This window comes from Dipteris shenzhenensis, chromosome 14, assembly GCF_047967505.1.
Source record: "Dipteris shenzhenensis isolate YYH24624 ecotype China chromosome 14, Dip_SZ_1.0, whole genome shotgun sequence".
Taxonomy (NCBI): domain Eukaryota; kingdom Viridiplantae; phylum Streptophyta; class Polypodiopsida; order Gleicheniales; family Dipteridaceae; genus Dipteris; species Dipteris shenzhenensis.
In genome coordinates, this window is record NC_141609.1 from 42,123,983 (window position 1) to 42,194,112 (window position 70,130).

General features: G+C 42.0%; 2 protein-coding genes across 2 annotated transcripts; one reads left to right on the top strand and one right to left on the bottom strand.

Moving 5' to 3' along the window:
* Nucleotides 1-15,492: 15,492 nt before the first annotated feature.
* On the bottom strand, nt 15,493-34,023 carry LOC147894647 (carotenoid 9,10(9',10')-cleavage dioxygenase-like). The gene is made up of 14 exons (XM_087385419.1): nt 33,673-34,023; nt 33,427-33,497; nt 33,232-33,246; nt 32,968-33,079; nt 32,721-32,820; nt 32,447-32,509; nt 32,256-32,366; nt 17,793-17,977; nt 17,518-17,653; nt 17,180-17,297; nt 16,861-16,962; nt 16,499-16,753; nt 16,169-16,280; nt 15,493-15,719 (listed from the first exon to the last, which is right to left on the bottom strand). Exons 1-14 carry the CDS (start codon nt 33,916-33,918, stop codon nt 15,696-15,698), a joined length of 1,650 nt encoding a protein of 549 aa, XP_087241545.1. The 5' UTR covers nt 33,919-34,023; the 3' UTR covers nt 15,493-15,695.
* A 6,280-nt stretch (nt 34,024-40,303) lies between these two features.
* On the top strand, nt 40,304-52,250 carry LOC147894648 (carotenoid 9,10(9',10')-cleavage dioxygenase-like). Its single transcript, XM_087385421.1, has 14 exons — nt 40,304-40,697; nt 40,922-40,992; nt 41,147-41,161; nt 41,332-41,443; nt 41,560-41,659; nt 41,885-41,947; nt 42,115-42,225; nt 49,605-49,789; nt 49,907-50,042; nt 50,204-50,309; nt 50,392-50,493; nt 50,580-50,834; nt 50,967-51,078; nt 51,680-52,250. Exons 1-14 carry the CDS (start codon nt 40,452-40,454, stop codon nt 51,701-51,703), a joined length of 1,638 nt encoding a protein of 545 aa, XP_087241547.1. The 5' UTR covers nt 40,304-40,451; the 3' UTR covers nt 51,704-52,250.
* Nucleotides 52,251-70,130: the final 17,880 nt, after the last annotated feature.

The following is a 70,130-nucleotide window of genomic DNA, read 5'->3' on the forward strand; positions in this document are numbered from 1 at the left end:
AGAGAGAGGGGGGAGGAGGAGGAGGGAGGACGAGGACGAGGGAGGAGGGAGGAGGAGGAGGGAGGAGGAGGGAGGAGGAGGAAGAGGAGGAGAGGGAGAGGATGGGTTGCAAGGTTGGAGGAGAGGGGAGGAGGAGTTGCATGGTTAGGACATGCTTTTGGACGTGGAGTGCAAGGAAGCATGGACACTTGAGACAATTGCTTGGAATACCAAAGTAGAACTCAACACAATGCCCCAAAGAGCCTTGGGCTTCATTCCATTATGGGTAATTTATACAAGTTGGAGAGCTTCTCTCTCTGCATGTAGGAATTGTAAGACATTCTCTCTCTACATGTAGAACTTGCATATAGAAGTTGCATGTAGGAGTAGCAAGTTGCATGTAGGAGATGCATGTAGAACTCACATGTTGCATGTTGCATGTAGAACTCGCATGTATAACATGCATGTAGGAATTGCATGTAGGACTTGCATATAGGACTTGCATGTAGGAGTTGCATGTAGAACTCGCATGTAGGAATCGCAAGTAGAACTTGCATGTTGAGGATTCCTAAGAGAGCTTATTCTTGACCTTATGCAAATACAAGTGGAGCTTTGTCGCCGCTACTCTACACACACATTCTGTACTACTTAAGTCCATGTTGGCACAGAGACAACAGATTGATTTGTATCTTGATGATTTATAGTGTTCTGAATTTCTTGTGAGTTGCCAAAACTTCTCTCATCTTCTACATAGAATTCATTATCAAAAATTGTTCCATAGGCTAACAGAAAAATGCCATAACTGATATTGTACCAAGACTGTCTTGCAAATCCAAATCACCTTAAATCATTAGATCATCATAAGTTGAAAAAGCTTTGTTGACTGCATTGTTGTATTTGAAAGTTATTGTTACTTTTATGATAGTTGTCTTGGGATTAAGTTGAACATTGGGTGCTTTTCCAAAACAAATCTATATTTTTATCAAAGAAAATCAAATGATACATGTGCACTTTGGCATATATATGCATTTGGATCGGCTGCATTATCAATTGTGTGATGAATAGGTCCAATTCTAATGCTTTGAAATCAGATTGAGTTGTCTATAGCATATCTAACTGCATGTGTACAACAAACTCCATATTTCTTACATTGACTTTTCACAATGTTCTTATTACTAATAACAGGTGATGAGAAATGAAGTCGACTCCTACTCAAGGTGTTTCCTATAGTTCGAGATTTTGGAGATGCTTTTTTTTTTGCAACTACATGAAGTAGTTCAGCATGAAATCTGTGAGCATAAAAGAGTGACCTATGATGGAAATCCCAATGTGTGCATCACATATTGAAACTAGATTCGGTTAGGTAGCTAATTAGATTGTGGAAGTGAATGACGAGTTAATGTTTTAGAATGATGTTAAGTGAGTATGATCACTTTCAACTCGACAAGTATTAATTTTGAAATTGAGAAGTGCATGATAACATCAACAATACTTGATCAACACTGAACTGTAATAATACTGGAGCAATATTATAACAATAACAATACTTGAAATAGTTTCATGAATTCCAAAAAGAAGTGGTCCCACTTTGATTTCCCTAAATTGGTTGCATATGTGCCCAAAATGAGGAGTCCTTGAGAAGTATGCCTGAAGGAAGTCCACACTTGAAAGCTTTTCATGTGTACCGAAAAGAAGTAATAATTTGAGCAGGCAAAAAGGAGTTATATGTCTTAAAATCTAGGACTCCTTCAAAAGTATGGCTTAACAATAGTTCAAAATTGGAAGCCATGTACATGTTTCAAAAATGGACTTCTATGCAAGTACTCTAGATTATGTCCCTATTTTTGAGGAAGTAGTTCTTTATTTGTAGATGACGAATTTCCATGGAGGTTGTTGTAGCCATGTGTCGAGTTAGTTGTGTTGAGATCTGTTATGCGTTTTTCTTCGAGTGTATCTTTTTGCTCTTTCGGTCTGGTCGCTAGGACTTCGGCTTTGAAATTCATGTGGAACGGTTTGTACCTATTGACATCGTGTTTCATTTTCAAAGGAGGATTAGTTTTGTGTTGTGCAAGCCTTTTTTCAAGGTCACTAGTTTGTCCAATATATCATTTTCTTATAGGAATGCGTTGAATACAATTTTATGTAATAAGGACCTTCTGTGCCTTCTTCTTTGTCTTCATCGCCATTTTCTATGCATAATAGGACATTGAAGAACTTAGTCTATGAGTTATTTCATGAGTACTTGAAATTCCAGATGGCATGTACTAAAAGGTTTGGAGTGAAGAATGTATCTGTAGGTGGCGATGTTACATTGGTCTTTGGTGGAGTCAGGAAGAATTCAAAATATTTTCCATATGCTTGTTTTGCAAAAATGAAATCAACAATGGTAGTCACACGTTCTATTGTAATCGGTAACTCCTTTTAAATTTTTCTTGCTTCATAAATTTGGAACATATTGTTGAACTCTGCTAGTATCATATTTCCCATCTTTCGATCTGTTTTGAGGGGCTCATCTAAGCTGACATTGGAGCCAAAATGGAGAGCTTCAAGGCAATAAATTGAAATCCCTTTTGAATGCTGATCTATTACAGCTTGTGCTTCTATTCTCAACATGATTGTAGTAATGAGATCGTCCTTATTTGTGATCTTTTGAATTAGGTACTTTGTCAACCCTGCATTATGCTTGTATTGAGTTTTGGAACATGAAAGAATTTTCAATCTGTAAAAGCAAACAGGATGATATTTACCATCAGCCATCATCTCTTTGTCCCCATGTTCTATTTTCTATTGATCTACCTCTTTTTGATTGTCATCCATGAAATTCTTGAGCTCTTTTAGTGTGCTCCATCCATAAATGTATTCCTGTGTCTCTTTTCCAGCAATGTTTGCAAGCCACATCTAAGGTGTATACAAGAAATAAGTTTGTCCCTTTGTTCTTTTTGCCGATTTGTCTTGATCTTGCAGAGCCAACCAAGCTTTCTTTTTTAATTGATTGAAAATCTATAGATGAAGAATTTAAGGTAAAGGAAAAGTGAGCAATCTGTAGCAATGAATATTTTCGTAAATTGACATGTGAATATTTCCTTAGAATTCTTGATTTCTCACATAATGAAATTAGACTCACACAATCAGAATTCTGACAACATGGGAATGAATTCCAAAGGTGAAATTTGATTAAGGATTCGTAGTTGTTGTCGAGTTGTAACTCGAGAGAGCATTATGTATGTTAGTCCAGGTGGAAATGACTTTTGCATTATAACAAGAACCTTTCCATTGAGCGTGCATCCTTAAGACTTGTGCCCAGTAATTGCATAAGCAAGTGTTACTGAAAGGTTGTATTATGATACCATATGGAGTCCAGTACCTTGCATTTGTGTTTAGATTGTCTAGGCATAATCTTTTCATTAGTTGATAAAATCAGTGCATGGATTTTCATTAAATTGTTCATTTGGTCATCATTATCTAGTGCAACAATTGTTGCAACCACACTGTTTATAGCTCAATAGAGAGATCTATATTCTTAGTGATCATAATTCATGCTCCAATTGTGATTTCTTGTATTGAGTGGAAATTGAAATCCTTTAGCCATTCTTGTATAAGCAAAATTATTTCCGTAGAATGAGCTCATTGTAGTGGTATGTCATTTTGGTAAGTACAAAGTATAGTTGTATTTTTGTCAATGAATTGGGGTACTTCAGTTTCATCAATGATCATGTCACCTAAGTGGTATGAAATCTTTTCTATGCTGGCCTATCGTATTCTAATAATGTTAAGAAATTCGACATATGTAGGATATTCGAGATAATGTATGGATGTTTAGAGAAATGAGAAGCTAGCAATTGTACAAAAGCCCGAGTTACTAATGTGGCACTTTCGACAGTACTGATTCTCTTGAATTTTGCATTTGCAAACATGTAGTAGTTGTGCCATGTCTCAAAACAAGAGCTTTTTTTTTAAATGAATGGTTGTAGCAATGTTTAATTACAAGCCTCACACAATTGTTTGACAACTATGTTTAGCATTTGGCAAGTCATCATCAAGATTTCATCAATGATGATGAGGTATGCAAATTTTAGGTCTTAATAGCATTCTTCCGTTATATTGAAAGCGATGCACAAAACATATCATGCTTCTTTGGAAGAGCAAATTGATGATGGATTGTAGTTGCTAAGCGATTGAGTTGTCAGTGCAGCTGCGCCTGTTGTGGCTATAAGAACAATTAATTTTCCTTGCTCTATGTACTTATGAGTGATGTATTGTCTTTCCTGATCTTGGTGTACCACAAATCACATGAAGGGCTTTTGGGAATTTAGTAATTTTATCATAAACATCTTGTTGCTCAGATGATAGAGTGGCTTTTTCAAATTCCTTGAACTCATCTATCATTCAAAGGATTGAGATTCCAGGTCTGTTGTTGATGTTATCTCCTTCATCAAGGTCTGTAGATGTTATGAAATTTCCATTCAATACACGTAATGGACTCTTTTGCATAATCATATTTGTTAATTGGTGCCGATTCTCATCACTAAGCATGTGGACCTTGCAACATTGTTCGACGATTGATTCAATGTCATCTTCTGTTTGTATGAGTTGTCATATATGGCATTCCAAGAAGTATGGCCTCGAGCGATTTGTTTGTGAAATGAGCTCATTCTCATTTCTTAAATGTATGCACTTCAATAAAATATTATAGAAAAATCCTTCAAAATGATGAGCAAGATGGTAATCTGTGAAGTGTACAATGCGAGTTGAAGGATATAGATAGTTACTAAAAGAGTCTTTGATGATCGCATTCGAAGAGTTCTTGCGCTTTCTTTTTGAATCTCATATCTCTTTCAGAATTCGTAGAATGTGAGGTTCTCCATGAGGTTTAGTCCACAATACGTATCTACTAGATGCATTGTTGTGACACATTGCTCTCAAAGATATCATTGGTGTAGTGATGGTGGAGATGAGTCTATGAAGTATACAGCCTCGCTCCTTTGTATAGTGGGAAATTGCAAGCATGACAAGTGCTACCTTTGTTGGTGATATTGGCTTTAATAAAATGCATACAAATATCATTTTCAATTTCAAAGGATCTAGATTCTCAAGTCCGAGGAGTTTTGCATCTTTCATGTTCAAGTTCATGTCCCATCGGCTCTGTTTTCATAGCATACTTTAAGAGGTAGTATGATAGGCCTATGTTTGTTATTCTTTGAATATTCATGTATGCTTGCCACAACAGTAGTATGCCAGCATGATATGGAACAACATTTCGATGCTCAAGGGATGGGCGATAATAGAGCCATCTATGTATGAGAGGATCCAATATGGGTCTAGTTTCTGAATGGATACCAGATGAAAATCCATATTTGGATTTGTGAGTGTTATTTGAGTCCAACGAATTGCATGCTACTCGACATGTATGACTTTGCTTTCTTTCCACCAAATCATGAAGCTTCTTTTCCAAGGAATTCTCAAGTAATGTATCCGAGTCATTCAAGGAGGGTGTATGTGCATCAATCTGATTCGATATGATTTTGATATTGGCCTCCTCAATCCACAACATTATATGAGCATACATTGATCCACGATTATGGATCTCAGGTCTCACTCTGTGATGCTTGACTCTTCCTAGTATCCTTTGGTAAATATAATATATCTTGACAAGAACCGTTGTAGTTGAACGTGAAATAGTTTTGTGCACTCTATTAGACAATCTCTCCATGTGAATTTTTTATTGAATTGTCTCGCAATTGCTTCTATTTCATCGATCTCACACCATCCTGTGTTCAATACCTCATCTGCCATGAGTGTAAGACATATGTTAGAAAGTCCTCATGTTTCAACTATCACCATTAGATCTTTCAAGTTTCTATGATGCCATGAAAGGGATCCGGGTATCGACCCTGGTACTTGAAACTTGATCACCCATTTCATTATCTCATATTCAGATACTCTTGGATCTTGCCATCTTTGTTGATCAATCTCTCTTTGCAGAATTGTTGTTTGCGTTGAGTTTGCAATAATGATTGCTTGTTGAATTCGGTACATTAGTAGCAAGTACAGCTCGTAGAGTGTGAATACCAAGAATAGTGAACATATTCTCATTTTCAAGTACACATTTAAGAACAACTTACCATCATGGCTACCATGTGCAAAAGGGTACAGAAATGGGAATAATGTTGTCTCAATTGCTAATCCATGACAATCAGATATTCCATCTGTGGATGTAACAAATTTCTATTCGACAATTCTTGATGAATTACATAGCACTATTTTGCCGCCTCATGTGAATCATGCCTTTCAAAGTGCAGAGTGCCTCTCTAGAATGTCAAGAATAGCTCCTGATGAAAGGACACTAATTCCAAGTTTTGGATGGAGCCTTTCCTACATCGATAAGTATTTTTTGAAGATAGGATTTGTTCTCGAGTTAAAAGCTAGTATTTGCTCAGTTGTTAACACTAGTGTTGTTGGATTTTTGCAAATCCATTGTTGTCGATCCCAACATATCAATGGATTGTCTGGTATCGACCTTCTTTGCAACGTTCTTGTTGCTAATGGTTTAATTGCTCTCGAAATATATTAAAGATGCATCAATGACCGACAACATTTGCATTTGAAATCTATATGCAACTAACTTATTTCGTATGTAGTCTGGATCATATGGGACTAAGTACAATTTTTGAAAGGGAGACTTTATACAAGACTCACAAATCATCCTTGTTCTATTTCTCGACTTTTTTCAATATACGCACTCAAAAAAGTATTGGATAGGTCATATGGTACAACCTCAAACTCTAGTATCGTTGGTGTTGATCGTAACTTTGAGAAGGAATTCATGCCAAAATTTAACTCTACCACAATACACAGAATATTTCATTTTTGTTGCAAATTTAGAGCACATCTTTTGCCACTCTTCTAAATATGTATTGATGAATGGCCATGATGGAACATTGGGGGATAATCGTCTCTTCTTATTTCAAATACTATTATGATAAGCACATACTCAATCTTCAACAAATGTTCACTTCATTTCTATAAATGACACCAAATTATAATATAAAAGAATTTGGTCTTAGATGTGCTCATGGATAACTACCCGTATCAATTGCTCACAATCCACGTAATATTGGTATAGATGATAAGGCGTGTCAATTGACCATAACTCGTGTGTCCAACCTACATTGCAAGTATAAAGATATGTCATGAAGGTTTACAAGAAATGAAACACATTTGAAAATGCTTTTTTGATTGCATGACAAATCTTCATTTTATTGTTATTTACAAGTACATAGCATTGTTCAAATCTTGCATATAACCACACATTGATGTGGATAGAAAGTTAGCAATGTATATAACCATATTATCATGTGAACTTACATGATCATCTGGGCACAAATTTCACAATACATATAAGGCATGTTTATGCAACTACACGTTCATGTGGGAGGAGAGTTGGCATAGTCTCTCCAAAAATTATAAGACCAAGGAATGTGCCATTGCTTGGGATCTTGCATCCTATATTTTGCAAATCACATAATGTATTTTGCACATTGCATAATGTATCTTGTTTTTTAGAATATTATTTTTTCTTTATTTTGATAAGGAAGATCAACATGCTTGTACGTTAGTTGCAATACCTGCAACGTAAATATCTAAAAATATTACCGAATATGCACCAAAAGTGCTAAGAAATATATTTGCATGAATAATGTATCAATCCGAAGGCTGAAATGCCAAAGCAATTGAGATCATGAACCCGAAAGCTGAAATGCCAAAGCAATGAGATCTTTGTAGACAAGAGAGAATCATTGACACCGTACGAAATGTGTGTGTGTTGTGTATATAAGCTAATATGATTTGAACGAGCTATTGTCTGCAACATTATATCAAAGGGCCCCTGAATCACAGCAAAGGGATGCTGATGCTTGGGACTTTGAGAGTATACGGGGAGATTAAATTATTTTGCACTGATCCATGCACGAGCGGATACGCTGATCAAAATTTCCATTCATTTCGGAATTGATGTAAGTTGCAGTGGCAGAATCATGACACTACTACATACACGGACTCAGACGAAGAGGAGTGGTGTGAAAAACCTTATTATGCAGAGGATTCATGGGAAAATTAACCTTCGTAAAGTAGAATCTATATTTGGCATAAACAGAAGTAACAGGAATGGCAGAAGAACCTTAGTGGGGATTCTGGCGACGTGAATTACTCGAGTCTAACCTTCCCTGTCGATAAATCCAAGTGGAAGTTGCCGTCCCTCAATCAATAAATCCAAGTGGAACTTGACCTCCCTCAATCAGAGTGAGCATCTCCGATGCTCAAGGGGTGGATATGGGGCAAGTTCATACCGCAACACTTCATCTGAAATCTCACATACGTTAATGCGTGAGACCGGTTTGAGGCAAGCACCAGCGACCTGATAGAAGAAACTTCAGAGGAGAAAGCCGCAATCCAATAACAACTCACTCGCTCGATGATCTTCAGCCCACCATTTGAGGGTGACTTGGGTCTAGTCCTTGCCTTATCTCATCGTTGGGTAGATGGAGAGGTTGAGGCCAGGTCGAGTTCCTCCAGGACCGTGAGAAACGTCCTCGTATAGGATCAGCGTCAAAGTCGGTAAGCGGGTCGGGACCCGCTGCGTGACACGCCGGGAAAAGAAGAGAGGCAATAGCAAAGCTACAGACGAGGATGGAAACTCAGCGAAGGCGAGGATCCATGAATGTACGAGATTCGATCGCAGCAATTGAGAGACATCAGTTTCTATTTGGAAGATTATCACTCAAGCTACGGCTCACAGGAGGATGATAAAAGCAGTGCTTTGCGTGAGATGCAGATCGATGGAACGAAAGAGCAAAAGCCACGTTGTTGAATAAAAGCCAGTGCACCATTCTGAACGATTACGGGCATATTTTGGGAAGCGAATGAGAGGAATGATAAAACACGAGTCAAGCAAGGTAAAGGAAGAGGTGGGTAAATTCTTTTTAGGAGGCATGACACGTGGGCTTATGACACATGGACTTGCACAAATAGCATGGCCCGTGGCTGCACCACGGCTCGAATTTCCAGTTGATGGCACAATGCTGCCTGTCTAGTGTCTCAAACTATCAAAGCAAAATTTAAAGAAGACGTGTATATTTATCATAATCCTTTCTCACTTGATTGTTGATTTGAATGTAGCACGTTGCTAAACACCTTACAAACCCAAGAATCAATATATAAACTAATGGACCAACATGACATGCATCTAGCATTCTTGAGTCAACAATAGACCTTAGATCTCTTGACATCAGTGAACGTGTGAGTATTACAATGATCACTTGTATAAATAGTATGCCCCCCCAATCATTGCATCCAATGAACATAACCGGAGAGATTGTAGGGGCATGCCCATTTGGCTCCATTTGGCATGGCCCATAATTGTATAACTAAAACTCTCGACAAAATCCCCACAATTTGCCAAGCCCTCTATGCGAGAGAGAGAGAGAGACAGAGAGAGATTAATGTCTATAGAAGACCTCACGGGCCTATGAGACAAACAACCAAAAGGTGACTTACTACATCTTAATAACCAAAGAACCAAGGGAGTGCATAAAGCCAACTCCTCCTCGAGTTATTGTAGGGCATAACTAAATTCTAATACTTCCATAAGGTGACCTTTATAACATCAGTTAAGACTGAGTCTTTAGGTTTGGATTTGAAGTCCGTAATCAATGCTTGTCCATCTCGATGAACTATCCATATTTTCTGCTTTGCGTGCTTCCTTGACTTTGGTGAGATCACTATTTCTTTGTTTGAGCTAGATCAGGGTGAGCCCCTCAAATATCCAAATATTTGTATGCTACATCTTTTGTGTTTGTCTGAGAATCGTAACTCTTGCTACCTTCCCTCTGAAAGTGGACCTGAGGTTGGAACCCATTTTGACCAACATTGCTTATATCATTTTCATCCCATTCAACTTGCAAAACATCCTTATTAAACCATATGATAGTATCATCTATATCTTTCCCGTCATCATCGTAAAGGCAACCATCTTTCAAACCCCCAATGCGTATCAACAATTATCTCTTCTCTGATAGATCTTACTTGATTTGTGATAATCTCCTTAGAAGTGGAGATTGGTGCTGATTACATTTGTGTAATACTTCTGTCACAATTTCAACCGTCCCATTCAACCAAATCAATCCTATCAATTCACGCCTTTCACATCAGTTCACATTGTGTTACTGCTCTCCATGTCCTGTACCTTCCTACCAAGAGCTGCAAGTTGGATTTTGAGCTCCCATATTTTCTGTTGTAGGTAATAGATATGCTCTTGTGGGTCTAAAATGATCCTCCACTTCTAAATCTTTGCATAGAGGATGGGAGGGCTGCAATAGTCAAATAAGAGACCTTGCTGCCAGGAGTCGAGGCAAAGGTTTTGACCTTGGGAAATTCTTGTATATCGAGCACTCCTGCTGGAGTTAATCCACCACAAGGATAGAATCATATCCTCCTTGTGTCGTAGGCAGCCCTACAATAAAGTACATGGAAATGCTCTCCCACTTAGTGGTATCTCCAAGGGCTGTAAAAGTCCGGGTGGCTTCACCCGCTCGGCCTTACTTACTTGACACGAGAAACACCGTGTCACATATTCATGAATATGCTTTTTCATCTTTGGCCAAAAGAAATCTCGCTTCACAAGATCATATGTCTTCTCAACTCCTGGATGTCCCGCACACGGGCTATCATGACACTGTCGAATGACTCTCTGCCTGAGATCATTCTGACTAGGTACTACAACCTTGCCATTTCTTTCTAGCATACCATCCCTTATGGTATATCTTGCATAAGTTTGGCCTTTTCTGGATGCCAGGTCATCCTTTTCATTTTCCCCGGGTTTTAACACATGAGCCTTAGGCCATAAGCTCTGGACAAACTCGTCCACCTTTTGAGTTTCTTTGATCTCGATCATTAGAGCACTCTCTAATACCGTGAAACTCAAACTATGCATAATGCGAGACAACGCATCAGCGATCTTATTATCTTTTCCTCTTCGGTACCGAATCGTTAAATTAAACTCTTGCATGAGCTCTGCCCACGTAGCTTGGCGGCCCCTCAAGTCAGGCTGTTTACTAAAATGTTTCAGAGTATCATGATCCACATCCACATAAAACTCCGAACCATACAGATAATGCCTCCATGTTTTCAAAGCATGGATAACAGCATACAACTCCAATTCATGAGTTGGCCAATTCCTTTGAGAGGGAGAAAGCTTCTTGCTTTCAAAGGCTACTGGCCTTCCCTCTTGAAGAAGAACTGTTTCTACCGCAATGCCACTTGCATCGGTTTCTAGGAACAACGATTTCTGGGGATCAACTATTTTTAACACCGGTCCTGTGACCACAACTTATTTTATGGTGTTAAAACTTTCTTGTTGATTCTATCCCCAAATAAAAGGTACTTTATCTGAGGCCAGATCAGTCAATGGCGATACTATTCCGGAATATCCTTTGATATGCCTTCTATAAAACTGGACAAATCCCAAGAATGATCGCAATGCGGTCAAACTCTGAGGGATTGGCCAAGTTAGTATCCCAGCCACTTTCTTCGGATCCATTTCTACCCCCTGTGGAGTAATTATGAACCCTAAATATTCAAGCCTAACCATACACAATATAGTTTTCTTTTTATTTACATAAAGACTGGCTTTCCTCAAAGTACTGAACACTACTCTTAAGTGTTCACGATGCTCAGTAATACTTTTACTGAATATCAGGATATCGTCAATAAAATGTACTACGAACTTTCCGATATACGGACGTAGCAAATCGTTCATAAGCATGACGAATGTCGCTAGAGCATTGGTAAGTCCGAAGGGCATTACCAAAAACTCATAATGACCAAACCTGCTTCTGAAAGCGGTTTTATGCACATCCTCGGCTCTAATCTAGATTTGATGGTAGCCACACTTAAGATCTATCTTACTGAAAATCACGGCTCCATGTAATGCATATAGCAAATCATCAATCCGAGCCATCGGATACCTGTGCTTAACAATGATATTATTCAATGCTCTGTAATCTATACAGAGGCGAAATGTATCATCCTTTTTCTTCTTTAATATCACTAGCGAAGCAAAAGGTGAGAAACTTGGTTGAATCTGCCCCAACTTGAGGTATCCTTCCAGCTGTCTACGCACCTCCGCCTCTTCAATGAAGCTCATTCTATAGGGAGGTCTATTTATAGGTTTTGCCCTCCGGATCAGTTCAATCTTATGTTGAACCTTCCGCTCTGGAGGTAACCCATAAGGTAATTCATCCCTAAAACATTCAGAGAACTTCTCTAATATCTCTTTAGCCAACTCGACCATCTTCCCATCTTGGGTAGCCTCAGTGCTAGTCGATGCATCATTAATCGACTCTACCGATGCTATACACAGACACAGAAACTCTTTCGGAGTCCTCCGAATTTCCATGGCTGAAATCAGTGGTCCTCGAGGTAAATCCTTCTCACCTCGCAAAACATATTCTACCCCGTTCATCTTGAACTGGTAAATATGCTTCTTCCAATCAATGGCTGGATTTTTCTGAAAATGCAAGCCATACCTAGGGCTATATCTGCGTGAGCAAGACTGGTCAATTCAAAGTCCAGCTCCTCAACATAGTCCTGAATTCGAAGTTCCAACTGGGTAACCCTTAGGTCCCATACTTCAGTTGAACTTCCGTCCGCCATCCTGACTGTATAAGCATAGTCAGACGGACTAGTTTTAGCCTTGAGCCTCTTAATAAGCTTCGAGTTGATTACATTGTGTGTTGACGCTGAGTCAAACAACACAATCACATCATGACTGGCTACTTGCCCTTTCATTTTAATCAACTCGGGCTCATCGAAAACCATATACCCCATTGCTGCGGGCTTGGAAAGGATGTTATCAGGTGCACCGCTTACTAACTTAGTAACAGACACACTTAACAACACAGGTACTAACCTCTGAGAAGGTCCCGCCAATTGCATCTGCATACGTTCCGCATTGGGACTCTCCTACATTTCCGCATCGCATTCAGATATTATCATATTGGCCGTGCGACGGTCTTTATTCAGTGGACAATCTTTCCATTGATGTCGCTGAAGGCAGCCGAAGCACAATCCTTTTCTAGCTTTCTCCTTTTGTTCAGGGGTCAACGAGGACTTTGACCAACCCCGGGCTGACATTGGAGTTATTTTCCTTTTCACCCCAACGGTGGTACTTGTTTTTACTGGTCCCTCAACCGGCTTCACCTGCTTGGTTTGGTCACTTGGCTGTGAGACACTTGTCTTTGAAGTCCATTTCCTCTGAAATCCCCCTTTTCTCGGGTACTCATACTGAGTCCCTGCCTGCACAAATCCACTAGATCTGCCTCTGGCATCCTCATAGTTCAGGGCTACTGCAATAGATTCATCTAATATAGTCACATATTTAGCCCGAACTTCCATTTTGATCTTGTCGTTCAGTCCATAGATATAGTCTTTTAACTGAACTGACATAGGGAGAGGATCTGTTATTTTCATGACACATTCCCTGAATTTGTCAGTGTACTGCGCCACCGACAGACTCCTCTGACGAAGATTTCTATAAGCATCCCAAGCTCGGGATTCTTCATCAGGTGGAAGAAAGTGTTTCTTAAATTCAGCTTTAAACCCTTCCCAGGTGGTAGGAGCATCTTGATCTTTCTGTTGCTTTATCCACCATCTATCCGCTGCCTCAATAAACAGGTGAGTGGCCTCATGGATTTTCTTTAGATCGGATCTGATTTCACAAATGGCGAAGGCTTCTTCCCACTTGTGTAACCAAACCTCGATCACATCAGAACTGCGCTCGATCATCCGACCAACATACTTCTCCGGTCTATAGTTAGCAATATTAGGCACCTTGACCCTTGCACGTTCTGATGAATGTATACTGGGCTCTGGCTCTGCTGGAGCTTTGCCCTTATCAATTCTAGATGGTCTAGCCGACGAGGCTTGCACCATCTCCCTAATCTCATTCTGACCAGCGTTCACTTAAAGCTGCTGGTTCATAATTTGCTGTAAAGCATCTTCTAATATCGAAATCCTACCAACCAAAGTAAGTGTTGTGTGATATGACATTTGTTGTGTAGACCGTGCTCTAGACTCGCTAGGATTCACCCTCGAATCTTGTCCTTCTGCCTCCATAGTTTCAAAAGGAAAATTAGTTTTTTTTTTAAAAATAAATAAATAAGATTTCCCTTTTGTTATACAGAAAAGATAAACGACAGTCCCTGCCGTACAAAACGAATCAACTGCAACTCAGAGTTTTTTTATTTAAAAAAAAGAAAAAACGCTCCCTGGAAGCTCCACGAAAACTGAGTATTTCGTTCATTCAGAAGATCCTGTGCCTTCCTTTATTTCTTCTGTGCGCAAATCTGTCATGTCTTTCCTTATTTCTTCTGTGCGCAAATCTGTTATGTCAAAAGCATTTGCTGCTACTTGCGCTCAGAATTATAATGGTAAATATACGGCCTGCAACTGTGACTTTGTTCCGGCCACTCTAATTCATCAGGACAATTATGATACGCAGGTCATCGCCTGTCGGTGCTCCACCAGGGAGGTCTAGGCCTGGAAATCGTTGACTGACTGACTTCCCGTAGGCTCATTGATGGACAACGCTCTGATGGAGGAAGGCCTGCGTAAATGCTCGTCAACACTACGCCACGTCGTCGCAGCAGAACGTCAACCTGAGATGCCCGTCAACCTGCTCCGCTATTCCCTACACCTGATCGAAGTCCCCCGCCACTCGAACTCAGCTACCACGAGGTTATCGTCACGGTCAACGACCTTGCAGTCTGTTGCACGTCACGAACAGCCGCAAATATTTTTTTCGCCTACTGTCCGTCACAGCCTACGAACCCCTTCCCTTACCTTGTGCTCTGATACCAAATGAAACACGCCTAAGCTAATTCAATTCTCTCATCTCTATTCTCTCTGTTTTAGATCACGGGCGATGGCATATTGATTGTTCCACCCAGCCAAACTCTCATGGATCGCAATTCTACAACAGATACGCATACTCTTTTTTTCCCATACATATCCACGAGACCCACAACTCCCTAGATGGTTCCCCTTGCCACATGTCATCATTTTAGCCTTTTCACTTGGTGCACCATTTACCCCTCTTGGGGCACATTTAAACCTTTTGCCCCTTGGCATTATTGCACATTTAGGTGCACCTAGGCCTTAGCACTCAGAACCACCTAGTCAATGCCATTTCACCCTCACCTAGGACCTTGGCAGTTACTTCTCTTGAACCATTTCGTTTACGCACATTAATTATTACAAAAGTTGGTCATCTAAGAGAAAATGCCCACCGATCTTTCCAGCAGCGACTGCTACCGCAGCAGCTCATACTTAAGCGGGTGAGAGGCGGGTGGGTGAGAGAGAGAGAGAGAGAGAGAGAGAGAGAGAGAGAGAGAGAGATGGTACGATTTCATATGGTGTCACTAATGTCCACTACAAGACCCAAATGATCTGTCTCACAGAATGCGCAGAAAATAATTTACATTCTCATAGATGAGCGTTAAAGTAATTTACAATGACACCTTTGCAGCATACATATTATTATACATTTCCAAATAATGACAGCTATCACATACAATCTTGAAGATGAACACTCGTTCCAATTTCTAGCCTGTAGTAATGCAGATCAATGTATCAAATGGAGTGGGCTGTGGCTGCTTTGAAGCTTACTTCTGTGATAATATCTGTTCCTGCATAAGCAAAACAAACATTATAAGACAATTTCGCATTTTCGGTGGACAGTCTCTCAACTATTTGTGTGTGCTTTGTTCTTGAATTTCTGCCCATTCTATCACATTAAACATCATCTTATGATTAAAAATGGCTGAAATAATGAAACATTTCAATTGATGACATGCAAGCTTGTCGTTAAGACCGTAACATTCGTTTCACATTCTAAAACCAGAATTTAAAAACAGAAAAGGATGACGACATGGGACGATAGTTTAGGTGACCCCAGGGCCTTATTGTATTTCATTTGAGAAGCTTTAAATTGAATATCTGAACCAAGCTGAAACCATTCAGATTTACGGAAACAGATCTTGCTAGATTCAGCCCACAAATATTGATTAATAAAATGATCATATAGAAACTGGAGGAAAAGCATCAACTTAAGGTACTATTCTTTGGAAATGCTTACTTCGCTGACAAAAAGAGCATGGAAACCATAGGGGACCCTGGTAGGTAGCTGAACAACTCCAACAGGCTCAGATGCCATAGTCTTCGCATCAAATACAGCCACTTCTGACTTCCTGGCATCACCCACAACACTATAATCAATAAAGCAAGCTAAATCCACCTAATATATCTTTGATGTGAAGCAGTACAAATGTAACTCACATGCTTCTAGGGAACATTCTGGTGCAAGTTTTGCAAAAGCATAATTTTCTAAAGTTTACTGCTATTTTTGTTGACTTATGTATTCTCCACTACTCCCATTAACAAGATGGGGTAAGCTTGTATAGCATACCCTGTATTTTCATCGTGAACAAAACAAATAAGATAGCCATCATCTTCATGCTCATCAATCCCAGAGGTACAAGGAACAAATATAGCTTCAGACCCATATCTGCCTGGTCCAAAGGAAAACATGCCTTTAACGTTGCCTCCAATTCGGAATTCCTCATTGCCTTCCAACTTGGGTTTCTCCCAAAGGTCAAATTTGATCAATCCTTTGACCTTTGTTATATTCTCTAGAATGGTGCCATAAACATATTGTTGTTTCCTGAAAGTGCACACAATGCAATGCAGAAGTTTACTCACATTTTCATGCTCAAACGATACATCAAAGATACGCTATTGCTAAGAAGAAAATCAAAAGTAGTGCCTGACCTGCCCGTATACTTTTCATTGATACGAGGAAAATCAACAGCAGAAACTGACAGTCGTGTTTGTGACGCATGGCCTGTCTTCAGATTGAAGCGCATCTCATATCTGGAAGGTGTGGAAAAGCAAGGCCTCCAGCTCATATACATTAGCATTGGAATGAATATCCATTTCTTTTAGATGCATGTTTCTTTATAAAGGGTCAAACAGCTATCTTGATTCTTGTAGTCATAAAAACTGAGTTTTTTTACGCCATTGTAGTATAAACACAAAGCATAAGTTGTATATGTATTGCTAGAATGGATAAACAGGAAAGGAACCTCACAGCTCATTGGGAAAATTCTTCGGATTTTTCTTCAATGGCCCTGATACCATCTCGAGATCAAGATCTAGCAGTCGGCAGGTATACAAGACAACCTCATCTCCCTCTTCCCAAGCATTGGCTGCATTTCCATTAGAGGGGAATCTCACGACAGGAACAAGGCATATGAAACTAATGAAAAGACTCTTTAATCAGTGTGATCAAAGCTGTGGATACAGTATCTTTCAGCACATTATATGACCAAGCAAGCACATGCACAAACACTTTATGGACATGGATGAAAGGCTCTGCCCATGCTAGCAACAAGAGGAGATAAGAGAAGAAAGAAAAGTAACACATACCGTTATGAAAAACATAGCATGTGGGAAGCTCAAACCACTGAATCATAGATTCATTTTTTGCATATCGAGGCAGGATGCCAAACCTTGCTTTCTTGGATTTGTCGAACTTAATAATGAGGCCACCCATTACCATTGCCTGAGACACACAGAAAAAGTTGGCATAAGGTTCTCTATTTGATAAATTCACCATTTCAAAATCTGGTAGCAGTATCAAAAAAGTCTAGTTGCAACTATTGAAACATAGCAATTACTTTTTAATGAAATTAGAATATTACCTTGGGTTCAAAATAAAGAGGCAAATCCATGAAAATAGCATAGTTTTCTGTTATGGCAAAGTCATGCATCATAACAGGCCCAGACACTGTTATTGGGATTGGATCTTGCATTATCCCTTCCTTAGACACAACTCGGTATGTACAATAGGGGGGTTCAAATTGATATCCAAAAGTGAAGAGCTCCCCTGCAAAACACCCAGAACATGCTCAATTGTTACATTAGAAAAGCATATACAATGTCACCGGTTGCATGAGATTAATTGAGCGTTAATCCCCTTACATGGGGCAAGGTAAACAATAGCAAACCCTGGACTGACCTGGCCTTTCCACAGAATCACTCCACAGCTCAATTAATTCAACCCTGGACTGACCTGACCTTTCCACGGAATCACTCCACAGCTTTGCATGCGCGGTTGAATGCTAGACCTTGATGATGCAGAAGCTCGGTGAGCTCCCCCCCTCCGCCCGCGGCAGCCTATAGGCTGCCTGCTGCCCCCTACTCACTGCCCTTCCTCCTTGCCTCGCCCTCACCCTCGCCCTTGCTCCACCTAGCCCCTCCATTTCCATCGTTCGGCTTCAAAGAAGAATCTGTCTTCGGTGGAACAAAACCATTTTTAGATTTAAAGAAGGGCTTTTTATCAAATCTCTTTTTCTTGTGGAAGGGTACATGTCGTTCCAAATCCTTCCCTTCCTTTGGGATCCCATTCTTCCTCTCACAATTCATTGCAAGAGAAATCGCAAAGTTCAGAGAGCGAGGATGAAACATGTTAATCTCGGCTCTCAACTTAGATTTTGGACCTGCCACATACTTCTTGCATTGATCTCGCTCATTACTTTTCTCCAAGGACTGTAATTGGATCAACCTTTGCCAAAATCTATCAGTATATGTGGAGATCGTTTCCTTATCGAACTGCCTGAAAGTATCCCACTGTTGTCTAGCTTTAGCTTTGAAATGTAAGGAAAGAAAATCTCTCTTAATGAGCTTTTGAAAAGACTTCCAAGATTTTGGTCGCCTTTTACTGTGCTTAGTGATGTTCCACCAAAGTGCAGCACTCTCTACTAAATGATTTGCAGCACATTTAATCTTGTCTTTTTCAGAGAATTTCTCCCCTGAAAAATAATCATCTAGCTGACTGATCCAAGACAAGACAGTGCGTGCTTCTTTCTTTCCATCGAAATTTTGAAATGAGAAAGCTTTTCTACTTGTCTTACTCTCCTTCCTCGAATTCTGTGCTCTCAGCGTGGCTTTGACTGTCCTAATAATAGGATCATCGTCGGAATCATCATCGAATGACTCATCGTCAGATGAATGCCTCTTTCTTTTCTTACCATTGATTTTCTTTTCCAATCTCTCCCAATGCTCACGCTCATCGGCCAACTGTGCCTGAAGTGCGTCTAATTACTCCTGAAGTGTGGGTGGTTGTGGCCGATGCGCCATGATAATGCGATAAATACAAATAAAGCGAAATGGAGGGAAATAAGGATAATAAGTATATGAGAATTAAACCGATGAAATAGAAATGTGATTCAAGTGTATGGTAAGACAACGGATGGCGGAAGATACTAAGTGTATGAAATATAAAGCATAGAAATCACTCATCTCGCTCTTTGATCGAAGGTAGAAAGGACTAGAGTGGGAAATATGTGACCGATGATGTCGCTCGTAGTTGTCTATGCGCTCAACTGACCTCCAATTAATTGCTCCGTGATTCGTGGTTCCAATTGCCTTATTGATTCAAGCGTTCAGATTTGGCTATGGTCTTCGCCTTGTTGAGCTCCGATCACCTTGTTGAGCCTCGTAGCTTGCTGAATTTTCCTCTTCTTCTTCTTCTTTTAAGGGCCTTTGAACCTTGTGTATAGTCAAAGCAACCTTTGACTTGATACGTTGCAAAAAAAAAAACAACTCAAACGAATTTTTCTTCTATAAGTCTTCAAATCTCTGTGCAGCGGTGCGCATACCTTTAATGCAAGGCTATGAAAAACGATGCGGGCCGGTGCGGGTCATGGAGGGCTAGAGTTCAAGATGGCATGCAAGCCGAAGTCTTGCAAGCGGCTGCAGGTCCGCAGACGAGGGCATGCAGAGGGAGACTTTGAGATATAGAGGCGGCTGGCTGCTTTGAAGTACTGCTTGAATGCATGTCCACTCTCCGCGCGGACTCAGAGGCGAAATTTTTTTTTTAAAATTTGGAATTTCACAAAGGGTAGCGGGCTGTAGCAGCTGCTAGTCCTGCAAGCAGAGATTTCGATTGGCGCAACCTCCCAGGTTGCCTTGATGAGCCGACTGCAGAATACTGTAGGTCTGCAGAAACAATAGAGGCGACCTCTATGCAGACAACTGCACGGCACACGAGCGGCGTACAAATTCGCAGAGATCCACAGACACTGAGGCTACAAAGAGGCGCGCGATGGCTGGCTGCACAGTGCACTCAATTCACTAGGTCTTTTTTTGAAAGCAGCGCTGGCGCGGAGTCTAGGGACATGGATGGGTGAGCCAGGAGCAGGCACCGGGCTGTTGTGAGGCTGTGAGCCACTGCTCACTGACGACTCTTGAGTGCTCCCAAGTCCCAAGGGTCCTGTCTCGATGAGGGCATAGGATCCGGATAATAAAGATATAGGCTAGCTGCGCACTGGTAGTCTAGAAGTCTACTTCGAAGTTCGCAAACGAGTCGTTGCAGGACTCCCGAGATGAGGCTGAGTACTTGGCGCGATCTTCAAAGTTCAAAGATTAAGGCTCGATGCACACATCCCTCAATGCAAGATTTCTTTTCCCCACGACCACGAGCTTTATTTCTGCATTAAGTGTCACATAGTCCTCTTGAACCTTCCACGGGACTTCTCTCCCTTTCACTTTCCACACGAGGGAGCTTCTCTTTAATTCCTTCACAAGAACGTGACCAAAGCTCTGATACCACTGAAACCAACACACAAATTCACGACTTAATCGATTGGAGAAGAAGAACATAATCACACCACGAAAACGACTGCAAACTGGGTACAATCTCCCCCCCCTAGATGAGTGGCTCACACTTCCTCATCTAGAGTATTTATGATATTTCATAAAAGCACCAAGGAGCCAAAATTATCCCTCTCTTTTAAAATGAGGGATATGGTTTACATAGCCATCTTAGGGCCCAAAAAATGAATTATGTCCACTACAAAATATATTGCTCAAACTTGCAATAATAAAACAGATACAAAATTGGCCCATCGCCATTTATAATGCGCTGTGTGACACCTCGATCAGTACCCTCACACATTAGAGGGCAACCACATCCGAGAGGTCACCATCTATAGAAGAGGCGTTTTCCTCATCCATTTGAGCTCCCCCGATATTGCCTCGATACTCGTGGAGCAGAGCCCCATCCTCCTTGGCCCGCATCTAGTTTACCTCTTTCCTTGGTATCATGGGTTTACAGTGGAGGACATGGATACGACACACCATCTTCCACATTTTCCGGTTACGCTCCGCTTCCCAAGGCTCCCCACGGAGTATCGAGCCATCCTCCCCTCCATTGGTCGAGCTTTTGGCACAGTGCTCGAGTCCTCGCCAGAGTTGGCCGCCTCAAGTCTAGCATATAATGGAGTCCCCAAGATTAGACTAGTAGTTGAGAGCCCAGAGTCCCTCCCAGAATTGATCCTCCTTGAGACCCTTGAAGGGGGCACACTTCGCCAGAGGGTGGAGATTTCCACGCTACCAGGCTAGTATCTTCGGTGTAGACAGATGGGTCACCTTGCCAGAGATTGCCCCCGTGGCCTTCCCTGTGCATCTCCCCCCCCAATCCCCCGTAGAGTAGGCAGAGTCAACAGGCCCGAGTCCAGCGTCCTCTTAGGCAAGAGCAGCAAGAGTCTCAGACCAGGCTACCAGGCTAGTATCTTCGGTGTAGACAGATGGGTCACCTTGCCAGAGATTGCCCCCGTGGCCTCCCCCATGCATCTCCCCCCCCAATCCCCCGTAGAGTAGGCAGAGTCAACAGGCCCGAGTCCAGCGTCCTCCTAGGCAGGAGCAGCAAGAGTCTCACACCCCATGGGTTACCCCCTCAGAAGGGAAACTGGACCCAGGTTAAAAAGAAAAAGAAACCAAGCAAGCAGACCCGCAAGCGCCACAGGCAGAGGACCAATCACAGAGAGAGGGACAGGGTTTGACCGAGAGGCTTCGAAAGGAGAAACAGCAGGAGCCACCGCCCATCCAGACGATCCTCCCGCTTCGGAGGTTTAGCCTCCGCACTCACACTTGAAGCAACAACGAGCCCCAGGAGCTCCAGATGCTCAACAGCAGTCGCGGAGGAGCGGACCCAGAGCCTCGACGAGCTTGATCAACAGTGGGGGCTTGCGGTCGTCCTTATTCTTTCTCCCCCTCCCCCTCCCCCTCCAGACCCCTCCCCCTCCCCCTCCAGACCCCTCCCCCTCTTCCTTTCCAACCCCCTTCCTGGGTTCCCCCCGCCCCCTCCCCTCCCCTCCCCCTCAGCCCCCCTGCTATGGTCATTCTCACCACCCGCCCCCCTCCATCCGCCCCCCGCATCCCTACCCCTCCCCCGTTGCCCCCCTCTCCACCTCTGCAACAGGTTCTTCCGCCTCGACACCCCTACCAGCAGGCAAGGAAAAGATGACGCCCCCTTCTGCTTCCTCATCGCAGCAGTCAATCAGTTCAGGGAGAGATCCTGAGAGACGAGGCTTGTCCTCCCGATCAACAGCTCCCAACCTTCAACCTCGGCGTCCCTTACCACGCGACTTCTGGAGGTTAGGACACTGGAACTATCTGGAGGTTCCAGACTCCTATCCTCCACCACTTGAGGTAACGCTCATGGTCCTTCAGCCTTGGATGGGGGGTTTGATCAGTGCAGTGGGATCTCAGACTCACCCTGTTTGGAGATTCCAGTTTGCCTCCACAGGGTTGGAGAAGTGATCCCCCGAGGAGATCAAATTACACGCATGATGGACGAGTTGATGGGGCCACAGGGACTGGACCTTTGGCACGCCCATGGCTCATGTAATGAAGAGGGGGAAAAGAGGCCAAGTTAGAGGCCCTTTACAAGGAAAATGTGAAGGGACTATATAAGTCTCCATCCACCCCCTACTATGTACTTTTAGGATGTGACATCTAATCCTATCTACTCTCCCTTCCTCCTCCTTGCCTACGCTCACTCACTATATCTCTCTTTTCCCTTCTCTTTCCTACCTCATTCTCTCTCTCTCTCCTACCCTTTCCTCTCCTTCTTCCCCTTTCTCTCTCTCTCTTCTGCTCCTCTATTCCCCTTTCTCTAAATCTGTCCCTACCCCTTCACTACATTGGTATCAGAGCTCTGCTCTCTGGCACCTTGCTTCCGTTGGCTTCACCAACCCTGCATTATAGCAATCACTACGCTGAGACGCCTACAGACGCAGCAAGGTACAACCAGCTCGTAAGCTGACAGACGCAAGGTCAACGACACCAGCTGCTACGCGCCTATCTAGGCCTATCCTCGCGTATTCCACAAGCTTCAAGCTGATGTACGAGTCCACGACAAATGTTTTCGGAGAGCTCCTCCTCAGCTAGGCTTCAGAGCACGCCAACAGTATCGCAAAGGAGTTGCCCTACAAAACCGCAAGCCCAAGCTCCAAATCGATGTTTGTAACATCGGCCAAATACAACAGCGCACGAGAACCCTCCGACCAGAACTAATCTGAAACTCCACTGGTATCTGAAGCTCCACACAACCTGCCCGTCGCCACGCCCTCGAGCTTCCTGTCATTGCTGCTGTTGCTGCTCTCGGGAGGCCTTTCGCTCCCGTCTCTGCTGCTCACACGCCATGTACGCCAACCCATCGCAGGTCTCTTACAAGCGCCCTCTCTGTCACCTTGATTCTGCCGCCTCGCCTTGGCCGCCTACCCACGCTGCGCCGCCTCCACCTTCCCCGTCACCTCCTGCAATAACCTTAGCCTACAAGGTTCTAAAACCTAGGTTAGACTTAATCCAGGGTTAGTTTAGTTAGGGGTTAGGTTTAGGTTGGGTTAGTTAGACCTACATCAAGTTAGTACTAACTAGGGTTAAAAAGGAGATTAGGTTAGACTAAGTCAATGTCCTAACTGTTCTAGAGGTCTTAGGTTAGGGCTGTCCTAACTATCCTAGGTGACTTAGGTCTCCCCCCCCCCCCCAAAAAAAAAAAGGGCAAAAACTCAAAATTCCAGCCTCTTTGAGGGGCTTTCGACAGCCCTATTTGGGCTCATTTTCGAAGCTTCTTCGACGACCCTTCTTCCGAGCCTCTCCATCGACATTTTCGTGTTTCCACGCATTATCTCAGGTGCTCAGTACGCAGGATTTTGGTATCTAATTCTCCTTGCCTATATTCCAGCTCCTCTCTCTAGGACCAGTTACCATGGCACCGAAGCGTGTCCCTTGGGATGTATCGCATGACACTGATGAGGCTGCTCGGTATGAGCAAGTGCCTGCCACAGTGGTTGCATCCACTAGTGGTGCAGATGTTCCTTCCACTCAGCCTCCCTCTCCTACATTCCGGGAAGTCCAAGCAGCACAGACGCAGTTTCTAGATGCCCATTTCTCTATGCTCCAGGGTGCTTTCCGCCAGATAGGACAGGGGTTCAGCCAACAGCTTACCACAGGCATGGCTATGCAGGATATGGCTCTTGTCCAGATGGGACAGCAGATTGGTCAGCAAATCACATTTGCCATTGCTATGTAGGATAAGGGTAAGCAGCCCGCACCCCAGCAAGGGGACCATTCAGACAGTCAGGATGTTTTGTCTCCCCCACGCAGGGGTTTTATGGCAGATGCCCATCGTGCCTATGAGCATCAGTCTTCTGGACCATTACATGTACCCCAGCTTGGGGATTATCTGGACATAGATGATGCATTTTCTGTGCCACAGAGCACCTTCTTGCAGGATGTCAGGCCATCTTTTGGCTCTCAGCTTTCTGCATCTATGCAGGCTGAACCGTCTCTTTTGGGCCGACCCATTGGTGTGCATCCAGCTAGTGCTCCTTTCACCGCACCAACGAGCATGCCTGGAGTTGGCTTGGGTTTATATGGCAGCCCACACCCCTGGGAGAGAGGTCAGTCCTCTTCTCAGCCCTTTGGTATGCCATCATTCCGGAGAGATGCATTTGGCAGAGAGACCCAGCCTGGAGTTCATGCACCTATGCTCCGCCAGCGAGCACATATAGCCAGACGCAGCCAGTGCACCAAATGGCAACAACTTCTACGCAGCAGGGGGTTGGTGGTGGGCAGCAAGCCACTTTTAATGACATGTTGGCAGATTCTTTGTGTTCATACAGGGCCCTACCTGAGGCCATCAAACTTGAGATGCCCTTCTCCGATTACGTGAACCTCAAACGTGATGATGCTCGCACTTCTGGAGGCTACACACACAAGAATTATGCAGCTAAGGATATGAAGGACAAACTCACAGTGCATAAGTTTAAAGGGGACACTCGCACTCCCAATGAGTTGGAGGAGTGGCTCACGAAGCTAGAAGACTATTTCCGCTTCTACCCCAAGTCTGAGGAGCGCATCATTTTTGCAGGTATGCATATGCAAGACTATGCCCACACATAGTGGCAATACATGAGGGATTCGCCTCAGAAACCAACCACTTGGAGGGGTTCAAAGAATTGATGGTCACTACATTTGTATCTCCACTTGTATTGGATCAATACTTGGCTGAATTTTATGTCTTGACACAGACCGGTACAGTCCAAGAGTACTTGCAACGTTTTTGGAGGCTTTCCCTGTTTGTGCAGAATGTATCTGAAAAGGGAAAGCTGCTGCGTTTCATCCATGGGTTAAGAAGTTCTCTCGCTGCAGATGTGAAGGCACATAACCCTCAAACAATTGAGAGGGCAGCTCAGCTTGCAGAAGTATTCGAGCCTAAATATGCTAGCAAGCATAGAAATGCCATGGGCAGCTCGCATGCTATGGGGTATGACACTGAGTCAAAGCCTAAGTTTGCTGATTGGACTGACAAGAAATCTGCAGCAGCACCATTTCCTCGCTTTCCTACTGTCTCGGGTAGTAAGATGCCGTATGCCAGGCCTTACAGGTATCCTAATGCCAAGCCTGGAGGCAAGCCGCTGGAAATGAGCAGGCTGAGATAAAACAGCATACACGGGCAATAATGGACAGCAGAAAGAAGGCCAACTTATGTTTTAAATGTGGCAAGAAATGGACTCCTGAGCACAAGAATGTGTGCAAGATGCGCAACAGTGGTACTGCCAAGCTCAGCATGATCATTGACCTCTAAGATGACGAGGAATTGTTTGATGCCCCAGGTTCTTTGGATACGTCTCAAGATGAGATGGCAAATACACATGATGCAGATGAGAATCCTGACACTGGAGCCACGAAGGGCACCGACTTTCCTTTTGATCCTGGTGGTGCTACTGCGCATGACACTCATGCTTCACATTCGTATGAGATTCTGCCCACTGGTGGCATGAGAGGCCATAGGCCAACACTCTTTTCTGTGGAGCATCAAGATGCGGTACCTTTTTATGCATATGAAGATGCAGGTGGTAATGCTCCCGTGAACGAGGATGAGGTATATTGGGATGCCCAGCCAACACTTTATACTATTTCCATGCATGCCCTGATGGGTGCCAAAAGTGCTGATACTATCAGATTAACATGGATGATAAATGGCAGGATTGTGCATGTGTTGGTGGACAGCGGTAGCACCCACAGTTTTGTTAACTGCAAGACCTTACAGAGAGTTGGACTGATTGCCACTGAGATAGACCATGGGTTGAGAGTAGAAGTGGCCAATGGGCAGCATATGATCAGTAGATCTTGTTGCCAAGATGCAACAAGGATTAAGTTCTCTGATGACTATACTTTTGCAGGTGATCTCTTGGCAATTGACATGGGCCCAATAGATGTTGTCCTAGGCTGTGATTGGTTACAATCACTGGGCAAAATCAGCATGGATTTCAATGCCTAACACTCAGCTTTGTCCACAAGGATGGATCAGTTACATTGCATGGTATTATTGCAGGTTATTTCAGCAAGACAGTTGGCCAGAGAGCTCAAGAGGGGCAGCACCATATATGCATTAAATGTGTCAGTAACTAAAGAGGGTGGCACTCCCCGTGTTGATGATTGTGATATGCAGAGATTGCTCTCAAAGTTTGCAGATGTGTTTGCTGATTTGCCATCACAGTTGCCTCCGAGAAGAGATGTAGATCATGCCATAGTCCTGGAACCTGGCAGTAAGCCAATCAATAAGGCCCCATACCAACTCTCTAAGGTAGAACGGGAAGAAGTGGCAACTCAAGTGAGGAATTTACTTCAGAAGAGTTTCATCACTCATAGCACTTCTCCTTTTGCATCCCCTGGACTCCTGGTGAAAAAGAAGAATGGTTCTTACCGTATGTGCATTGACTACAGAGACTTGAATAAGGTCACCATTAAAAACAGGTTTCCAATCCCCAGGATAGATGACCTGTTGGATGAACCCAAGGGTGCTCAGTTTTTCACTAAGATTGATTTGAGGTCCGGCTATCATTAGATTAGAATGAAAGCTGGGGATGAGCACAAGACAGCCTTTCGCACAACGAGGGGACTGTATGAGTTCAAGGTGATGCCTTTTGTATTGACCAATGCACCAGCTACTTTCCAGGCACTCATGAACAAGATTTTGCAGCCTCTCCTTTTCAAATATGTGCTGGTATTTTTTAATGACATCCTCATTTACAGCAAGGATAAGCATGAGCACATCAGACATGTCAAGCAAGTGCTGGAAATTTTGAGGTTGCATCAGCTTTATGCTAAAGCCAGCAGACGCACTTTTATGGCACAAGAGGTTGAGTATCTTGGTCACATTGTGAGCAAGGATGGCATTCGAGTGGATCCTGCAAAGGTGAAATGCATTTGTGGATTGGCCGCAGCCACGCAACCCTACTCAGTTGAGGGGATTTCTAGGTCTTGCTTCCTTCTACAGGCGCTTTATTCGCAAGTTTGCCAAGCGGGCAGCCCCTCTGACAGACCTTTTGAAGAAGGATGCTTTTATGTGGTCTACAAAAGCACAGCGCAGCTTTGAAGACCTGAAATTCGCCCTCACTCATGCTTCTGTGTTGGTATGCCCTGATTTTTCACATACTTTCATTGTGGAGGCAGATGCCAGTGGCAAAGGATTAGGAGCTGTGCTAAGACAGGAACACGGGGTAATTGCTTTTGAAAGCAGGAAATTGGATGCCAAGGAGCTAAATTATCATGTGTATGATCAGGAAATGTTGGCTATCCTCCATGCTCTCCAAAAATGGCACCACTACCTGTACGGTAGCAAAATTAAGGTTAAGACAGCCCAACTTGTCAATGAAGCAAAAGAGGTGGCTGTCTAAGGTTCAGTCTTATGATTTTGACATCGAGTACAGGAAGGGGAAAGAAAACATGGTTGCATATGCCTTATCCCGTATGTGGGCTTGCAGTTTGTCTGCCATTTCTACCATCTACCAGGAGTGGATTCATGGTATTCAGGAAGAATACATGCAGGATTCTAAGGCAGCTTCCATATTTGTGGAGTTACAGAAGCCATCAAGCCAGGGGCATGCTGAATTTAACCTGCATAATGGGCTGTTGTGGTGCAAGGACAGAATTTATTTGGTGCTAGATTCAAAGTACCGACTACTGGTCTTACAGGAAATGCACTCATCTCCTATGGCAGGACATGTGGGTATTACTAAGACACATGAAAAGGTTAAACAGAGCTTTATCTGGGATGGCTTGTGGCAGGATGTAGTTAAATTTGTCAGTGAATGTTTGCCCTGCCAGCAAAATAAAGTGGACAGCCAGTTACCCGCGCGTCTCTTGCAGCCATTACCTATTCCAGGAGGCAAATGGACTCACATTGCTATGGATTTCATCACAGGGTTGCCTTCCACAGAGCGGGGATGGGATAGCATTTTTGTGGTGGTTGACAGAATGACAAAGCAGGCCCATTTCATACCCACTAAGACCCGTTATTCAGCATCACAAGTTGCTTGGCAGTTCATCGAGCATGTTTTTAAGCATCATGGTTTCCCTCAGGAGATTGTCAGCGACAGAGATGCAAAATTTATGGGTCACTTTTGGCAGGAATTATTTACAGTAGTGGGTACTTCTCTTACACCTAGCACTGCTTACCACCCTGAGACGGATGGACAGTCAGAAAGGGTGAACAAATGGCTGGAGGAGTATTTGAGGCATTTCAGTCATGACACACAGAAGTCTTGGGATAAGTGGTTGGCACTTGCTGACTTTTGTTACAACAGTACCATGCACATCTCTATTGGCATGAGCCCGTTTGAGGCTATGTATGGATGCACAGTGGGTATGCCATCTTTAGTTGCAGACATGGCTATGAAAAATCAGCAAGCAAGAAATGACTTGGAGAGTATGGATGCCCTTTTGCAATTGGCTAAAAAGAATATGCAAGATGCCCAAGCCAAGCAGAAGAAGTATGCCGATGAACGCAGGAGGTATCTGTCTTTTGAAGAAGGGGATTATGTGCACTTACGCCTCCATAAGAACCGTTATGCCTTGCTGAAGGGTAACACCAACACGAAGCTTGCTCACAGGTATTACGGTCCCTACAGGATCATCCGCAAAGTTGGCAAGGTGGCATATGAGTTGGAGCTACCCAGGACCTCCAAGATTCATAATGTTTTCCATGTGTCCTTGCTGAAGCCACATGTCGGACAGCATGTCCAAGTCCTTCCTAAGCTACCACCTATGGATGAGGAGGGCCACATACTCTATGTTCTGGAGCGCATCATGGGTTTCAAGGATCACGTACTCCGAAACAAAGTCTACACCAATATCTTATCAAGTGGCAAGGACTCCCTGAGGATGAGAACTCATGGCAGCCAGAGAGCATTGTCCAAGGCAACCCCTATCTCCTACCGGGCTGATTATTATTTGCTGTTTGCTGCACCTATTTAACAGCCCGCATATGAAAGTTTTGACGGCAAAATTCTATGGGAAGGGATGTCTGTAATGAAGGGGAAAAAGAGGCCAAGTTAGAGGCCCTTTAGGGGGGAAATGTGGAGGGACTATATAAGTCTCCATCCACACCCTACTATGTACTTTTCGGATGTGACATCTAATCCTATCTACTCTCCCTTCCTCCTTGCCTACGCTCACTCACTGTCTCTCTCTCTTCCCTACTCCCTCTCCATCTCTCCCTCTCTTTCCTACCTCATTCTCTCTCTCCTACCCTTTCCTCTCCTTCTTCCCCTTTCTCTCTCTCTCTTCTACTCCTCTATTCCCCTTTCTCTAAATCTGTCCCTACCCCTTCACTACAGCACGGAGGTGAACTTTCAGCTGAGCTTCACATGCGAGGAGCCGGTGTATGGTTTGGCGACGGGAGTTATCAAATTGCCGCTGGCGGCAAAGGTGGAGCAGACATACTTCTAGCCCTTCCAGAAGTGTGCGGAGCTGTTCGGCGTGGAAGCCTCCTTCGTGATGAAGTGGGCATGGAAGATCGGTATTAAGCCAGTATCCACCCTAGTACGTCGCCGCACTGACACCGATTACTTGCCCTCCAAACCCTCGGTAAAATCACACAAGGCAGTCTTTCTTGGACACGCACCCACTCACAGGAGAGCCTTGTTCCCGACACTCCCATCCTCATGGTGAGTTGGAACGTACACGGGCTCCACGACTGTATTCGTAGCCAACCGCACTACTGATACACCGGCAAGAGTTGCAGAGGGCAGTGGTAGAGCGGGCAGTGGACATCTTTATGATTCAGGAGCATCTCAATCTCACAATCTTTGGTTCCAGAGGTCTACAATCAGGGCAAGCTTCAATTTGGATGGGAGTTCGAACGGGAGAGTCCAGGATTGGGATCCTGAACGTGTATACCCCAACGTGTAGACAGCACCGCCCGACCTTTTGGAGGAGGCTGTCAGAGTGTCTTCTGGATGTAGACTCCTGGATTGTTGGAGGTGACTTCAACAACTTGGAGTTTGGGGAAGACAAGCAGGGAGGCGCCTCTTTCTCTGTTCTAGGAGGCAGTGGATTGGTCAAGGGAGGAGTCACAGCCGCTGGCGGTTCTTCTCTTGGACTTTGAGAAGGCCTACAATAGGGTGGAGTGGTCCTTCTTGGAGGGCACTATGCGGAGATTGGGTTTCTCAGACAGATGGGTCAGAGGAGTTTCAGCGCTATATGCACGGAGCTCTAGTCAAATGCTTGTTTGAGGACACACGGGCAAGGCCTTTCCTCTCTCTCTCGCTCCCTTCCTCTTCCTATTTGTGGCGGAGGCTTTGGGCTACTACTTGAGATCACAGGTAGTGGCAGGTAGTGGGTCTCACAGGGTTGAGGCTCCCAATCAGACAGGAGGAGGAGCTACTTGACTCGGAGTTTACAGATGACACGGCCTTGTATGTTGAGGGCACCACAACGAGTCTGGAGAGAGTCAAGCACGCACTGCCAATCTACTGTGAGGCCTGAGGTGCACGGATCAACTGGACAAAATCCATAGGTTTCTTCACAGGCTTTGAGGAGACATAGGAGATCCGTGAGTGGGGGAGGGACTCTGGCTTCAGATAGATACCGCGAGGCCAGACAGCGAGATACCTCAGATGCCAGGTTGGTATTGACATTACAACAGAGCAACAGATTGCCCTGGTCCTTGAGAGTATTCGGCGCAAGCTTCTCTATTGGAGCTTGGCCAAACTCTCCCCTACACGTCGCGCCTTAGTGGCAAACCAGGTCCTTCTTGCCACGGCTTGGTATATCGCCTCCTGCTAGTGCTTTCATTCACAAAGGATGCATTGGGCAGCTCCGACAGTTGGTACGAAACTTCCTTTGAGCAGGTTCAAATGGCTGAGGAACACTAAAGCCCGAGTAGCTTGGCAGACGGTAATCATGCTGCATGCACTGGGAGGCTTGGGTATCATTGATCCGGAGATGCAATGCAGAGCCCTTCTAGGCAAGTTGGTGGTTCGTGGGGCTTCACCCCAAGTGCAAAGCCTTGGAAGCTCCTCTTATAGCAAGGGCTTCTAAGGAACACCCCACGCACTGGGGGACAGTGGCAGCCTTCACATAGATGGATCTTCTCAGAGGCCCCCCTTACGGGGAAGGGTTCCCCCTTGATGAGGAGCCTTCACAGGGTCTGGCAGAGACTGGCAAGGGGTCTCATCTGTCCCCCACTTGGCTGTTAGCCCCAGTACTAGAGATCCCCTAGACAGTGAGCTGGGTTTCTTTGGAACAGGCCGGTTCTTTCTTTCAGCCTTTTCCGGTTTTTTTCCATACTCAGCACCTTTGGGGCTGCTGTTTAGTATGAAGTCTTTCAAGCATTAATAGAAGGTTCCTTTCTTCGAAAAAAAATAAAAAATAACTTTAAAATAACTCACTTGCACCCCAAAATCAAAAAACTCCTCTGAATTCAAGCCCATTCTTTTATTTAAATGTCACCGAGCTAGCTGTTGGAACTCTCAGGAGGTATTCAGTGCAAAGTTCACATCTGCCACCACAAAGACAGAATTCCGCACCTGTTACAGGGTCCACTTTCGGATGAGCTGTAAAAGGATGTGTTAACCGTTTTTCATAGTCCATGTAGCCAATCGTCTGCAAATCTCCATCTTCAAGAACTCTAATTGCATCTGCATTAATGCTGCCAAAATAAGTATACATAAGAAGCATAGAAGAAGCTCAAAACAATGACAGACTATGTACATCTTACAGGGTTTGTCTGCTTCCGACAGAGCAAGAAGTCTCCCATCATGATAAACCATTGCTGTATTGCCTGCCTCAATACACAAAGACAAACAAAAATAAAAATGACTCATGATCCAAACCAATCACAAAAATTTGCAGATGAACTGTGTTTAGGTACCCAAATGGGAGGGGTCTTCTGAACCCAACAAGTAGCCGATTATTATCTTGTAAAATGCAAAGGAAGACTTCTTTGCATGCTAAAGTGGCCTTTAAGGGGCCCCAAGTGCGGCTCCTATTACCTGTTCCCATGCCTTGAGACATATCCAAAACTTTCGTAGAACACCGGAGGGTGAAAATCTTCCCTATGAGAGCTCCAAATATGCCTTTCATATCCCCAATCTGCAATAAAGCACAAATAACGTCCTCAATAACTGACAGTAGCATACAAGAGACGAAAGGACTCTCCTGTCCATCTGCAAGTACACTAAGGGTCCGTATTTGTATTAATTAAACTAACAGAGTACAAAAACTTATCCGCCTTCAAACCTTCAAGAACTTGGCGGCACCGAAATATTCTTCTTGTTTAAGCCTTGACGTTTGCACAAAGCGCGAAACATAGGTAGCTTTCCCATCCTTTATACGTAGCCCATGCACCATCCTGCATTCATTCCTATAACATTATATACTCCGCGCTCACCCCTTCTTCAGCTCTACTAAGTAACAACAAAAGACAACGATGAACACTACAAGGTGTCCGAAAGAATTCAAGTTAAAATTGGCACAGGTAGAAGCGGTGGTGCGCGTGTATACCCGTCTCCGTCAAACCTGTATGATAAAGAATTTGCTCCATTAGCCATACAAGTCTCAAAACACCCAATAAAAGTAGAAAAATGGAAACGCAGCGATCGGTTCATTTTCACGACAACGCATCAAAAAATAATATCACTTCACGTAGCGAAGTTCCCGGAAGAAATTAAGAGAACCCAGTACAAAGAAATACTCTACCAATGGTAGCCTGCCACTGGCGTGAATTTGGGGTTGGGACCAATGCGCACAAATTCTCCATTCAGGCAGCTCTGCAGCGTAGGAAGACCAACCAAGAAACAAAAGAAGATCCAATATTCAGATGCTAGGAGTAAGAAGCACTGTGGAAAAAGCATAAACTGTAACGGGCAATATGTTAGACCAGAGCTTCCAAAAGATATCCAGCTGTCTCAGGCAGAGAGAAAAAAGAGAGAACTTGACACGCACCGGAAGAGAGCCAACGACGGGAAGGTCTGGCTGCAGCTGGGATTCGGGAACAGGGGCGTAGTTACCAGTGAGAAAATGAAGAGGCTGATTGCGGGAAGGGTAGAAAGCCCAGGTGAAGGCTTTCTCGAGAAGGTCGAGGAAGAGGGAAGAAGTGTTTTTGTGGGGGTGAGGAGAGATGGGAGAAGGAAGAGGGAGGGAGGAAGGAGATGGGTTGGGCGAATCTTGGTGTGAGGAGAGAGGAGCCATGGGGTGGAGCTAGTCTGAGGAGGAAGAGGGAGAGAAGGTGATGAAGAAAAAGGAGTTTGTTTGCGAGTGGAGGCAGAGGATGGAAGGTGGTACAGGCATCCTCCATGGATGCTCAATCATTATCTTCATAGCTGAATATAGCCATTTCCTTGTCCCATCTTCATAGCTAAATATAAACCATTTCCTTGTCCCATCCTGCCCGCATTACTTAGAGCATCCAAGTCCCTCACTTACTACAGGTTTTTTTCAAACCTTTATAGATTTTTACAGGTTTTCATAACTCACACTCCTTCATTTTGTACATTTTTAAAATTAAAACTTATAGGTCAAAATGAAAATCTTACAGGTCCATTGTACATAGTTTGCACGTTCTGTGTGAACACTCGTAGGCTTACTTAAATTGGACCTCGGGAAAATTAGATTTAAACTTTATTGGGAGCATTAATTTTTCTATTGGGTGCCCAAGTGCTTCTAATTCTGTGTTGTTCCAGCATTGTCCCCATCTTCGTGATTGGGCACAATCCTCCATAGTTGTCGTTTTTGGCCTGCCATATATCTTTAACCCATTAACCATGGACACCCCAAAAAAAAGGAGAGGACACATGAGAGCTTGGAGGAGAAGAGCCTGCCAAGTGTCACAAAGAAGGAGCTCTTGGATGGAGGCTTGGAAGGGGGAGGAGGTGGAAAGACAAGAGGGAGGCTTTAGGGAGGAGGTGGAAACACAAGAGGCAGCTTTAGGGGCAAGGAGGAGATAGAAGGTCAATGGAATGGAGGAGATGGAAGGTAACCTTTGAGAGGAAGGAGGAGATGGAAGGTTAATGGAATGAAAGGAGGAGATGGAAGGTCTCAGAGCCATGGGTTAAGACTTAGCCAAAATTTAAGAATCAAAGATCCACCTTGAGATGGGGAGTGGTTGAGGATGGTCATGCGTCTTTGCCCGTGCTTTGGGGTTCAATACTCGTGGAGGCTTAAGTGAAGTTGATGGGCATTTCAGAAAGCTCATTTTTTTGTGGGATTCGCATCGCGTGGAGCCACACCAACGCGTAGGATTATTGTCACTTTTTTATTGGTCCAAGTTTCTCATTGCTACTTTCTTCCCTTCAAATCCTCTCTCTCTCTCTCTCTCTCTCTCTCTCTCTCTCTCTCTCTGCTTTTTGCCCCCTTTTCCATGCTGCACATTCAATTCGTCTTCTTTTTCAATCTCGGGCAGGCCTTATGAATGATATTCATCATTCAACTTGTTTGATTGGGCGTGGGCGTGATGTGGTGCTGGCAGATCGTTGCATGGCTCCTCATCATTTTCTTCTATGCATGGCGGTCGTGGAAACTTCTTGATTTCTCGTGGGTTGCGGTTTACATGCATCTCCTCGTAGCATGGAGCAGTTGTTGCATGGAGGCGTTCCAGCTCTTGGTGGTCTGCGTTTTTCTCTCCTCCCTAATCGGATGGACCCTTCCAATCCGTCATTTGGCCATGTGTGCTACATGGTGTATGCTTTCGATCATTCTACCTACAGTTTCCCTTTGTCCCTCTGAAAGGGTGTCTGCATTTTTTCCATGTTGCTTCCGAGGTCGGTCGATCATAAGAGTAAAGCAATCGTTTGTAAGGCTTGGAAGCATGGAGGGTGGAAGCCCAACGGAATGAAAAATCAATGGCTTCTCTTGAAGCGGTGGAGATATATGTGTTCCTCACGCCGCTTCCCCACCCAGTGAAGGAGTTTCCCGAGATTCTTTGTTGGTGTGTGGACGGTTCCATCGCTGTGAACCACGGGTATATAAGAAGAGCATGCGATGGGCTTCCTCACGCAAGCCTGCTTTTGTTCTATTGCAAAGTATTGATTCTGCTTCTTCTCGTAGTAATGGCTTCCTATGGAAATCTTTCTAATGACTCAATGGACACCGACAGTAAGAATTTCAAGAGGGGTACCTCTACTCGTCACCTTCTTCTGGTCGTTTCATTCCTTCCTTCCTTCCTTCATATCATGTTCTTATGAAAATTTCTTCGTTCCACAAAATTGGAGAAGTGGTGTGACACGACCGACGTATTATCTCCTCATGCACCCAGCGACGAAGTAATAGGTATACTTCGACTGTCCATGCTCTTGCAACTGTGCATGGAACATAATTTTGCGTATGACCCGCATCTCACAAATGGCTTATTGTTCCTTCGCAAGTGATGAGAAAATGAAAGAGGAGGTAGATGATCAACCTTCTATGAAAATCAAAGAGGAGATAGAGACGTCCGACTACACGATCAAACAATTCGATGAGGCTAATGGGATTTCAATTGTATCGACCATGCAGCGTTGCCCACACCCCTACATCAAGTAAATTAGTGTACATTTACTGTTGGTTTGCTTAAATTGATCTCATGGCCCTTCAGTCGTCGGTGGTCATTCACGCATTTCGTAATTGTTTGCCGAGGAGTCAGACCCTGGGGTTAGAGCCCGAGCAATGGACATTTGACTGGGTAAATGAGTGGTGAAGGAAGAGGGGGCAAGATTTGATGCAATCCCAATTACGCAAGGTAAGGATCCATGGTTTGTCTGTTACTGTACAAGTTCCTTTTCGCCATGTTACTTGTAATGTATGTGTCTATTGTAAGGGTGGAGGAGTCCACATTAGCCTGTTGCAACTGCGTCTGCTTATGGGGTAGCCGTGTTCATGCTATGTATACGAGATGCTACAATGGAAAAACGTCTGCCAGTGTGGCAAGAAGTCATTGAAAAGAGCATTCCACGACACTACAAAGTACGCATACAAAGAAGGTAGGGTACATTTATTCATATCTCCTTGTCCGTGAGGTCTCATTCGTGGAGTTTGATTATCTATCTCCTATGCATGTTATTTCTTCAAGAACCCATGCTTGCATGCTTATTCCACCACGTATGAAGGATGCTGCCACATTCTAGATTTAATCATTTAGCATATTAGCGCAAGGGTTATAAATGTAGTTGTTGGGGATTCGATTGCGAATGCAGTGCTTCGCCCTCCTTCGCTTGTTCCTTTCCCATTTCCTATCTTGCTGTGTTCAGGCACAATTATGTTGTAGTTTGAAGGCTTTTCTGGTTGTTGGTGCACGTTGTGTTGTCATCTACTTTCGGCATACTAAAGCCGTTTTTGCTTTTCAATTGAGTATGAGCACATCCACCCTTCATCTTCTATGGAAGTTGCCTTATTGATTTATTGATCTATTCTTGTGTTAAGTGGTCATTCTATTTCAGTGTGTTTGTTGTGGTTATAGCAATACAATGTGGTTTTCCATATATTTGTTAGCGTGCTCTTTTGAAAGTATATTAGTACAATGTTGTTGATTCCGTCATTACTATAATTTTCAGTCACAAAGCGCTCATGCTTGAAAATAGATTTATTGATCTATTCCTACGTTAAGTGGTCATTTTATTTCAGCATGTTTGTTGTGGTTATAGCAATACAATGTGGTTTTCCATATATCTATTAGCCTGCTCTTTTGAAAGTATATTAGTACAATGTCGTTGATCCCATCATTATTGTAATTTTCATGTCACAAAGCACTCATGCTTGAAAATAGATTCGAAAGATGACATCACATCAAATGCAGCACAAAGAGATAGGCACACCAATGCACCACCTCTACATAGCAGTCATTCAACTGCAAGACCTATCACTCCATTAGCAGAAAACTTTGTTACTGGAGGCAAAACTCATTGCCCACTCTTCCCATTGATGTTCTCTCACAATTTGTACGCCATTGTTTCGCTTTCCACTACAAGTTGTTGGTGAAATATGGCACGTTTCGGGCACACAATCCCAACTACCCAGTTTGCATCCATGCCGACTTAACGGACTTGCGCAAATGTGACACAATAACACTTGTTGTGCCACACGCGTTCATTGAGCAGTACATGGAGTACTTAGAAGTTGAGTCATTCTATCATATTGGGGGAGCAAGTGTTGTCCCAAAAGCAAGTGTTGAGGGTGGAACAACAAGTTATTCATTGCACGTGAACGCCACTGCTACAGTGATACGCGGTGAACCATTTGAGGGAACTATCTCATTTCTACTAGAAACCACAATTGCATTGTACTTCCCTTGGGCTTCATCAACCACTAAGTTAGGTCTAAGCAACTTTATCTTCTGTGGCTAGCACAATTGCCTTTGTGGTAATCAAGGTCAACTCCAAAGGCAAATTAAATGAGCAAGTGATCATTGCAGACGGACCATGCAATGAGGATCGTGCTGTGGTAAGTCAACGTAACTATTGTGCTTATTTCATGCGCATGGAAACCCTTGCATTCACTAATATTGCTATGGCAAACAGTTAGCATTTGTGAACAATTGCAAGAGTGTGCAAGCACTACTAATTCAAGAGATTAATGACAACGGGATAGTGATGCACACCTTAGGAATGTGTCATACATGCATGCACAGGATTCACTATGCGTCTTCGACTTCACTATACTAGAAGATGTTCCGGAGGGCACACAAAGAGAAGAACTAAAGCAAGTCTTCATTAACCAAGTGTCATACTTGGGATACGGAAGAAAGGTAAGCGTTCACATGTTAAAGGTAATGGTCTATTTCTCAAGTAAGTTGAAACACTAAGCCACTTTCTCATTGTTTAATTTCCGGTTCATGGCATTCTTCACTTTACTAGATTGAATGGTCAGTTGTTGGATTACGTATGCTCGGTTTGTTCTGAAAATCGAGTTAGTCCTGACCCTGCTAGACCATTTTGTTTCACTTGCAATGCACCACATGCAGTTCTTTCCATACCGTCTTTGAAGGGGCCTCATGCAAGATGGATATGATGTTGTTGTCCACAAACAGCTTTTCTTGTACTCCACAACAACAACATCTTACGTGTTCGCACAATGCTTTTGGAGTTGAAGCCAACGGGATTCTTCACCATCAACAACTCCGGTCCTGTCATCACATTTGATCTAGAGTGATGCTTTTGCTATGCATCGACATAGTGTTTTGCTTTCATAGACATAGTATGAGAGTGGCTCTATTGCCCTCATTTTGGCTTGCATGAGAGATAGCGGTTTCCTTTGCTTTGGTTAGTATCAGAGCGGCGTTCCTGCCCTCATTTTGGCTTGCACGAGATGTGTTGTAAACCTCATTTTGGTTTGACTTTCACTTATGGTTCCCTTTACAAATAAAGAGCTACTTTGTTCCTTATTTTATGTTCTTGTGCAAAACACATGCTCTTTAACATACTTTAGATGTTTTTCTTTACAACAAGAAGGTGCTTCCCTCCTTTTTTTACCTTCTCGTATAGATTCCAAGAGCATTACTGTAGTTTAACATTTCGTACATGCAAGAAATTAAATCCCGCATGGGGCTGCATCATATTTCACATCATACATTGCCAGAGCAAACAAGGCCACAATAGACACTGTTAACAACGCATTAAACCAGTCAATAAAAAATAAGGCTCCTGCAAACGAGTGAATAAGGAAGGTTGGAAATGCAATATTAAACATACAGCATAATAGCACATAACAAGCAGTTTACTTGGCATTGTCTCTCCCATTGACTAGCAGTACTCGAGAATTCGTTTATGTTAACACAAGTCCACTGGATGAATGAACGTACCTATTAAAAAGACAATCGCAATTAGAGAAAATGCAACCCGACAACAATGACATTTTCTTTGACGATATTGTTACAAAGTATCAGAATACGCAAGCAAATACAACTACAAGGAGCAACATACATCAACCAGAAAGAGGTAAAAAATCATACGATTAACAATTACAACCAAACGAAGGACCTAGAGAATTACTATAGAGTTATGCATACTATACTTACCATTCAAAAACAACGAGCAATCCATCAACGTCCACAAGAAAGCGTGGCATACTAGCTTTGAGCCCGACCCGCCCGACCATTCCTCGGGAAAAAAAATTAAATGCATTGAGCCAAGTGGAGTGCCCCAATTGGGTGCACACAAGATCCCCGCCCAAGCGCTTGGACGAGGGATTTCTCTCCAAAATTTATGGCAACTTGCACCTAGCAGGACGAGAACATAGAGCCTCTTTCCATGTATGATGTAACACTGCACAGTTTTAAATTTGGGTAAGGTGTGTAACCACCAGGAGTCCTCCCCAAAAACGTTTAAGAGGACAAAACCAAAACAAAAAAAACACGTCGCTAACGAGGAGAATAATAATGTCCAAGAGGACGACGGGGCGACAAAAGCAAGGCAGGGAGGACACGTGGCAGAGCGAGGGCCTTGGAAGCCTTAATCCGGAATAAAAGGGAAACGATGGGACAAGAGCGAGCAATTGGCGATTTTAGATTAGAGCTAATCAAGAAATTAAATCATAGTCTTCTTAATTAAATCATCGTCTTTCCTTAACGTTCTTGAAATCAAGCACGTCTGTTTGCAAACGTATCGCCGTCGCCATAGCCACAGCCATCGCCATCGCTGCCTCATCCGCAGCCTCTCGTCTCCAATCCATATTAATCCCTCTTCATCTTACAATTCTAGCAGCAGCCTGCATTGATCCCCAGCTCCCCCCTCAATCTCCCTTCAAGCTTTCCAGCTATGGTCGCCTCCTCCCACGACCCACTTCCTTCCTCTCCCTCCAATGGCGACGGCCCCCTCGTCTCCCCCCACCCTTCCCCTAAGAACAGCACCGCTGCCTACATCCTCGATTTGCTCGAGAAAGCTCTCGTCTGGGCCTTCTTCCAATCCCGGCCCTCCACGCCTCTCCATTTCCTTAGTGGGAATTACGCTCCCGTTCCTGAGTCCGGTCCCTGGCCGGACCTTCCCGTCATCGGCTCTCTTCCAGTGAGTTGTACCTTCCGTAGAGACTACTGATTTCGCTTGTTTCTGACGCTTATGTACTCTGTCGGTAGCCAGGCACACAGTTCGTCATCAAGTGGATGCTTGCAAGCTGCAAGCCTTTCAAAATTTGTGCACTGTGCACAGTGGAAAAAAGAAGTGTGAACAGTGCATTCGAAATCGAAATGCTTTTTGAAACACCTAAACATTTGGTTGTAATTACACCACAGAGCTGTCTGAATGGGGAGTTCGTGCGTATCGGACCAAATCCAAAGTTCAAGCCAGTCGCGGGTTACCACTGGTACCTATCTCCTCTTTTATAAATGAAATGCCATCGTACTTTGTAATTCCCAAACTGAAATGTCCGAACTGAGACTTTAAGAGAAAATGTTTGGGATTGTGTGACTTGACAAGTAGGGGCTTGGTCCTGACTGCATAAGGTCTGCATTTCGCAGGTTTGACGGAGATGGGTACGCAATTACATCGACCTGCACCTTTGTTCACTGCCATTGTCTCAAATTTCTGCACTCAAAATAATTTTTACATTCCAAAAATTATAAATTACACTAAATTGATGAATAAATCACGGGCCTAACTTCTTCAATTGCCTCTGTATGAATGTCTGTATTGTCGACGCTAGGATGGTGCATGGGTTACGCATCAAGGACGGCAAAGCAACGTATGTATCACGGTTCGTTCAAACATCGAAATTGAAGCAAGAAGATTATTTTGGTGCATCCAAATTCCTTAAGGTCGGACATCCTAATAAACTTTGAGAGACTAATGTGCTTTTAGCGTTCAATCTTCTTGTTAGGAAACGCATACAGTGTTGGGCCGTATTGGTAATGAAATATGTACCGTCTTGCAGATTGCAGATATGAAAGGGATTTTTGGTGCTTTTATAGCACAAATCTTCAACCTCCGTTGTAAATTAAAAGTATTGGACATTTCTCAAGGATTCGGAACTGGTACTTAGCATCCAATAATGACCAAATTTCGTTCAAGCATATGTGTGTGTAGGTAGGTAGGTAGGTACGTATATATATACGTACGTGCAACTACAAGCATACAATGGGTTTAATGATATAAATGTGACATAACCGTGCACTTCCTTTCGATCCACTATCTTCTAGGCTTCAGGTATTTTCACCGCTATTTGTTGAGTTTTGAAAAATTTGTCGTGGATTTTCCAGGTAACACTGCACTCCTTTATCATGACGGAAGGCTTTTAGCTCTACATGAAGCCGATAAACCATGTGAGATGTGCACATTTCGTTAGCCACTACAAACTTAACGCTAGCCACGCTCTATGCATTTAAAACCTCTTTATGTTAAAGTTCTTTATGGTAGGTTCATGAAGGCAGGCCTTTGCGCTTGGAAATGTTTTAATGCTTTGATTGTTTGAACCCAATTTATTTTGCAGATGCAATCAGAGTCCTTGAAGATGGCGATCTTCAAACCATTGGCTTTTTGGACTACGAGAAGCGCTTGACGCACCCTTTTACTGCGCATCCAAAAGTCGATCCTGTCACAGGTGCGAAAATAATAGTTCTACTTTTCCATCTTGCGTGTTATAAGTCAGGGATTTTGGGCAAAAGCATAGAGAAAGACTAGGAATTCAATCGAAGTTCTTACTTGCAGTACAGCCCCAGTTTCTAGTAATATTCAGCTTAATCCTTTATTTGCTTTACTTCTTTGAAAAAATGATCAATCTTTTTTAGTCAAAAGAGACCATGGGGATGCTCGTGGGCACTACCTTGTACTACCTTGTGAATTACTCTGAGTGGAAATTATTTAGGGAGGAGAGATTAACAGAGCCAAAGAGGCTTCCCTCCATTTCGAATACCCTCTAAGGGTTTGTTGCTGATGAATAGCGTAATGAAATAGTATAATTAGCAACATGACAACCCAAAATTTCCAAAATCTGCAAGCGGAAAGAGAGAACTCTCAAGATGCGTGATTCCAAGCGTCGAGGTGGTGTTGCGCTTGTACAGTGAATTTGAGAATTTGAGCATCACTCAGGATGCCTAATATGAAGAATTTGCATTATAATACACCATACCAATGTGTATTGGGGTGGTTTATGTGATTAAAGATGGGCTTGTAACAAGCATTCGGTCGTAGAATACCCATTACGAAAGAGGGTGATAAGAGAGTAGGTTAGAGTAAAGGAGTATGAGCTTCCTCCCTTGGCACCTTGGCTCACGGTTAAAGCCCTTTGATGGCATCTTTGTTTGATAATAGGCTACCAGTTGAAGCCCTTTGATGGCATCTTTGTTTGATATTATCACGTTTCATTTTGTAACTAAGATGGGGCCAAGATGTGACTTCTTGATGTGGCAAGCAGATGGAGACATATTCTAGTGTCTTTATCAAGTTAGACTCTATCTGATGAACTAAGTGCTAGCCTTGGTCATGGCTGAGTCTGCCCTTCACCTCCGGAGTGCCGATAGAAACTTAGTACGAAGACTTTGTATAAATGGATGCTCAAGTATATGTGGGTGTGTGGATTTGTATGTGTGAGAGCATATTTTTATATTATGGTCTACACCCACTGTTGGGCGCTGATGATGTCAGTGGGGATGTCAACGGTAGCTAGTCCCTGCCATGCGTGATGGAGTTTATGGTTTTTAATCTTATGAGTGACTATCATGAGATTGAAACTCCTCTATGTTGTGTTTTTAGAGGATGAGTTTGGGAATGTTCCTGGATTCATCTAGGTATCTATCTAATGAATTGACTTCGAGCAACAGCTCCTCGTTTATCTAGATAGAATGTCAGTAAGGATGGTGGCAAATTGGACTCAAGAAAAGCTCTTTATGTGCCTTGTATCGAATCTCCCCTATGGCTTTCGCTTCACCCGGATGGCTTGGGAGTCACATCTTAGATCCAAGTTACAAGCTCATTGATACAACGATGCCTTGTATGAATTCCTGTTTGGTGACATTGATGAATTGTTGAAATAGACAAAAAAGCTAGATTCTCCCCTATAATTCCCACTTCATCTAGATGGTTGAAGCCAATGGTTTGGGAGTCGCATCTTGTATCCAAGTGACAAGCTTAGAGGCTTCATCCAAAAGGGTGAGCTCAAGTTGCTTCGTTGTGTACTTTGGTTAGATTATATGTAATTGATGCGACTTATGTGCACTGAAAATTATTTGTGGTGAAAAGTCTAGACACCATGAAATATTCAAGATGGCTACTTAGGCCTCCAGGTTTATGTCATAAAACTTTGACCTACCAATGCTCCATTTGTAGTTTCCACGTTCATGCAATAGAAAGCATTCATGCTTTGTAGATTGATTTCTTTAAAGCTTTTGGGATTTCCAAGGTCAAGGTATTCTAGCTATTGATTTCATTCAATGTTGTAACCTCTTGCGATTCTATCTTTTGTCGATCACTAAGCTATTCAATGATGTTCGCCCTATGGACATCTCACAAAGCCTGTTACACTGAGAACAACCTTGCATCTCGTGGCTAGGGACGCCAACTTGAATGGTTGTTTTTATTGTACTTTGCACCATGATTATTAGACAAGCTATAAGACGACACGCTTTAGACATTGGTGTCTTAATTGTCTTCAAAACAAGATACTTAAGATATTATTTTTTAAATCATAAATATTTAATTTTAAAAATACCTAAGTACACAAATATATGGATTTGGTTGCTAGTGTAGCTATGACAAAAGATGGCATATGTTGGAATTACATAGAATCTAATTACCAAAAGATGGCATGCATAGTAATCGCATAGAAGCTGACCTTTTTTACTTTTGGGATGGATATGTTAAGGGGAGGTCAACCCCAAACAACCAGTTAGAAGAATTGGCTAACTATAAGGGTATACTGCCCATAGCCTACACAACCAAGCTGCCACAATTAGGCGCTTACTAAAATGAAACCTACCTTCATTAAACATGAACTTGCTAGAGAATCCACCTCCGTTAAACAGGAACTCACTAGAGGATCCACCTTATTCATCAAACCAAAGTCCCTCATCATCACCTTAAATGTGCCATGATGTCATATCCTCTTTCACCTCGACTTGCATTTCTATCAAACACAATCTTGCAAAAATTCCATAAACTAATAACACAGTCTCTCAAGTATGGCCAACAAGCCCCAAACCTTGACGGAAGCCTTGTCTCATGTGCCACCATCCATTTAGAACCTTAAAAAAATGAAGACATTGATTGGCATCAATCGAACTCTCCCTCAGGCATCAATACATAGGGAACTCTCCTCACTGATTGTTCAATACATATCCACACCTCACATTGGACAAGTCCATACCAAATGTCAAATTTCCTCTAGTGCCTTACCACACAAAGGGAATAGGGGACTTATTGCAATCCACTTTTATAGTGTACCCCGAACTAGCAGCCACATCGATAATTTTCCAAAGCAGGAAGCTGGCCTTACCAACCTGGCACACCTTCCAGAGGCCCCTTAATCTAGCTGTCCACCGGCCTGGGCTAGAGTCTAAGCATTCAACTCATGTCACATACGTTTGACTTTAGAGTCTTCACTTAGCACACACATATTCAAGATTTAACATTAAAGATAGACAATATGCTCTAGTCACAAGCTTATTCACAACTTTGAATAACAAGAGGGCTTGCATGCAAGGCAAGTGGCTATTGCCAAAATGAACATGAAATACCAAAGACCAAAATTCTATGGTACATCAATCATCACCAATATCATAATTGAAGCATGCTAAATCTAAAACAAACATAGAGATGATTACTAACATGAAAGGCCCTAGTTGCATGTCAAGAGTGAGCCATGACAAGTGACACCGCCAAGTAGATATAAGAAGATCAAAAAATGGGTAACACAAGTCCAATGCTTGAAATTTGAAAAACATTACCCACCACTCTATATTGAAAAAAGGACACATATCTTAAGTGTGTTTTAAAGACATGTACATTTCTAATGTGTCGTACCTATAAGCTGTGTTTTTCTCAACAAACATGGTTTGCATGTCTCTAAAGCACTTATATAGCCACCATAGTTGTTTCTATTGGGAGCCGTCCTTAGCTTCTTGTTTAGTTTTTGAAGGGTAACTTGCTAGCATTGTCTCCTTCATCCTTCTACAATTGAATTGTTTTTGCGGGTGTAGTGATTGTTTGATGCATGTGGTCCATGTGACAACTTCAAATAACTAAGCCTTCAAATGATTCACACATATTGTGGTGGCAAGAAGATAGCATGAGCATCATTAATGAAATCCTTCTGCCATACATAGGATTTTATAAATGCAAATCATACTTCTTGATGTGCCACATCTGCCACTAGGTAGCTACTTCTCCAACAAGAGACATATCTAGAGAGATGCATAGAAGTTAGCATGTGACAACTTCAAATAAGTAATCCTTCATTTGATTCACACATATTGTGGTGGCAAGAAGTCAGCATGGGCATCATTGATGAAATCCTTATGCTATACATTGGCTTTTATAAATGCAAATCATACTTTAGGTAGCTACTTCTCTAAAGAGAGACATATCTGTGCGGTAATGCCATTAACTATCATTGCATGATAAGTTCTATACTCAGTGTTTGGTTAAGAGTGATGGATTAGATATGATTATGGGCCTGGTGGAGGCCTAGAAGAGAGATGTTTCCTACTTGGAGTGGAAAGTGAGGGAGGTCAGGTTTGCACATCATGCAAGCCCCTGAGAAAATATATGGTGGAGTAAATTTGTGACTAAGGAGTGAAAGCCATTTGCAAAGTTGGACATTCACATGCTAGAACTTAGAAGCACATGGAAGAAGGGACTCCACCTCTAGCAACACCATTGGGATACAAGTCGAGCAGACTAGAAAATGGTTGAGGAGGTGAGATAATATTTTACCTTATGTATGGTAATGTGATTCGCTTGTAGAAGTATTCCTTTCGTATGCCTAGAATGGCTATCAACCTATGTGTTCTCCAATGGTTGGAGGGCTAATAAAGGGAGATTGGGGAGAAAGCTCTTAGGAAGATTGCAATAAAAGAACTGTACCAATGCTTGATAAGTTAGAAGTCTTTGGTCACCTCTGTGAATTCTTAGTGGAAGTTGAGGAGAGTGGTGGCGACACTATCAAGTCTTAATAGAGTTCAAACTATGCATATTAGATATTTGAGGATGAGTTTCAAAAGCATGTATCAAAAGTTAAGACATAACACAAACAGAAAGTTCTAAAGACTGTTTGTAAATGCTCTCATTACTTAATATCAAACTCATTGTTTCTACCTTTTAAGTCCTTTTTCCCAACATCAATTTGAGGTTTGAATTGTGAAACTAAAATGTTTCTAGTTCACTAAAATAGGTTTCAAAGTAACTCAAATTTGGTTGTAGTGATCCTCGTTAGAGCCATCAATGCCCAAAAAATTGACATCTTTTACCTTCCACTTAGCATTTTAAAATTGTATATTTACAAATCTCACATGAGGACAAAATTGTACTAGCAGATAACTTGATGCTCCATCATAGCGTTCATTTAGTGAAAAGACACTATTCAACTACGAAAATTTCACAACGACCAATCAAACTTGAAATTTTACTTGCATGTATATCGACACGAGCTAAAATGTTAAGCTAGTAGTGACTTGCCATTAGTTCATGGACAAGGAAAGACAATCTACAACCCGATCAACTACGAATTAGAGTTAGGTGTAAAACTCAAATGTATACTTGTCATGAAGGGAGACCATGCTTACTATGGTTGCTTTTGACTACAAAGACCTATTGCCACCAAGCACAATAAGATATAACTTTTTCTTTGATGTCATCAATTGACTTGACTTATCTTTCCTTCCATTGCTAATAAATACTCTTAAGATTATACAATTTATTGAAATTATATTGCATAAGCTAAATAAATCCTTTCATTAAAAAATGTACTTACATGATCAGGCCACTCTGTTACATACTCAAGCATATATCAGTGAAATCATCTTCTTAATTTCTAAAAATGAACTGAGAACTATATTTTTTGATATTTAATGATTATTAGGTCATCTTACTCTTTTTTATTTGTGTCCTTTCTTTAAACATGAATCTCTAGTAAACCTTTTGAATGACATTCCATTCCACTGAATGCACAGTGATAATTTCTATCTCAACTTCTTTTCCATTATAAGTGTTGCATAGAGGCTTTTACAGCTAGGGCCCAGGACAACATGTTGGGTTGGACCCCCCGAAGGTATTTTATTTCTTGAAGAGAGAATCTGTTACAAAGAGTTCAACGTGGAGCTGTCTCATACAAAATTTAACGTGAACCCATAATACAAGAGCTTCAAGCTCATTTCAAATTGGCAACAGACCACTTGTCTAAAATCTAGACTAAGTCCTATTACATGCCACTAAGGGCAACTGTGGAGTCTTCGAAGCACTTGGTCACGCGAACCGCCTCCTAGACTCTTGTTAGGCTCCATTGCGCTTAGGAAAATAACTCTTCCTAGTACTTGCAACAATTAATTAAAGTGCACCACCATGGCACCCATTAATTGTTAGTGCTTTTGCATACAAATAATACACCGCGGACTAATTCTAGTCACAGTGGGCGTCCCCATTGAACACGTGCACGCATAACAAATATAAAAATATATTTATTCTCTGGTTGACCAGAGTCAATGCTCTTGATCATAATTAAGGAGCTTTGACCAAAGGTTGAGGCACCTTAATTATAATCAAGTCTCTCCAACCGAAGTTGGCACATCTTGGTTAACCACAGGTAACCTTCTTGGTATAAACCAGGAGACGAACTGGGCTGAATCAACCCTTTGGATAGCAAGTCCTGCACCTGAGCCATATTCTCCTCTCTCTGAGTCGCACTGACTCTATAAGGTGGTCTATTTGGTGGCTCACTACCAGGCATTAACTCTATCTGATGATCTTCTGGTCTCTCTGGGGAGTAACTCCCCCGGCAAAGCATCTGAAAAACAATCTTTAAAGTTTACAAGAAACTGAAATTTATCTGTCTGCATCATTCATTTCGGCATGCATATCATTCTCTTTTTCTTTTACAAAAACCATGTATGCGAAAATTGCAGACTTTATTGCTTTACCACATGTAACATCAGATATAAGGGGAATAGACTCCCCTATATTCCTGGCAACTAAACCTGGTTTTTCCCCCTATGGATAAAACTCAGCACCCTCTCAGGGTATTCTATCTTTACTTCCTTTCGATGGAACCAGGGTGTACCAAGTACAACATCATGCTGCTTGAGAGGAGAAATTAAGAAGTCCTCCTGATCTACATAGCTCTGCACATGGACACGAAGTTTTCCAATCAAAGGAGTAACTTGCACTGGATTTCCTTGGAACATTATTGCCAAGCCCATGCATGCCTACAGTCTAGAGAAGGCATGTGCAGCTATGTTTTCTTTCGCTTGATTTTAGTCCACATGAAAGTCGTAGGATTCTGGAATTGTCAAACCACCTCCTCTTGCCTATGTGACAAATTGATCTTATAAAGAAGTACCCAAATGTTGTGATCAGTCTTGACCTTGACGCCAGAAGATATTTCTGCTAGTTCTTGCAATTGAATTCTGCATACAATCTCAGCACAAATAGTTCTGTCTTAATACATGCTAACGCATAGTCCTAGTCGTACGTCTGCCCATGAAGAGCCTTCTTCATCAACTGTTTTCTTGTAGATGATAATGATGCCCTGGTTAAATAAGGCTGTAAGGATTGTGGTTTTGATCATTTTTTCTCATTCTACATGTCGTGTGAAGTCGTGGAAGCTCAGGGTGTTTTAGCAGGCACGCTTTTGTGGGGTACGGTTGTCGATGAGCTGTCATGCTGATGGCATAGTGATGTGAAGTTTGTGTCTGTTTATGGTTTCAAATTTTGTTCTGTGATTGGAACTTTTTAATTGATATTTTCCACGTTTGTATCATGGTTATTCCTCAGGCGAGCTATTTACTTTTGGGTATCAATTTGAACCTCCCTACTGTACTTATCGGGTTGTATCAAAGGAGGGCACTATGCAAGACCCTGTCACAATCACTGTTTCAGGACCAGTCATGATGCATGACTTTGCAATCACAGAGAATTATGCCATCTTCATGGATATGCCTCTCTATTTTCAACCCAAGGTGCTCATGTTTGCCTTCTTTGCATTTCAATTGTAATCGCCCGACAGCTGAGAGTTTCCTCATCATTTAGGATGCTATAGTATACAAGGAAAATGTGATCGTCTTCTACTTTCTCAGGTGATGATAAAGGGAGAGCTGATTATTAAGTTCGACCATACAAAAAAAGCAAGATTTGGTATCCTTCCACGGTATGCAAAAAATGAATCTGCAATTCGGTGGTTTGAGCTTCCCACATGCTATGCGTTCCATAATGGTATTCACATTTATCTTTTTCCTTATCTGTTTCACCCATCAATTTAAAAATGTGTACGTCAGCATCTCAAGGGCTCAGTCACATATTCTCAATAAAACCGTTTTTCAATAGACAATATGTTTGCTTTCCAATCTTGATTTTTAAAGTGGCTTTCCCTATAGTTAATGCTTGGGAGGAAGGAGAGGAAGTCGTACTGTACACCTGTCGACTGCCAGAAGTTGATCTTGAGATAGCATCAGGAACATTGAAGCCTTTTGATAATCAGTTGTAAGGTCTTTTCAAAGTTTTGTATGCATTTCATTTTGGTATTCAGAAAGCAACAGTTGGCTCTAAAATGTGGGTTTTCCAGGTATGAGCTGCGTTTCAACCTGAAGACAGGCCATGCATCACAAAAGCAGCTTTCTGTATCAGCTGTCGACTTCCCTCGCATAAATGAAAAATACACTGGAAGGTCAGAACTTACTTTTTCCTACAGCTGTTCGGAATTTGGAGCATCTGGATTGAATCTCTGAATGGCATACGTTATTCTGAACTCAGGAAACAGCAGTTTGCTTACTGCGCCATCCTTGACGACACAACAAAAGTCAAAGGGCTGGTCAAGTTTGACCTCTGGGTTGAGCCTGCATTAGAGGGGACAAAAGAGATTGAATCTGGAGGCAATGTGAAGGGCGTGGTTTTATTTGGCCCTGGAAGATATGGCTCTGAAGCAATATTTGTCCCAAGATCATCTGGAGAAGATGAGGATGAAGATGATGGTTACCTAATTTGCTTTGTACACGATGAGAACACTGGGTATGTCAATCGACAATTGCTTCTACTTTCTTGATTGCATACGATAGACAGGGAAACTGAAATTTTACTGGAGCTAAGATAGACTCTTACATGCTTGAGCTTTGTTTGTTAACAAATGTTCTGGAAGTGCAGAAAGTCAGAGGTAGTCACTTTTGATGCAAAGACTATGGCACCCGAACCTGTTGGTGTTGTTAAGCTCCCTTCGAGGGTTCCTTATGGATTCCATGCCCTCTTTGTTACTGAGGTAAGGAGCTTGAAGTATCTCTGTCTGTCTGAAACTGTACACTTCCATAAAGATATGTATTCAGGCCTCAGGACTTTGCCACTTCAGAATTTTTAGTTTTGTTTGGGAAACCCTATTACAAGGAAGAAATGAAGATGATGTTGCTTCGACTGACAGGGTATGGAATTTTGTAAAGATCGAAATCCAGAACAGGCTATATAGGAATTTTACGATCAATATTTGGATTAAAGTCTTTATTTTCTTCTTTTAGGAACAGGAATTGTTTTTGAGTTTGCGAATGAGCAAGGAATAGCTCTTAATATCCAGATTCACCTCCTGTCCATTATCTGGGCGTGTGGTTTTACTTCTTTGCAACAAAACCCTTATAATTAACGGAAAGTCTGAGTGCATTTGTAGGTTATGTGTGTTTTATCTGAAATTTTGTGGAGCAAAAGGCTGCAAATGTTCTGCTGATCAGTAAAATTCTGTGGAGAAATGGTCTTAAGATGCCTTGGAAGAACATAAAAACTATTTTTTCTGATAGCATTTTCTTCAGTTACCATGACTTGGTAGACGTGTTGGTTATGCTAAACATCAGCTTGTTACATGCTTCGTTTTACAGGAACAGCTGCTATCACAGAAGTAAAGAAAGGATCATCCAAGTGATAAAGCCTGCTTTGCTGAAGGATTTTTTCCAATGTACCAAAGATCAAATGCTGCGAGAAGAGATTCCACATACCCGAAGGATTACTGTTATAATTGAGCAAAGCCCATCGTATCATTTTCTCAACTGCTGACAACATGACCTTAAATGATTGGTCTCGAAGCCAGAATTGATGAGCTGTGTTATGTGTAAATGAGATGATAGATATTGCTGCAGCATTACCTTGTATTCATGCTTCTGAAGGTAATCTATATGCTGATGCAATTGGGGACATGGGAAAATTAGAATGTTGGGCAGTAGAAAAAGAACAAGTTAAAAGTATAACTTATTCTTCTGAGGGTAATTGATGGAAACTCTTTAGTAGCTGAAAAAGATTGAACAATGTAAGCAGCCGCTCAATTTCGAGGCTAATTGATGGCAACTCTTTAGTAGCTTAAAAGGGGCGAACAAGGTAAGCAGCTACTGTATTCAGCAGTTCAGTTTCTAAGAGGGAAACTTATAAATAGAAAGACGTTCCCTTTGGTACGCATTGATTATGCATGCTCCTTCTCTTGCAAAAACTTTCAGCATTTGAAGTTGTGAAGTCTCTTGTTTAGTCTAGGTTAAATCTTTTTTTTTTGAGGGGATTATAATGTCAGCTTGTATTAAAGGCAAATCATCAACATACAAAAATGGCCAACTATAGAACGCATATTGCCCGTGGCCTCGCTCCACTGCAGCCAAACGAACATAAAATCCATCTGTCATGAACCCCTATAGGGACCCCCAGTTGGTGAACAAGTTGAATTTCATTCATAAGGCCTGCCCTTAGGAGAGGTTCAAGGTAGCGTAAAGAAGTGAGTGGTCAGGCCAGTAGATGAAGTTTGTAGTGTTTTGGTGTATTCTTTGTCCATATGCGGTCAATAGTTGTACCAATAGGGGGCCCTGTTGGTGAAAAATGCTATTAGAGCACGAGAGATGGGGGAAGGGGGGGAGGGGACGGATAAATGGCATGTGTCCTTTCCAGAATACTCTTCACCGCCTTGATGCACTATATAAGACCCAGTGCCCCCATCTGCGTTATCACGGTTCACCTCTTCTCATCTCGACATCGCGCGCAGCCTCCATTCCCTGCTTGATGCATCGATCACTAGGGAGACACAGCCGATGCTTTTATGGCCAGGTGGTTGCAGAGAGGCGGAGGCAAATAGGGAGGCATCCATCCAGCTTACGGAGCTCCATTTACGGAGCTCCATCACACCCCACAGCCAGGTGGAGCATAGCCATAGCCAGCGAGAGAGAGAGCGAGAGAGCTTGCGGAGCTCTATCCGCCATAGCCATAGCCTGCGAGAGAGACGAGGGGGGAGACCTTGCAGAGGTCGAACTCGCCATAGTTGGAGAGGGAAGAGCTCGAGCTCGCCATAGTCACACACAGAGAGACAGAGGAGATTGAACAGGTGGAGCTCGCCATCGCCATAGCTCGTCTTTTTAGCAATTTGCAAAAAGCGGTTGTGCTGCACCATCTTCTTCTTCTTCTTCGTCTTCTCCTTCCTCATATACCTCCGCAATCACGGAGGTGCACGAGGCGGAGGGGGACATAGTGACCAATTAATTAAATTTATTAGGCTAGGCTAATTGGGTTAATTAAATTAATTAAGTTGGCTAATGGACTATCACCAATTACTTTTTCCCAATGCATGTTGCAAATTCTTGGACTTTTGTAGTTCAAATCCAATTGTTCAATGCACAAACAATTGAAACACAAAATTACAAACCTAGTGGAACAAATCCCATGGAGATCGGATGCTTGGATGTGCAGATATTGAATTTTTGCATTTAGTAGACCCATTAGGCGGTTCTTGAATCAATTGAAGGAAGTTGTTTTTGTGCATGAATTTTTTGAGGTTTGTTGTGTTGTAGTTGTTATCGTCAATGTTAATGTTGAAGTCTCCCATGATTGTTGTGAACTCTACATTTTTTGTTTGGTCAAGCAATTTTTGTATTGAAGTTATAATTAGTGATTTTGTTGTTGCCATTGGTGACTTGCAGACATTAATAATTGCAAAAATTTGTAAAGTTGTTGGTTGAGAAAATTGTTAGCATGCATTGGCAATTGCCTTCGTAAATATAGTCGTCGTGGAGGAGATTCACGTCATTTTTGTAACATGTGGCTATACCCACTCTGTTGTTTTTTTGGAGTGTTTTGAATTGTGGTAGACACATGATTTTAGAGTTGTTAATGTGCAATTCTTGAAGACATAGTATTGTAGCGCTTAGAAGGCTTTTGTCATTTAAAATGTTCTCCATGTGTGGATTTAGTGAAAGTGTGTTGAGAGATTGCAATGTTTTGTGTTCTTCAAGATTTGCATTTGATGAGTAATCCAGTGTCTTTCTTTTTGTAGTCTTTCAATTTCTTTTAAGATGTTTTGATCCACTTTAATGTGCTTTGCTTCGAGTGGCTTAGTCAAGTATAGATTTTCAGGGTTTCGTATATGAGATAGTGTTGTGTATGTTAGGCCATGTGATTTGATGAGGGAAGGGTCAAATACGAGGAAATCCATGGGTAGTCCTTCTGAACGGTGAATTGTTCTAGCGGTGGCTGCTTGTATTGGGAATTGTGTTCTTGTAATAGAGTTTAATTTATTTTGAAATTCTCTTGTGATTTGATGAATTGGAGTCCATGTGCTTGGAATATTATGTGTGTATAGTTTAGAGTTATTGAATCGAGTTTTAATGCAGGCTTTTGTATTGTTGAACAAGATCCAAACACGTGGTTCATTTTGTGTGTTTGAGTGTTTGAATATTCCATCGGCACCGTTCATAAGACTGTTTAGAATGTTAATATTACCAGAACATATTTCCACAATCATTCTTGGCTTTAGATGCAGTTTCTTGTGCAAGCCTACTGTGTTCTTGGTGGCGTTTGTGGGTATCGATATAGATTTGCTATAAGTTTTGTGTCTTTTGTCTTTTGCATGAAGGGTGTGAGGGATTTCTTATATCAAGTCAAAGACCTCTTCGTTGTGAGTGTCTTTTAAAGAATTTGTGTAGAACAAGTGTGGAATGTCTTTCTTTCGAGATGGTATTCTTAAGTAGTTGTTATTGATGTAGGAGATGTCATGTAATGTGTGCTGGCCAGTTCTTATTCTATTCAAAACTTCAAGGAATGGGATGTTGGATTGACGCATTGGTGTATGCAATTCATATAGGAGGACGTTGGCTTTCCAAAAAGATGTCATCATTGTTGTATTTGTACATTGATTAATGAAGATCCATGAATCTTTTGTTGGACTAGCTTGGCATAGGTCACCACATAGGAGAACATCGACTCCCCCAAATGGTTGAAGGTGGTTGTGTTTAATTTCCCGTAGACACATATCTGCTGCTACCATTGTACTATGTCCAATCAAGGAAACCTCATCGAACACAACAAGTTCTAAGTCTTTGTATAGTTGCGACAATTCTTGTAGTTTTTTGCTTGATAGACATGTGTAGCGTGCTGCCATTAGTGGTAAATGCAGTGCCGAATGTATTGTTGTTCCTCCTATGTTGAAAGCTGCTTTTCCTATATAAGCCAATAATAGGACTTTCGGGGATTCAACATTGCTAGTTTCCTTATGGGAGTAATGACGTAGAAGCACTTGAACCATGGTTAATAGGGTAAATGTTTTCCCTGTTCCTGCATTGCCTATTAGAAATAGATGGAATGCTTTGTTTGGAGTGATTCTTTTTTTTAGCATAATGTCGTCTACTATAAGACGTTGCTCATTGTTTAAAGACCTCATGTTCTTGTGGTAGTCACTATTAGGAATAACTTTATATGTCATTAAAGGCTCATTGAGGAATTGGTTTTGTTTATTTTTTTCCCCATTTCAATGCCAATGTCGTATGTGTCGATGTTGTTTTCTATGTTTGGATTGGTTGTCTACATTGTGGAAGTACAATTGTTGGAAGAATTTGTTGGGACATTAGGTATTAGCTTGTTGAATATTGCGTTGTTTGGATTTATGATGCCTTTGTTGTTATTATACATATCATGCCATGTAGTAGTAGTTGTGCCAAGAGAAGGCTCCACGGTGTTCTATAGTAGTTCTCAAGGTCAGTGAACTCATTGTAGTTGTTGAATCGTATTATTTTTCCTTTTTTCATTATCTTGAAAGTATTTTTCTTGAATGTGTAGCTGCTTGTGAAACATGCTAGGCACACGTCGTGCAATAATGTCATCGAAGAAAATGTTTATGATTTCTGGATTAAGCTTCTCCAATTGTTCTCTGCGTTTAAGTAGGAGCGTACACTTTTCTGGAGGGTTTGTATTGATGTATTGAAATTGTTTAGATGAGGAAAAGAGTAGTAGCGATGATAAGGCTAGATACACTGCTTATTGTGAGCTTATGTGTTGAGTATTGAGAGTACTGCATTACCCACTCTTCTAATTCGCTCATTTGGTGTTGCGTTGGAGTTCATGCTATGTGTAAGAGCTTCTTTTACTGCCAATGTAGTCTCCTTATCTATTTTTGTTATGTAAGATGTACAGTAAGTTGCAGCTCCATGAGGATCAAGTATGAATTGCACATCAGTATTTGCTTCCCATAACTTTGACAGTTGTGGGTTGAAGTTGTTTGTATATATGTCTTTGGGTTCTCTTCTCAAGAATATTGTTGGTTGGGAAATAGATGTTCTCAAAACTTGTATATATTGTTCTTCTGTCATTTGAATAGTCGACAAAAAACTTTTGTAGTCTAATGAAAATGTGCTATCTTGCAACAAAATTGCATTTATTGACTTTAGTTGTTTTCTATGAATATGATTGTTTGATTCATCTTTGAAGGGTAACAAAATTTTAGTGCAAGACATTGGTTTTCGTGGAAAACCAAACTGACATCTATTTCTTCTTTTGAAGCATGTCTTTCGATGTTTATGAGTTTGTATATCTTTTGACATGCAAGGGAATAAATAAATATTTGTTGAAATGTACAAATCTAGAAAAGTTTCAATGTCCTCGTTTGGAGATATTCCATAAATGGGTGCATTTTCTATCCACAAGAGACCGTGATCATGTTGGCTACCTCTATTTTGGAATTCCATGACAAAGTAGAAGTCATGGATTTTTCCCAAGATGGTGTGGCCCTTTCGCAACAAAGTCTTGATTGCTTAAAATTTGTGGACATTATATTGTGCTGTAGTGATTGGATCAGCACAAATGAGATGTTGCAATTCTAAACGTGGGTTTGTAGGCTTCCTTAATTTTTCTGCTCTGCTGAGAGTGTTATAAAGAAGGTTGGAGGTCCTAATTGCCTTAGCATTGCGAAGAGGTTCTTCTTAAGATAGTACTTGTAGTCAGCTGATGTTCGAAGGTGAGCAAAGTCTTGATAACCTATGTTGGATTGAAGAATCTTTTCATGTTTGTATCTAAGAGAGCATCCTTTGCTTGAAGTGTTGTCCCTTTTGTGGGCTTTGCGCATTCGTACCCATGATGAAGATAGAACTTATCTTACTAATATTTTCATTGTTTTGAAGAAGATATTTTCTATTGATAATGCAAATCGTCTATCTGCGTTTTTTAACTCCCATTTTGCTATATCTTAATATGATGTATGTGCTGAAATGTTGTACAGTCTATGCTTGCCAAAGTAAAGTTTGGGAAAAGAAAGCTCTTCACAAAATTTATCTTTGAAAATGCTTAATGGGGAGAATCCTTAGGAAGGAGCTACTGCAATTTTTTGACCTTCAAAGTCGACAACTTGCTAGCTAGTATAAATCCCATGAACCATAGTGTCCGTTACAATGTCCTCTTCCAAAGTTTGTTGGAAGCAGTGGTCATTGTCATTGTCTTGTCTATCTTGTGATTGCACAAGTTTTATATTTGTTCCCATTGATTGTTTATGTGTATGTTGTTCTCTTGGTATAAGGGAGTTCCTAGCAATTCTTTTAAAGCAAACATAGTAAGAGTTGGATGTACAACTCCACTCATGTAACTCTGTTTGTATGATAGTTTTCATTTTATGGCAACAGCAACATTGTTGTTATCGTTTAGAAATCGTGGCAATACTTGTTGTGCTCGATCAACGTCTGCAAACACGTTGATAATGCTTCCATGTAGTCCGTATTGTCCTTTGTATGTTAGCTCTCTTATTTGGGCAAATCGTATTCTAATGGATACTAAGTGTGCTTCAATATCATTTAGCTTGTTTGTCCATTTTGTTTTTTGATTCATTTGCATGTTCTTAGAAGAGAACAATGGGATTATTTGGTTTTTCACATCTTTGTAGCAAAGTGAACATAAAAGTTTTGTAGATGATTGCATGTTTGAAATGTTTACTCCATTCACTTGGAGAAATATTGCTATGTTTGGGTTCATTTTTTTGATCTTGGAATGAAATTTTAAGGAAGAGCAACATACACATGGAAAGCTTGGAGTGTCCAAGATTTTTTGGAAGTATTTTTTTTTCAAGTGAGATCTTGTTTCTCTTTCTCTTGTTATTGCGGATGTGTTTGGAAACTTCCGATGTATGTAGGGAACTTCTTTCTTTGGAATGACAAGCAATAGGTTCTAGAATAGTTTGTCGCAACTTGTAAATTTTATGTAGTATTGATTGAGCATTGTATGCATTAGATGGTGAGCTCATTGTGAATTGATGAGCTATGTCTTTGGCTAAGAGCTCAGGATTTTTCCTCACGAGCTCTTGAAGGCAAAAGTCATCATCCATAGACCAAAATTTATACACTCACTTCACTTGTAGGCGATTCAATGGATTGATTGTACTAACATTCGTAGATTCATTCAACAACAAAGTCAATGTATTACTCTTTTTCTTATGTCCTATTGTAGTTTTCTGTGAAAGTTTTATCCCATCATAACATAGCAGGGCAAAAGATGATTCGAGTAAAGTATGAAATTGTTGAAGAATGTCTACAACCAATGCACGAGATCTTGCTGAATTAAGAGCCAACTTATGAACTTTTTGAATTGTCAAAGAGGACTCTTTGCCAATCTTGCAAAACATTTGCCATGGATTAGTATTTTCATTCCACGTTGAGACAATGTTTTGAAACATCGTATATACCATATGCTCATACTTAAAAGTCGGGGAAAAATGTAGTAAACACAAGAATACATTTGAGTTTAATAGATAAGCAATATCAAAAGCTTCATTCAACACTAAATGCTTGGCCGCAAGAAGTTCTTGTATGTCCATGATTGTTACTATTACTCTTCGGAACAAGGAATGTGTTTGAAGTGAAAAGAATATTTGTTGCAAGTATACAAATGAGAAAACAATCACTTGACATTATTGGATTGAAGCATTCATTTCACAAAGGAAGATAGAGTACATCATGCATTTAATTCAAATGCAATAACAAAGCCTAAGCTATTAAATGTAAAGCTTCCACTAGGCTTGAAGGTTCTAAGTTTGCTTCTAGCCATCATCAAATCTTCTTCATAAAGTGCCATGAAAGGATAAGGCAATTGAAGAATGGTGTCAACATTTGTTCCTCTGATGTGGACAAGTACTTGTTCACCTTCGTGCTGCACAATGTCTCCTATGAGAGAAGGAACTTGGTCAATGGTTTGCAAACCCTTGCAAGAAAAGCAATAAGGATAATGCGGATCTCTACTGACTCACACTTCGCCACATGCCTCGCAAACATGCTCAATCAAGTCGGCATTGATATTAGTGAAGTGCAAAATACCAAACACCTGCCAACACACCAAAAAACAAAGTTACTTTTGTGTAGAGGACAAAAAAAAGTAAGAAAAGAATGGTGAGATGGTTACCTTTGTTCCATATCCCAAGCATGAAACTTGGCTAACGAAAGCTTTTTGTAAGTCATGCTTCGTTGGGCCCTCGGGGACCTCAGCTAGAATAGTAAAATCAAATACACAAATTGTACCCTTTGCCTTTAGAAATGATACATTCTTCAAAATGTACATCACCACCCCCTCTTCATTAAATTATTGAATAAGTTGAGTGAGAGTGGGTTTGCGCTCATTGGCAAAAGACAACTACAAAGTACTGAAATGTGTGAGTTGTACTTTATAACCAAAAGATGAAATCTAATTCGTAGATGCAAAGGTTAGGGAACTAACTTCAATCTTACTTACTGCGGCACGATCTTGGTCTTGTGGGCCATCAGCAACAATTATTTGGTCTCCCATACCATCATCACTAGCAACCTTGATGATGACAATTCCAATTGTCCCCATAACATTAGCTACTGAGAGCTTTCCAATGTTGATCATCTTAGCGGCCCAAGGAACATAAGTGCGTAATGAATTATCAGGTAGCAACTGAAGGTTTCCATCAAATGGCTCTCCTCTAATAATGCATGTAGTAGCATCAATGAGGAGGGAAAATTGAGAAGTACCACCTTCAGTTAAGCCCTTTGGCACAACACTTGCCCCCTCTATTCTGTAGAACTGCCCAATCTCCAAGAAATTAACAAATTGATGGATGTAAGAGTTCGGTATAAGCAATGTCACAGTGTGTAATTAAAACTTATCCTAAAGTCACCCTTCAAGAATGTAGGATACATTGGATTTATTACTTTGTAAGTACCATACTTACAAAGCAATTTACCCTAAAAAACAAATCTATGTGGGATACAATCTGATAATTCAATGATGCTTAGAGGCACTAATGAATTTCCCCTTCTACAAAGTTCTCTTTCGATGGAATTATTGCTTTGGCAATGGTTGGATTGTGGGGTGATGGTAGGTAGTTCTTAGCATCTTTAGAACCTTTGAAAGAATTCACCTCATCATTGTCTTCTTTGGAGATCGCTCTTTCAAATGACAAATAATCTACATTTACATAATGTAAAACTTGTTATGCATGAAATGAAGCAACTAAAATTGTGATATTAACCATAAGAAGTACACAATTGTAGAAAGAAAATGATTGCAATTGTTTGACAAGCCAATTGATGAACATAGAGAACAACAACTATTGAGCATTATATATTGTAATGCTTCAATTCCATGTATCATCAAAACAACCCAATGGCATCAACTTTTCGGGCACGTTCTTTCGCCTTCATTTGTGTGGCATGTTTACTCTTAGTTGATCGTTGTACGTGTGAGGGAATAGTTGATTTAAAGTTAACATATTGAGGATTGTCCCGTACAAGCTTCTTCACTGATAACAAACATATGAAAAACTTAACATATAATCTACAATTAAATGCAAAGGGACAAAAAGTTTGATTTCTACCTTGAGCATATGCCTCCTCAGCAACCTCTTTAAATGAATTCCTCAACGAACGTTGGGAAGACTTCTTGATTGGAGAATTTTTGAGCAAATTCTCTATTGGAGGTTTACTTGGTGAAGCACATACAAAAGGAGTGGATTTTGGACTAGGGGGGGATGCGCTTTTTTGCATATACGAACAAGGAGACTGAGCAATACCTCCTACAATGGGAAAAAATTAAATAAAATAAATATATTGGTATGAAACACTTTTCAAAAGAAGGGAGGTCAATGGCAAATTCTATTGTGTACAAAGGAAATGCAAGAAACCTTTATCAAATCGTGATCATATAGTAACAATTGAAAATTAATAGTAGTTTTAACAATTGAAACATGTTTCCAAGGTATCCTACCTTCTCGTTTAATTATGGTATCAAAATCTGTCTTCAACTTGGAGAAATGTTGAAAAAAAAAAGCAACTTTAGCTTTAAGCGCATGCTGCAAATATAAGTTCAACGGTGAAATATAAAGTCATATTAGAGTCACTGAAGGGGACGAAATAGTAACACGAAACTGTTTCACTAACACAGTAAACAGTAACACAGTAAACTGTTTCACTAACTGAAGGGGACGAAACAGTAACACGAAACTGTTTCACTAAAATGAAACTGTTTCAGAAAACTAGGAATTAGTTTGGACAAAACTTTGTAGGACAAAAACAGAGAAAAACTGGGGGAATAAATCACGTCAGAGACGCATATCCATCAAGAAAACGTTCGCCTTCAACTTTGCAGAAGAAAGTGATGCGACGTTGCTTTGACCACAACTCTGCAAAGCAAACATAGTCTAAATATCACGCTATTCTGAATGACGATTGCACGAGTCGTTTGACAGAGGTATTGCATGCAAAGTGCCATGCAAAGATTAACACGACAAAATCAAACGCAACGGTTTACCATCGATGCCATGATTCATTCGATAGAGTTATTGCATGCAAAGTGCCACGCAAAATTTACTACGGCGAAATCATTTGTACCATGGATAAAGTCATTCGTTAGACATAAATATTGCATGCAAAGTGCGATGCACAGATTTCTACGGTGACATGAAACGCGACGGTAAGACTTAAAGAAGACTTTCATTGAACCATCGATACAGTGTTGATCTACTTTGGAAACATTGGCCACTTCCTCAGCATCCTTTTGGCCTAATGTTGGAGTTGTAGGAGAATTCAAAACTTCAGGGCACGTTTTAGCTAGTCCTGCACAGCAACAAATCACGAAGAAGACGTAAGAAAATCAGAAAGTAATGAAGGACACATCGTTTGGAGAGAACACAGAAAACAAAGAAGAGTTACACCCTTCATGAAAGCACCACTATCTGTCTCCATCGCATCCACAGAAATATCCATGGCTGCAGGCTTCATTTGCTAAAGCTTGCATAGAAAACGTTACCTCGAAAGCATTTGGCACTCCTATTTTATAGAAGATAGAAGATTGTACACGCTGGAGAAGACGATAAGCCCACAATCCTTGCATATATTCCATGCGGAGAAGTTGTTGAGAGGAGCATGTCCGTCGTCAACAACATTTAGGGGAAGTAAATAGCACATGACCTACGAAGAAGGGAAACCAAATACTGTTGTTTGCCCAGCTTGCATGCAGGCGAAGGATTAATCAACTCTTGCCTAGCTTGCATGCAGGCGAAGAACTAATCAACTCTTAAACGCACACTTACCCGATTAGATTGTTCTCCTGCACAACCGCCGACGTTGAAGAAGATCCACGCTCGAATAGAGGAGAAACCAACCGCATGCAGGTCACATTACACTGTTTTAAATAGGTCCATAGTAGACTTAATAGGAAAATTCAGGATTTAAATATTGCCACAAATTGCTATTTTCTGTTTTCCAGAATGAACGCCGAAGCTAAGGCTACCCAGATGGGCAGGGGCAGGCCAAAAATGGTATTAGAGACTAGAATCTTTGTAACAAGTGCCTCGCTCCTCCTTAGGCGGATTGATGCCCGCAAGAACCGCTCCTGGTTGACATGAAAGCTGCTGCAATTTCCCACAAACATTTCCAATCTGCTCATGTGCAAAGACACACAAAAGCTACTGCATCCACAATCCCTTCCGATTTACCTACAGAATTCATGCCAAGCCTCCTATTTTGCGCAAAGGACAGCGAAAGCTGCTCAATTTCCGAGCAGGATCATAACATCTCTTCCGATTTTACGCTGCAAAACCTACAGAATGTCGTACCTTCTAATTTTCGACAGGATATGTTGAGGTGCAGCGATCAAACAAGGGATATTTGATTTGAGAGCTGCTGAGCACTCTCATGGCCTCCTGATACTGGTGTGCCAATGCCTTACACTCAGTCTATAAGTCAACATGTGACATCATTAAATTCTCCAGCTCGGCCTCCATCTGCTGCTTCCGTTCATCCATGAGGTCGACCAACTCGATATAAAAATCACGGGTGTTATGATTTTGCCTTTCGTGCAAGAGGACTTAGGGTGAACCTAATATGCCATTACATGCTACAGTCTTTGTGCAGCTTCCAATCCTGTTTCTCAAAGCTATTACCAATTGGCATAGATAACATCCCGAGGCCTGTGGAGGGTCGGGAAGATGCTTATGTTCCTTAGGTGACTGCTCCCCTGGAACTCATTGGATTCACCTAATAAAGCTTCCCCATTGTTACTATGCTTTGAAGATGAATGCCCTGTGACAAAGTTGCTGTCTTCGGGAAGACTCTATTGCTTCGACTTCTGGTTCCTTAAGTGAGACTCTCGGAGCAGGCTGATCGTTTGCAACATAACTAGGGCTTCATCTTTGGCCACTAAACTTACAAGGCCACCCAATTGACTGGAGCCTGCTTCTTTCTCTTGAGAAGCCAACCTATTTCCTCTGAGAGAACTTGCCTTCTTCATTTCTATGTGTTTCTACAGTAGCCTGGATGGTGTCCTTTGAGAAAGATTTGTCCTCATTATTAGACTATTCCTCCTCTGCATTTCCCTCTATGGTACCTTCCTTGACCTGTGATCGGGTCGTTGGGGCTCTTGTTTCGTTGTTATGTTCCCTTGGCTGATGGGTGGGAGGATGGCCTACTAGTACCTCAGTGCTCAGTTGCACACTCTAGTCAGCACTACATCCCTATTCGTCTATGACGTAGTGCTCACAGAATGAGTGCACTTGAGAAGGTCTTGGTCCTCTAAACCTCTTATTCTTTTCTTTCTCCCATTCTTTCTACGTTGGTGAAGCACCCTTCCCCTAGGCCAACTCTATCACTTCAATCTTGTGTAGGAGACATTTTGAAGGACCACATTGATTTTTGGGTTGCTCAAAAGGGGCGTGTAAGGGATAGAGGGTAGGAGGAGTGTGCTGGGGAGGGACTTGGTGTTTTTGGGGGAGGGCGGGAAGAGAGAGAGAGAGAGAGATTCACTCTCTCATATCCCAACCCATTAATTAATTAGTTGTGGTGCATGGAGGCTTAATTAAGCTATGTTGCATCAATTAAGCTTTACCTCTTTTTTCTTCTCTTTCATTTTCTCTTTTATTTTCTGTGTAGATTTTTGGTCTTTAGAACAACAAAAAATCTAAATTTGTATGATTGGACTTATTCTAGTCTTTCAAAGGTATATATATATATATATATATATATATGTATGTATCACTTAATTTATGCATAGACTATGTCCAAGGGGGGTTTCCCCAAATGTTGGGGAAAAGATTTGAACCCAAAACCTTACTTTTCGCATGCGTGAGCCCTACCAATAAGCTATAAAGTAATATTATATCCCCTTTCCCTTATAATAGTATTGTAAATGCTCCCTCATCCCCCCCTCCCCCTTTAAGAGGTCCTTTCCTCTTTAATTAGTGGTACCTCCCCTTTCCCCTACTCCCCAATCTCAAATCCCTCCTTTAATGCCCTCCCCCTTTCTACCTTAATTTAATCATGGCCTTCCCCTCTTCCTCTTCACCCCTCTTCCTTTCTCCACAACTAATTAATGGAACCTTTTCCATTTTTCATCTCATAGGGCACCTACTGAGATTGTTGTTTGGCCCAAATGTCCACCTCAAAGCACATAGGGACGAATGGCCATTTTTTTTCAAATTGTTTTTTGAGAGAAATTTATTTGGGGACATGGAGAGCTATTTCCCCCAAAATAATGTTTTTAATAAACTATTTTAATGGCTATTTTGAATATGATTTTTTTTTTGGGAATGGCTATGTGGGGCACTGACTATTTTCAGAGTGACATTGCATAGGACCAAATATTCTCTCACTCATCCACAACCCCTAGACATGTACTACACACACACACACATTTATATTTTGTATTAATCAAGAGCTTTTTATCAAAATCTTGTTAATTGACTCCACGCACACACCCATACAATGCGCCCATACACATGCGCATAAATTGGTTCTAGTTAGAGTGGTTGCCTTTCTTCATTTACATAGTACTTGTTCGTCTTAGAACAACTGATTTTTGGTATAAATGTGTGGTTAATGGGGTGTGTTGGTGCTCATTAAATGAAAAATTTCTAATCACTATGAATGGGCAGATTAGGGGTAAGGAGCAATGTCATAAGACACATCAAAAAATGTAAAAAATAAAAAAAGCCTCTTGGCCAAGCGCACATTTGGGCTAAATGCACATTAGTGACACCATTAGCCCAAATGCACACCCACATGCTTATGATTTTACTTTATCTCAGGATAATGGTAACAATTTTTCTTTCTAGAATGAAAGAAGATCAATTGCAATTTAAAGAGAAAGTACAAGAAACCTCCATGGGGGAGCCAAAATATAGTGTCTACAAAAGGGCACACTATAATACAATAGGTTTCCTCTAAGGGACATCAACATCTACAAGCTAGATATAGTACTAATGGGTTTAGTGGTAAGCGCTAAAGAGTGACCACTTCCATTACATCCGCCTCAAAAAACGGTGAATATCATATAATATTCTTCCTTCTATCTTTGATTGCATGAATGTTCTTATCCATCAATGCTCATCGTCCTTCAAATCCATTTGATATTGTTGCCACATATTGGGAAAGTTGTGAATGATGTTTATCCAACAAGATGTAGGGTGAAGTAGTTAAGAATCTCTAGAAGTTAGCCCTCATGCACCACGTAGCTTGCACCCTATGCTTGCTTTCTCCACTACCACCTATTTCGGACACATATTGTCACATGTTCTTGTAACTAAGGGAGCACTTCTCCTTCTTATTGGTAACATTCTGAAATGGACCATGAAAGGAGGTAAGAAACGAGATTGATATTAGGGAATCAAAGCAATAGAAGACTTTAGATTACAAAATAGCATCCTATAATTTGTTGTAGCTTGCATCCTATGCTTTGTTGCTGCACTACCAACTACCAATAAGCACCACGTCATAGGGGGATCTTGCAATGGAGCCATGATAGGGTTTGCAAAATATCTTTATAGATTATGGTAAGAAGAAAAGTGGTTATGGTGAGAGGAAGAAGAGTTCAAGAGTTGGAAATGATTACTATGAGAAGAAGAAGGCTTCAGGGATCAAAAAGTACTTATGATGAGAAAAATAAGGATTTAGTGGTTGGAAAGTGATTTGGGCTCATAGGCATGGTTTGGGGGAAGGTTTAGAAGGGATTTAGCTCAATTTTGGCACTTTGAAAACATTCAATTTTTTTGGGGGAGTGGTACCTTCGAGATACTTTTTGGGAATGGGGAGCACCTTGGGTTATAAAGAGAGTGAACTTATTGCAAGTGGGCGGCCCCTCCAAGTGGGAGAGGGAGGTGCACTTTTTTGGGCCACCAAAGCTTAGGCATATGTACCTTTTTGGACTCAGATTGGGGCGATGGACCTTCTATAGGCTTTGTTAGTTCTTAATACATTTTGTTAATTCACTACTTATGAGGCCCTTTTTGAGTCCAAATGTACCCTAATGGATGGCTTAAAGAAAGGATTAAGCCCAAGATTTGCAGCTAGTATGGCATGAGTTTAGGGTGGACTACCTGTGTCATAATCATTCAGTGCATTCTAGCAACCACTACAACATATGTTGCCTTGGTTTGTAATTTTTAAGAGGTGCCATTGGCCGCAAGTAGATAGATATGGTGAGCATTCCTATGGGCTGAGAAACCAAGACCTATTGAGTGACCATGCCACTCAATGCCCTCTCCTCATAACGAGGGGATGACAAGCAGAGCTAGTCGGTACTCATGTAATTACATGAGAGTGGAGCATTGATTCTAACAATTTGTATGACTTGGGTTGGTTGTTTAATAGAATTTGGAGCAGTGATGATATGGCATAGTCTCATTGAATGTTGCAAATTAAAATGGATCCAAATAATGACAAGAGTTTTCCTATTATTAATTATATTTTCAATCATCAAATTGTGGGTCTCTACTTCACATAGAGTTTGGAGGCATGCATAATTATGTTTAGTGTTAGATATCAATGCTCCACTCTTGTGTAACTACGCGGGAACCAGCTAACTCTACTTGTAAGCCCCCCATATGAAGAGAAGGCATTTGAGTAGCTCGGTTATCCGGTAGGTCCTGGTTTGGACACCAGATGGGGGACATGTGTGGCCTGATGGCTGGACGGCTTTAGATAGAGTTGGCACACTACCAACTAGGCTACATGCAAGTGCGGGAAGGCATCCCTTGACTGACCGCACTGAGGGTAGAGGAGCATTTCCCAGGGTAGCCCACTCTCGGGTTGCGGGGCCCGTTTGGAGCCTCAGATGATCCCGGATGACTGTGGGCTGAACGGATACCGTAGGTTAGTTGCTCTGTTTTGCGCATCGGTTCTATCGTTTGGTCGGTGGCCTCTATTTTGGGACTAACCCCCAGTCGACTGTTTTGGGCGGACTGGGTCGGCCACCCAATTGAGCCTAACCGACTACGACTGGTGGCTATATAAGAGCAAGCCTGTGAAGCCCATTTCATCACTGGCTACAACAACCTTGATTCCTTAGCATTCAGCCTCCGTCTTCTGCTGTTTCCAGCACGCCATTGAAGCTTCTTTCACAGGAGCGCATGGCTGGGAGGCAGCGCCATCTATTGTATCAGTTCTACAGTAATCAAATTTTTGATTCTCCATACTATCTTGTTTTCTCTCTTGCGTCGAGATCCTGTTATCTGTTGAGCACAGACGTTGTATTATTTTCTTACATGGTATCAGAGCCTGGACTCTAGCAAGAAGATTTGGTAGTGTGTTTCTGTTTGCGAGCAGATTGTGAGAGATGGCCCAGCCCGCAAGACTGCGAATCCCACCATTCGGCGAAAGCGGAAAGTTGGACGGCTCTAACTATCCTCTCTGGAAGTTCAAGATGAAGACCATCCTAAGCGCATATGAGCTTTGGGACACTGCTACTGGGGTGGACGTCAGACCGATTCCGAGATCGGGATCCAGCCAATGCAGGACAACAAATAGTACCAAATGTGGATGAGATTCTCGCGTGGACAAGAAGAAATGCAGATGCGCTGTGTTCTGTTGTGACCAGTAGTGTTAGTGATTCCGTCATGGCGTTAATTCAACATGTCACCACAGCGGAGGAGGTATGGACGGTCTTGAAAAATCAGTACGAGACCACAAATCAGACGCGGATTCAGAATCTGGAGACTCAACTCGCAAAATGAGAAGTTGTCTGAGTCTGAAGCGGCAGAGAAGTTCATCACTAGGGTGAAGAATCTGCGCGATCAGATGACTGCGATTGGCATCACCATCACCAGCGAGAATCTAGCATGAAGGTGCATATGGATTCTCCCACCAAAGTACGACGGTCTTGTTATGGCGCTGAATACGCAGAACAGAAATCCGCCTCTCAACTTTGAGGATTTCAGTGTGATGCTTCTGGAGGAGGAGATGCGTCAAAAGACGAGGACTGGAGAAGATTCGGCTTTCTGGACCGGATCAAAGAAAGGTGAGGGTAAGGACTCTGGTAACCCATCTTCTTCTGATGATAAAAAGAGAAAGAAGAAGATCAAGTGCTTCTATTGCAACAAGGCAGGGCACAAGCAGAATGAGTGCCGCAAGAAGATTGCAGATGAGAAGAATGGAGTGAAGAAAGAGTCCAGCAACAGCGCGCAGACAGTACCAATAGAGCTGTTCGTCGCAATTGAGGAGATTTGCACGGAGGCAGTTCATGTACCTGCGGATGAACCTTGGATCATTGACAGTGGTGCATCGCACCACATGACCAGTTGGAAGGATTGGTATACCTCTCTATAGCCGATAGGGAATGACATCATGGTAGCAGTCGGCAATGATGCAAAATGTCCAGCAAAAGAAAAAGGTACGATTGCTCTCAAGTCAGATGGAGTTGTAAAACAGTTGTCCGATGTTCTTTATGTGCCAGATATCAAGAGGAACTTGTTGTCTGTTTCTGCGATCACGGATCGGGACCTCAAAGTTCAATTCGATAAGAATGGTGCACAGATCGTGGATCTTCAAGGGAAGGTCGTTGGTAAAGGTACACGACGCAACAACATTTATGAGCTCTCAGCTTTCAGTGCTTGAGCGGATGTGAAGAACACTAAGCTGTGGCATGAGAGGTTTGGTCATCTAAACCTTAGTTCTTTGAAGGAGATGCATCAAAGTGGAATGATTGCAGACCTACCAGAAATTTTAGATCTGCCCGATGTATGTGAAGCTTGCATGATGGGCAAGCAGCATCGGCAGCCTTTTCCTAAAGAGGCCAGCAGGGCAAAGGCTCCTCTAGAGCTTGTTCACACGGACCTCTGCGGAAAGATGGAGACGAAAGCTTTGGGTGGTTCCTTCTACTTCATGATGCTGATCGACGACTACAGTAGAAGGATATGGATACACTTCCTGAAGACGAAAGACGAGGCTTTCAGTAGGTTCAAGGAATGGCATGTAATGGTCGAGAAAGAATCGGGGAGGAAGGTGAAGAAGCTAAGATCAGACAGAGGTGGAGAGTTCACATCAACTAAATTCGAAAGTTACTGCAAAAGTCACGGAATCAAGAGGTAGAAACCCCCGCCACATACATCATAGCAAAATGGAGTAGCAGAACGCAAGATGCGCGTCATCTGCGAAATGGGCCGGAGTATGATGAAAGGGAAAGATTTGCCAAAGACTTTCTGGGCTGAAGCATGTAACACTGCAGTTTACATCCTCAATCGTAGCTACACGAAGGCTGTGAACGGGATGACTCCACTACAAGCCTTTTCTGGTAAGAAACCTTCAGCTGCACATTTCAGAGTTTTTG

Excerpts from the sequence above, each read along its gene's own strand:
- LOC147894647 (XM_087385419.1), bottom strand. The coding sequence starts at position 33,918 with ATGGCTCCTCTCTCCTCACACCAAGATTCGCCCAACCCATCTCCTTCC. Across the intron at positions 33,498-33,672 it reads CCGTCGTTGGCTCTCTTCCG|AGCTGCCTGAATGGAGAATT; the intron begins GTGCGTGTCAAG and ends CCTACGCTGCAG. Across the intron at positions 17,654-17,792 it reads CTCTTTATTTTGAACCCAAG|GCAATGGTAATGGGTGGCCT; the intron begins GTAATATTCTAA and ends TGTGTGTCTCAG.
- LOC147894648 (XM_087385421.1), top strand. The coding sequence starts at position 40,452 with ATGGTCGCCTCCTCCCACGACCCACTTCCTTCCTCTCCCTCCAATGGC. Across the intron at positions 49,790-49,906 it reads CTCTCTATTTTCAACCCAAG|GTGATGATAAAGGGAGAGCT; the intron begins GTGCTCATGTTT and ends CTACTTTCTCAG. Across the intron at positions 50,494-50,579 it reads AATGAAAAATACACTGGAAG|GAAACAGCAGTTTGCTTACT; the intron begins GTCAGAACTTAC and ends TTCTGAACTCAG.